Source organism: Humulus lupulus, chromosome X (assembly GCF_963169125.1).
Source record: "Humulus lupulus chromosome X, drHumLupu1.1, whole genome shotgun sequence".
In the NCBI taxonomy this organism is placed as follows: domain Eukaryota; kingdom Viridiplantae; phylum Streptophyta; class Magnoliopsida; order Rosales; family Cannabaceae; genus Humulus; species Humulus lupulus.
In genome coordinates, this window is record NC_084802.1 from 39912017 (window position 1) to 39984105 (window position 72089).

Here is a 72089-nt window from a genome sequence, read left to right on the forward strand (position 1 = left end):
TTGAAGGAGGAAATTGAGGAACTCATCCGCCGGGGGCATTTGGGCAAGTATGTGCACAAGGATAACCAGAGGCCAGAAGGAGGGGTGTCCCCGCCGCGGGGGCGTGAGGAGGCCCCGGAAGTGCAAGGAGAGGTCAGGACCATCTTTGGAGGACCAGGATTTGGAGGCGATTCTAGGAAAGGGCGAGACAGGTATGCTAAGGAGGCACGACGAAGTCCACCACATTGCGTTTTAAGTTTGGAGCAACGCCCCCCGAAGAGCTTCAAGGGTGAGAATGACTCAATAACTTTCACTGAAGAAGATGCACAGGGGGTGCACTTCTTTCATAATGACCCCCTGGTGCTAACTGCCCAGCTAGCCAACATGAGAGTACATCGGGTCATGGTGGATAACGGGAGCTCCGTGGACATCTTGTATCTACAGGCGCTGGAAAAGATGGGGTTGAGCCTCCGTCACCTAAAGCCTTGCACTACGACTTTGTATGGGTTTACGGGAGATTCGATGCAACCCCTGGGGGCAATCGAATTGGCCCTCACCATGGGGGAGCAACCCAGGCAAACCACTATAATGGCTAACTTCGTCGTGGTAGATTGCACCTCAGCCTTCAATGCGGTATTAGAGAGACCCTCCCTGAGAGAATTGAAGGCGATAACTTCTGTGTATCACCTAGCCATGAAATTCCCTACCCCCGGGGGGGTAGCATGTGTGAAAGGGGAGCAGAAGGAAGCGAGGGAATGCTATAACATGTCCCTCCGCGCAGCCACCAAACCATCCATGTCAATGACGATGGTGTGCATGAAGGAGTGACTCACATAAATTAAATCCGCACGAGATGGGACAGGCTACGGAGCCTTTCGAGAAGTGCTACCAGCAAGGCTTCAGCTCTTAATGCCAAAAGAACCTATGTTTAGCTTGTTCTTCGTTATTGTAGTAAGAATCAAAGAGGCTGCCCTAGGTAGCCTCCTAATTAGATGTCACCCCCCTTTTTAATTTCCAAGGATAGATGTAAACCGCGTTCTATGAATGAAACGTTTGCTACTTCCTGTGTTTATTTTCTTCGCTGCATGAGCATCAGCCAAAGTGCCTGCCGAAATAAATTTCACCAAGCACTTGGGGGGCAGGACAGGGGGCAAGAACATGCAGCCAGCAAAAGGGCTCCTAAAAAGGGACCCTCTAATGGAGGATCCTAAAAAGGACCCCTTGCCCTCCTAATTCCAGAAAAGGGACCCTCTAACGGAGGATCCTAAAAAGGACCCCTTGCCTTCCTAATTCCTAAGGGAGACCCCCTACCAAGAGGATCCTCAAAAAGGACCCTCCATCAGGAGGACCCCAAAAAGGACCCTTCAACAGGAATCCCAGGAGGACCCCCTATATCAAGGCCTTAAGCGAAGTCTTTACAAGGCATCTCCTGAGATCACAAGGATTAGCTACCCGTGTGAACATCAAGGAGGCCTTAGGGACTCACGAAAAAATATATGGTATCGATGATAATAAGTCTAGAGCGGCCACCAAGCCGCCTAGCCAATAATAAGTCTAGCCATTATATGGTGACGACAATAATAAGTCTAGAGCGGCCGCCAAGCCGCCTAGCCAAAAAGGATCCCGAAGGAGACCCTTGTAAAAATAGTACTATGCATAATGACGAGAAGGACGCTTCTCGCAACAAATAATAAGCGCGTGCAAGAAAAACATGAAAGGATAACTAAGACCCAAGGGGTCAAAATATCCTTATGAAAGCAACCAAGAGGCACCAAAAGAGGTCCCAGTGAACCCTTGCACATGGGCTCCAAAGGACCTCCAGCCTGATAAATAAAAGAGGGAACCAACCAAACCCCATCATACAGGCATAAAAGGGCCTCGAATGCAATAGAACAAGAAATAAACAGCAACATCATATATATTTATACATTAAAAAAAAAAAGAGTTCTCGAGAGAATACAAGAGTTACTAAAATAAAAGTAGCACTGGTGATGATGTTACAAAATAAAAACAAAAAAGGAGCGAGACTATTTCAAGGCCTCCCGTAGTGGGCACTCCACCAGGCCGCTCGGGCAACCGCCTACTCACCAAAAGAGGAGAAGTCGAAGTTGGGATCCTGCTTCCACACATTGTAAAGAGCCCGGTCTATAGACTTGCGCTCAGTTATGACCCTCTCCGCCTCCAAGGAAGCGACCTTCTCCTGAGCCGACTGTAGTTCAGCCCTAAGGGGCTCAACTTCAGTCCCCATTTGGATAACCATCTCATGTGACCCGGACGCAGCGGCCTTGGCCCCCTGGAGCTCGCGCTCCAGTCGTTTAGCCTTGCCCTTCAGCTCCTTGATCTTAGCTTTCAGCTTCTCATTCCTCGAGTCCAACTTGGCTTATTTAGTCCGGGCCTTTGACAGTTGGGCCTTGGTTGCGCTAAGCTCATTTTCGAGCTCCTGAACCTGGACTATGAGGCCGTCCCTCTCAGTGGTAGATGCGGAGAGGACGCCGGACGAGTCAGCATGCCGAAGAGACACGATATAAACCTGCAAAAGAAAATCAATGGCATCAGCGATAAGTAACAAAAAGAAAAACACATGTGCATCTATGCATAATACTAATCAACGCAAGGTGCAAAGCCTCACCCAAGCCGCGGCACGCCTTAGCATCTCCCCGAGGTCTGGTTGAGTCACATTCCCCAGGCCCCTCCAGTCGGAGACAAGGAGGCTCGCAGCTATTGGAATGAAACGCTGCCCATAAAGTGAGGCCATCCTGGTCACCCAAGGCTCTGCCTCCACGCTAGGAACATCTGGTTGGACAGGAACGGATGACCCACTCGCCGAAGCAGGAGGCGGCGCAGAGAAGGGAAAAAACTGGAACCCCGGAGCATTAGCAGGGGGCTCCGAGAGGACGACGTAGTCAGCGTCTGGTATGCCAATGTCATGGGGGACCTGAGGGAAAACGTCTGTGCCATCAAGGCCAGGAGGGGCGTAACATCCCGCCGCGGCCTGCGGGTCTAGAGATGGAAAAACCATGTCCTGGTCATGTGGGCCATAGAGAGGGCATCCCCCGGGGGACGGGGGGGCATCCTCCATCTCCACCTCAGCCTCACCCTCGTGTAGTGATGGCCCAGCCGGCGTGGCCACAACCTTCTTAGACCCAGTGATAGACCACAGGAACTTGGAGTTAGAGACCGGGGACAATTGGTGGCGGGTGAGATTTTCCACCGTAAAAAGGACCGTTGCCTTCTTCAGAGCGGAATCTGCAGCAATGAGTTTGCCTATGGCCTCCGCCTCAGACCCAATGACCGAAGGATCAGCAAAGTGCCCTACAAGAACCACGTCGATGTCAGTACAAGCGAGAGTGAAAAACAGTAAGTTCTAGTAAGAAAAAAAGAAAGACCAGGATACTTACTAGGGTTGGCGCGGAAGCTTTCACGAACCGAGAGAGGCCCCTTTACCCAAAAAAAGTCTTGTTTCCAAGGCCCGGTATTGGACACCGAGCCCTCTATTAAGGGGAGCTCACTGTTGGCCTTCTGCAGATAGTAGAAGCCCTTGGACCTGGGCAATGCTATAAGGTTATACAAGGAATGCACCTCCTGCACCGTCGGGGCGCGTTTCTCATTGTCCTTAAACCAAATGAAGAGGCAACTTAAAGTCAACCAACTGTTGGGCGACAGTTGGAGAGGGGCCAAATCAAAATAGTTGAGAACCGCCACGAAGAATGGGTGCAGAGGAATGGTGCCACCCGCCTTCAGAATCTGCTCGCTCAAAGCCACAAAGCCCAGTTTAGGGCGGTCGGCCCGGCAAGCCTCCTGAGGAACGTGCAGGGCATATTCTGGAGGAGCTCGGTAATGTTTCACGATTGCCTTCAATTTATTCGGAGACACGTGGGACACTAGGCTGGACGCCAGTAGGGGGGCGTCGTCCTCTTCCTGGACGGACACCTGTCTGCGTGCCTTTGACATATCTGCAAAATCAAAAGAAATATGTGAGGAAGAGGCAGAACACTTAATCCTCCATTTTTTCTTTCTAGCATGAGTTTTCCATCGAGGGAGCGATGGCGGAAGCGCTAAATTAGGATCAACTGAGACTAGAGGCTGAGGAGAGGAGCAAATAGCCCCATGACCGTCATCAGGCGAAGGGGGAGTGGGAGGTTCTGGCGGAATGTGCCCCTCCATAAATTCTAGCTCCCACCGCAATTCAAAAAGGGTCGTCCTAAGATGCGCTATATGGCCACTAAGGCCCAGGGGTGAAAGTCCTCCATCTCCCTTCGACACCGAGTCAACTTCGCTCTCTACCACCCAAATTTTATGCCTAAGATCAGCCATGCACTCGAGGTGGCGAATGCGGGCTTGCCTCAAAGAATCATAGTCCTGGTAAGGGTTGCCCTCAGGGGACTCTGAGTCTGAAGACAGGTCGATAAACTCAGCCCTTGGGGGTATGTCGGACGGGCCCTCACTGGCCATGAAACCACGTCCCAACAACAAAAAGGGGCTCACGTATAAACGAGGGGAAGGCTACAAAACACAAAGGAATAGGCTTAATACCTCTAGATGCAAACGCCCTAAATGGACTACTACAGGGTATATATATAAAAAAAAAAGAGGAGGGGCGTGCATATGGTCAAACTCACTACAAGCTCGGACTAATGTACCCCATCCCAAGTGTTGCTGGTCTGGATCCGATAAAATAAGTAAATAAACGGGAGAAGGAAAGAAAATATACCTCAAGCGATTAAAAGAACGAGGTCGGAGTCCAAGGAAGGTTGGGAGGCGAAAAGCACCAAAGCGTTGAAAATGCGCGTCTGCAAGGATTAACCAGAAACGTGTGTTAGTCATAAAATATACGCACCAAGAAATTAGCTCATATGTAAAAAAAAAAAAAATGAAAAAATGAAGAAGTGATGAAACAATGGATAAAATGTGGTTGTGGGGGGTTGAACCCTTCACCTCTTGAAAGGAGCAAGGGTTCGACTACCACTAAGCGAAGGAAGTAAGGTGAAAATGTTAAGTCATGCATGAAGGCCTATTTATAGGAATCAAGATGAATAGTCTACAAGAGCACCTAAAGGCCCTCTCCTAGACTAGGGGGTAAGTGTTGATGCTCAGAATCTCATCAAGAGAAAATGCAAGGCCATCGCATGGGCGAAGCCCCACCATCTCGCGAGGTCATCTCGTGAGGCCCTCGCATGGGCGAAGCCCCCCTATCTCGCGAGGCCATCGCGTGGGCGAAGCCCCACCATCTCGCGAGGCCCTCGCATGGGCGAAGCCCCCCTATCTCGCGAGGCCATCGCGTGGGCGAAGCCTCACCATCTCGCGAAGTCATCATTCCGCGAGGCTGTCCGTGGGCGAAGCCCCTCCATCTCACGAGGCCGTCGCGTGGGCGAAGCCCCTCCATCTCGCGAGGCCATCTCGCGAGGCCCTCGCATGGGCGAAGCCCCCTATCTCGCGAGGCCATCGCGTGGGCGAACCCCCACCATATCGCGAGGCCTTTGGGCCACTCCCACCATGCGAGGCCGAGGGAGGCTGTGAGGCTGTCAACAGCACCCCATGCGCGAGGCCGCGCAAGGTCCCGCGCGCGCGCCCCTAGAGTTCTATCAGCCCACCGTCTTCTCGAAAGGCCGACTACCCGTAACTTGACACATATGGCCCAAAGGCATCTTGCCTCACACGCTAAGACGTAGAGCGAGGCCAAGCAATTATCACTCACGCCCGTGGGTGACTTTAGGGTTCTCCGGGCATCCCATACCAAGGGTCCCGTTCCCTACACCTCGAGATCCCTATGTTTAGGAGATCCTGCATGAGTCGAATGCAACATATTTGTACGACCAAGTACTAAGTACGGATACCAGGGCCAGTGAAGTTGCTGGGGTAAGGATCATGGTCCGTACGTCTACGGCTATAGGTCAGAGCCGACACCACTACCTCCTACGCCAATACGCCTGCCACCACGCCTCAGGCAGGGGTACAGACAAGTAGTGGAGACATCCCCCTGACACCTGCTCCTGTACGGGATGTACAACCACTACCTCTGAAACCATTCCTCTAATACAGTACGTATGTACCACTTGGTCCCCTGGATCATCATGTACCTAAGGCCATTAGAGCCTATTATAAAAGGAACTCTAAGACCACCTGAAAGGGGGTTGGAAATTTGACTGTAGCAGAGGCATTAGTGTGAATGAGATACTGAATTCTCCATTGTTCTTAGATTATTGTTCTTGAGTTATTGTTCAAGTTTTCATAGCTTTCCAATTAGCGATTCTAATTTGATAATTTTTCCAACTTAACTTCGTTGACGGGTTCTTACCGTCAACAATTATTATGTGATTATATGCATGATTATGTGAATTATATTATTATATGATGATAATTGCATGCATGTGGGCCCACTTCTTATTAGAAGGGCATATTCGTAATTTTTGCCATTGAGGGCATAATTGTATATTTATGTGCATGTATGTGATATATGTGTGAGACCACATTATTTTGTGGATATGTTTGGGCTATTCAGCATGAGGCGATCCTAGGATGCAAGTTAGCGGTTTGGTCATAACGAGGTTAATTACCGAGCTCGAGGTGCGCCTAGGGGTAAATTTGTATTTAGTACATTACCTGGAATGAACAGGAATGGGATATGATTTAATAATTATTTGAGAATATTGGAAATGACGGGAATTGGAGGACATTAATTATGATTAACGGTATAGGTGGGAAATGGCAATTTTTCCCTTGTGTGGCTTTGAAGGCTTTAGATGGCCCTAGGGGCAATTCGATCTTTTAGACCATTGGATATTTTCAGCCAAGGAAGGCTATAGAATACATAGGCAGCAAAAACAGAGTTCTCTTTCTTCTCTCTCGATCATCTCTCTCTCTCGGTTAGTTTTTTAGGCAAGCTAGAAGATTTGAAGCCTGAGGTTTTGAGGCTTGAGAGTTTAGGTTTGTGTTCTGCAATTGAAAAGGGTTCAATTTTGGGATTGAGGTATGGAATTATAATTTTAAACCTTTAGTTTTACTCTGTTTTTATGGTGGTTTGTAAACTGAGAGTTTGATTGTGTAATTGAGAATTTGATGGTATTTTAAGTGTTATAGAGCTTGGGTTTTGCTATTAAACTAGTGATAATGTTGTGGTGATGATTGATTGTGATATTGGGATTGGTTTTAAGAGTTTTGGCTGAGTTTAGATTGAGAAAAATGCAGGGGAGCTGGGTTCGCGGGGGTAAAGTCACGATTGAGTTCATGCAAGTCGCGACTTGAGTAAACCCCAGGGCCTTCTTTGGGCTCTGCCTGGTAGGGGTATCGCGACCCTCAGGGGAAATTCCCGGCCCACCCCTGGAACCCAGACAGGGGGCTCTCTACCTTAGGGGCGCGTTGCAACCCTTGGGGGCAGGTTGCGGCCTGCTTGTCCTCTTTGAGCCAGGCTGGGTTTTTGTTTAGTTTTAGGCGTTGAATTTCAAGGCTCATGATCAAATTTACTAACCATTTTAGTAGGATTTGTGGTCCCGAGATCTGAGTTTTAGTCCATGAACCTTTTATTATTCATTTTATTGATGGGATTTCATATTTGGTTATGATTAGGTGACCGCTAAGGGCCTAAGGACAGGATCGTTCTCAAGGGCCGTACTTTAATTATTTTACGCTTAAGTCTGAGGTATGAAAACTGCACCCATTATGTGACATACATGATTATTGATGAGGCATGTTGAGTGCTCTATATATGGACATTGGTTTCATTGTAAATGTCTGACATCATTGTTTACTTGTGAATGGCACTGACTTATTAGCCAGAAACGACAATGGTGTTCAGTACTAGTCGCGAAGCTTTGACTTATCAGTCATGATCGACCATGGTACTGAGAAATGGTCGTATGGAATTGACTTATGACTCAAGAGCAGCATTAGCATATTAAATGCAGGCCAAAATGATTTGATCTAATCAACATGAGCCTTAAATTCTTGACTGACCTATTGGTCGAAGAAAACTAAAGCACTTGGCTAGTCTATGACTAGTTACTCAGAGCCAAGGATAAAAGGCTCAGATGACTTGATAGTCACATGTCTTAGGGTGCAGGACCTCAGAGAGACTTATTAGTCATTTATTCAGAACACAGGGCCCCAGAGAGACTTATTAGTCATCTATTCAGGGCGCAGGACCCCAGAGAGACTTACTAGTCATTTATTTAGGGTGCTGGTCCCCATAACGACTTAATAGTCAAAAATCTAGGGTGCTGGACCCCATAATGATTACATGATCATTTATTATTATTTTTATACATGCAGTGATAAGTTTTCTTGAGTGGTGCAGGTAAAGGAAAAGAAAATCTTACCTATCCTTGAGTGGAGAGCTTAGGTGTCGATGTGTACATATGCGACCCCTTGACCACCATGGCCAATGTGTTTCTCAGGGGAACTAGGGTTTAACCCTATTTTTGCCGCTTAGGTCGACGAATTGTAACTTTTGAACTGTAATGACCATTTTGGATTGTAAATAACTTGTAAATAATTTTATGGGATCCCATGTACTGTTTAATGTTTTTAGTAAAATATATCCATTCATTTTGACCGAGTTTTTCACCCTGGCCCATTTATAATATTTAGATGCACGTTTATGACCAAATGACTCATTTAGCGAGTTAAGCACTATTTAAATTACACAGTGTGACAGTCTTGGCTAATCAGGGTGTAATGCCCCAAATTTCCTAATAAGGTTTAACACCTTGATTAGGAGGCCGGGAGGGCCATAATTGATTTATTATGCCATGAAATGATTATATGCATGTTTATGTGAATTATATAATTATATGATGATAAATGCAAGTAAATGGGTCCACATTTTATTATTAGGGCATTTTGGTAATTTGGCCCGTTGAGGGTGTAATTGTGTACTTTCATGGATATGGATGAATTACAAATAATACCACATTATATGTGGATTTGTTCGAGCCATTCGACATGAGACGATCATGGAATGCAAGTTTTCGGTCTGGTCATAACGAGATTAGTTTCGGGGCTCGTGGTGAGTCTCGGGGTACTTTTGAGGATTAGAACATTACTGGGGATTAAAGGGTAATGGGATATGATTTATTAGCATTTGGGAATATTGAGAATAGCGGAAATCGGAGGGAGTTAATTATAATTAGCGAGATAGACGGGAAAGGACGGTTTTGCCCTTGGTGGCTGTTAAAGCTTTTATTTAGGCATGAGGGCATTTAGGTCTTTTCACCCTAAAAGATTTGTTCCAACCATTTAAGCTTGGAAGGTTGTAGAAAAAATAGAGCACCTTCTCTTTCTTCTCCTGTACATCATTTCTCTCCCATTTCTCTTTGGATTTTGAAGCTTCTTTTGAGGAACCAAGCTTTGATAAGCCAGGGTTGTGTTCTACCATTGAGGTGAGGTTTTAGCCATTGAATCTCTTGTTCTTGCTCTGTTTTATTGGAGTTTCAGTTTGGTTTTTGAGTTTGAAAGTTGAGTTTCAATGAGAGATTTTGGCAACGCTTTCTTAGGTTGTGTTGCCTAGGACATGTGTAGATGATATTTGGGTTCATTTGGGGGTTTAAATGGTGTTTGGAAGCTTTTAAATCAGGTTGGAAATGGGGGATTCGAATGAGGAAGAACTAGGACCATTTCTGCATGGTCCTAGCGCTATAGCGCCCAAAGGTAGCACTACAGCGCTAGCCAGGGCAAAATGCCCCTGGTTGTAGCGCTGGGGCGCTAGGGGGTAGCGCTGTGTCACGGGCTGACATTTTGACAGCGGAAATGCCCGTGCGGCACCTTGACTCCTCTGAGCCAAGGTCAGCCTTCCAGCCATTCGAATAATAATGGGCACATTTTTCGCGCGACCGTGTGCCTCTGCACACTTCCGTCTCTTGAACAACTCTCGCTGAGTCATGCTCTCAAGCATCTATGAGTGCAATCATGCATCAAGGCTATCTAGCCAAGACACTCACACTGTCCATAGGTTCTCACTATGGCAAGGCAAATCCCAACACCGATGCTCACCCAGACATTCGCAAGTCAAGGTAGCATGTGTGGCCAAGAGCCAACACCAAGCTGACGTGCCAACACCTCTCATCATGCCCCATTCGATACTATCCGATTAGCTCACATCACAGACCAAGGACTCCCATACGTCCATGGTCCAATCCTCAAGGCACCATACCATCATCCATGTTGGCAGGCCCTCGAGACTGGCTGCCAGACTAGTAGCATACACTGGACCTCTGTCTTACTCAAGCATAGTGCACCCTCCAATGCTTGCATGCTAACAAGTCCCACGAATGACTTCCCATGCCATCTCGTGTCGAGATTCGTGGCCATGGCACACCACGACATCTCTCGAAGGTTTGGGCCACGTTCCATGCAAGCGGCATCTCGGCAAGCCAAGGGAACCGTACCCTTAAACCTCTGGCAGCACACTTCGACGCACTACCAGGGCGGCCCGGTAATGTCCATGAGTACTCCTACTCATGGAGACGTATGAGTCCCCTCGTGGTCCTCATATGCCCGCCCTACTAGTCCTCCCAACTAGTAGTAGCTCACTTGACGCACCTGCGCCAGGGGGTGGTGGAGAGCTGACACCTGGTGCTCCCCCTACAAAGAGCCTTCTGAGCTTTTAGCCTTCTACCAGGAACATATATGATTTTCGCTTGGGAGACATATTTAGCTTCCAGCTCGCCAATTCTCCGAATCTCCCAAATCTAATCATACCATTGCGTTCATTGACCCTTCAATATGGAACCTACCAAATCTCGTCCATTTCCGGGCAATATTGAAGATATTTACGAAAATGCCACTGCCGTACAAACTAGGCATCAGCATGCTCACCAGCCTGCACCCTCGCGTGCGCATCTGACCGAGCGCCATCCTAGCTTGTAACATGCCATCAAGGCTGGCATGTTACACTCTCCCACACTTCAATTGTTGATGCCCTCATCGACAGACCGCTGGCCAATCTTCCTGCCTCGACTCCTAAGCTCACTCCATGCTTCTTCCGAATCTTGAGTCTGCACTAGTCCCTCTACTACTGTAGAACCACTAACTTGGTGATGATCTCCCACATCCACCCTTGGACTCGACCAGGGACCCCATGCCACCGTCGCTATTCAGAATTCTCCCATGAAGTAGTGCCACTGCACTCGAATACTCCTTGCACACATGAACTCCTCTGAGTCCATCACAATGTCCCTCCAGTCAACCAAGCAGCCCTTGCAACACTGACCCCAAAGCCAACACATCTTTTGATTGTTGCTTTCCCGCCAATCTTCCAATGCCTACTCTCTTATTGACAAGGAGGAAATTAAGGTGCACCCCTCAGGGTGAGGTTCGCAAACCAGCCGTTCCCAACGACACCTACGAAACATCCTTCCATTGAAGGCATGTCTCTCTTCAACGTGGCACTCATGCCGACTGTAGCCTTTATGCAGTATCTAGTGGATCCTTGCACACAGACTTCGCGAAGTAGTCTCTCAGACTTTTGGCCATCCGGCCTTACTGCATACCCATGGCTTGATGCGAAATGGCCACTTCTGACCATAAGCATCATTGTTCCTCTTGAGCTTCTACAACGTGGTCAATGATCTGACATCATTCAAAACCACTACAGTGCCTTCTGGCTCGTGCTCATGCTGACTCTCAGCATCATGCCTCAAGTTTTGCCCCCAAATCAACCTTGCCTAACTCTAGATGACCTGTTGAATCTTGACCAACTTGACTGCACTTTACCTCACCCTTGAGGTCTGAAGTTGTCCCATTCCGCTATCTCCCTTCGGCATATGTTCTCTGAATCATTCGGCTTGTGTTCCCATAAACACGTGTCCCCATAAAACACTAAGCATGTCCCATAACATGCTGCAAAACCTGCCCAATCTTGGTCTCAGCCTACGCCCATGCATATTGTCTATCTGCAGTTTCAATTGGTCACCTGACCTACTCGCATCAGTCATGCATGTCTTCGCACTGTACAACCCATCTGTTGTTGTGTTTCTCTCTAGATTCACACACCAAAGCTGAACAAGTACCCTGACCCTTCGAACATATGAATTAGTGGGCTCCCCCACTTCAACTTGGGAATAACTTCTTTTCTCGAGGTGTACCTCTCAAGGTATAGCTCGCAAGCTAACCGCTTTTCTCATGCGGTCCCTCGTTCCATTTATCACTTTTGAAGATTATGTTGAACTAATGTCTCGGCCATTCTGACTCTTCGCCCCTCGACATCTCTACGTTGCCTTAGTACCTAAGTCTTGTTGACTTTCACCTTAGACGAACGTTGCACTGATGTTACCTTAGTACCTGACTCCTGACGACTTTCACCCTAGGTAACTGGCTCTGTCTTTGTCTCTGAGTCTCCTTGACTTTACATTCTGAACAACTAACGATCTCCATGATAACTCATCTCGATGCTTTCGTAATGGAACATTGGTCTACTATTTGGATGTTTGAACCGTGAAGGTCTCTCCCCCACTTCAACAGTTGGCGTCCTCGACAACTTGCCCACACGCAAGAGCGTTTGACCACCTCAAGTTTTCATGCACCCAAAAAATCTAGAAGTGCCCCCTCGTAGGATATGACTCTCGAGTCAAATACTTCGTGTAGCACCACTGTCGATTCCCCTATGCATGCACTGTCCATATAGCTATCCATCTGCTCTATACTAGCATCTTGCCCCTCCAGGCAGCTTCTCTCGACTTCTATGGTCACCAAGTCCCAATAGCAAGGCCCTCCAGCCCACATTTAAACTCAAGCACCATATCTGCCTCCTTAAGCCTTCTTGCAGTACTAAGTTTCCCTGACGCAGCCCTCCAGCGCTCTCGAAACTCTAGTACTATTATGACCACTACGCGCGGTCTACTCGGCCCTGCTGGCCTTTGATGCATATATTCCACAACATAGCATATCTTACAATGCCTTAGTGTTGCTCACCCAAGATAATATCTCTGTGAGCCAACACGTCCCACTCAATTGTCTCGGCGCCTCCCTTCCGGACTAGAACAAGTAAACATGCCAACACTTCCAAGTACGACTATCCTCTGACGATCGCGGCCACTGCCACCTTGGTCTCCATGTGATGCCGTTTGGCACACAAGTAGCAACTGAAGCATTCCATGTTCATCTTTATCTAGTTTTCCAAAGCTATCCACTCTCGACGTCTGACGGCCACTATTATGCTCACCCACTCTTGCGTACAAGTTCCCTTTTCAACAACAGCGCTCCACGCGACTTACACTGTCACTCAGGAAAACTTGAACTAGTGAACCAAGCATAAAACCTTGACCTCTCGATCAAACTTTGTCTCATGTCAATGAGTTCCAACTCTTTTGTAGCACCTCTCCACAATTGCACGTGGTTGTTGTCTTTCTAGCATCACTGAACTTTGATTCGAAGCAACCATAACTTGTCCCCTCTCTAGGATGTCCAGTATTCCCACGAAGAAGAGCAACCAAGTCTCATCCCGTCTCAGCCTACTGATCCTTTCTAGGTGACTAAAGGGCTCAACGACATCTGTCCAAGCATCCAGACCTTTATGGTCCTTCAGCATGCCTACATCCTTTCTAGGATGGGCCAACCAGGTTCACCCCAACTTGAGATGAACCTGGCTCTGATACCAACTGTCACGGGCTGACATTTTGACAGCGGAAATGCCCGTGCGGCACCTTGACTCCTCTGAGCCAAGGTCAGCCTTCCAGCCATTCGAATAATAATGGGCACATTTTTCGCGCGACCGTGTGCCTCTGCACACTTCCGTCTCTTGAACAACTCTCGCTGAGTCATGCTCTCAAGCATCTATGAGTGCAATCATGCATCAAGGCTATCTAGCCAAGACACTCACACTGTCCATAGGTTCTCACTATGGCAAGGCAAATCCCAACACCGATGCTCACCCAGACATTCGCAAGTCAAGGTAGCATGTGTGGCCAAGAGCCAACACCAAGCTGACGTGCCAACACCTCTCATCATGCCCCATTCGATACTATCCGATTAGCTCACATCACAGACCAAGGACTCCCATACGTCCATGGTCCAATCCTCAAGGCACCATACCATCATCCATGTTGGCAGGCCCTCGAGACTGGCTGCCAGACTAGTAGCATACACTGGACCTCTGTCTTACTCAAGCATAGTGCACCCTCCAATGCTTGCATGCTAACAAGTCCCACGAATGACTTCCCATGCCATCTCGTGTCGAGATTCGTGGCCATGGCACACCACGACATCTCTCGAAGGTTTGGGCCACGTTCCATGCAAGCGGCATCTCGGCAAGCCAAGGGAACCGTACCCTTAAACCTCTGGCAGCACACTTCGACGCACTACCAGGGCGGCCCGGTAATGTCCATGAGTACTCCTACTCATGGAGACGTATGAGTCCCCTCGTGGTCCTCATATGCCCGCCCTACTAGTCCTCCCAACTAGTAGTAGCTCACTTGACGCACCTGCGCCAGGGGGTGGTGGAGAGCTGACACCTGGTGCTCCCCCTACAAAGAGCCTTCTGAGCTTTTAGCCTTCTACCAGGAACATATATGATTTTCGCTTGGGAGACATATTTAGCTTCCAGCTCGCCAATTCTCCGAATCTCCCAAATCTAATCATACCATTGCGTTCATTGACCCTTCAATATGGAACCTACCAAATCTCGTCCATTTCCGGGCAATATTGAAGATATTTACGAAAATGCCACTGCCGTACAAACTAGGCATCAGCATGCTCACCAGCCTGCACCCTCGCGTGCGCATCTGACCGAGCGCCATCCTAGCTTGTAACATGCCATCAAGGCCGGCATGTTACACGCTGTAGCGCTACCCTATTTTCTCAGAGGCATGTTTTGGGCATTTTTAAGGGTTTTTGGCTCGGGGTTTCAATTCCTAAGGCTCGGGATCGAATCAACTCACCGTTTAGGTACATTTGGGGGTCCCGGGAGTGAGGTATAGGTCAAGACCCTATTATGTTGATTTCATTAATTGGAGGTTTATATGGTTATGACTAGGTGACTGCTAAGGGATTAAATGATCGATCGTTCTCAAGGGTCGTTCAATTGTTATTTCTCGCTCGAACCAGAGGTAAGAAAACTGCACCCAGTATGTGATGCATGTGAAGCACGAGAAACATGTGATTAGGGCATGCCATGAATGTTAAATATGAGATTGATCAGAGCTTGAGTCTCTGTGTTTGTGCATGATCCTAATTATGCTAGCAATTATTAAGTAAGCATGTTGAATGCCCTACATTTGGATATTTGACATATGATATATGCCTGGTAGCATTGCTTACTTGTGTGTGGCACTGACTAACTAGTCAGAATTGGCAATGGTGTCAGTATTGACTGTGAAGTTATGACTCACTTATCAAGTTCGGCAGTAGCACTGAGCACTGGTCACCTGGAATTGACTAATAAGTCAAGAACGGTCTTAGCGTGTTTAACGCAAGCTGACAAAGATAAGATCTAATCAACATCTGCATTGAATGAATCAAATGAGCATTAATGCTAGACCGAGCTCAAGTTTGATGAAAACTAAAAGTGTTTGTCTACCAAAGGCTAGTCACTTAGAGCCAGAGCTAGAGAGCCCCAGTGACTGTTTAGTCACATGGCTATGGGTGTTGATCCCAAAGTGACTTACCCAGAAGTCACTCATTTGATTGGAGCTAGGGTCAGAGAGCCCCAGTGACTGTTTAGTCACATGGCTATGGGTACTGAGCCTAGGTGACGGTTTCGTCACATGGCTGTGGGTGCCGAGCCCCTTATTGACTTGTTCGTCAGTCACTCATTCGATTCGAGTTATTTCCAGAAAGCCCAGGTGACTGTTTCGTCGCATGGCTATGGGTGCTGAACCCCATTGAGACTTGCTTGTCAGTCACTCATTATGGTTAAACAGAACCTCAAAGTGATATTCACTCATCTGGTCAGGGCTATAAGCTATGTATGATTATAATGATCATCATTCGCATGGCTGTGGGTTCTTAGCCCGTGGTGACTTGCTTGTCAATCACTCATTATGGTTAATGGAACCACCAATGTTAAATTACTCATTTGATTAGGATTGACTTGATAGTCATCTACTTAGGAGGGCAGGATTTCATATCTTGGATTCCCCATCATTACTTGAACTTATTTGCATGCGTGATTAAGGTTATTATTGAGGCATGCATTTTATGATTTGATGACATTATATTACTGATCATGAGCATATTGAGTTTTCTGGCTGGGCTTCGGCTCACGGGTGCTATGTGGTGTAGGTAAAGGCTATGTGGCGCTGGACCATCCTTGAGTTGGAGAGCTTAGGTGATGATGTGTACATATGCGGCTGCTCGTCCGCCACAGCCGAGGGTTGAAAGAGGAACTAGGGTTAAACCCTATTTTGCCGCTTAGATTGGCTGGTTGTAAATATTTTCTTGCAATGAATATTAAATTATAGTTTTGGCATCCCAATATATACAGTAAACGTTCTAGTCAAACGTTATATCTTAACCAAAATTTTTAATCCCTAGACTGCTAATTGTACTTAGTTACACGATTATGGATAAATGACTCGATTAGCGAGTTTAGCACTCTTTAAAATGCACACCGTAACTGTCCCTGGAGTTTAGGGCATTACACAGGGCGTTACAATAGTCATCACAAGTCTTAACATATAATCACTTGTCCACGTTATTGTGTCTAAATCCATCTAAAAGAATGCTTTATCAAACTTCTCATGCTAGTGTTTTGGAGTTTGTTTCAAACCGTACAATGATTTGATAGCTCTACACACTTTATCTTCAATTCCTTGAAGAACAAAACCCTTCGATTGTTCCATATTTACCTCCTATTCGAGATCTCAATTTAGGATTGTCGTTTTGACTTCCATTTGGTGCACAATCTAATAGAAGTTGTCATTGCTACTAGTGCATATGTGTCAAAGTAATATATTTCCTCCTTTTGTTTGAAGCCTTTGGCAACTAATATAGCCTTAAAGTTTTGTATGGTGCCATCGGTATGGTATTTTCTTCTAAATACCCATTTGCACCCAATTGGTTTTCACCCTTATGGAAGGTCAATCAATTCCCAAGTGTGGTTAGACATAATTAAACCTATTTCATCATTTCTTGTGTCCTTCAGAAAGGTGGAGTCTCTTAATGACATAACTTATTTGAAAGTTTAGGGATCATCTTCTATTTGAAGTACTATTGGATATTTCCATGTAACTTCTTCATTATTTTCTTCTACTAGATATAGTGTTTCTACTTGACACCACTTTTCACTTGATCACAAATCTTTAAGTCTTTGGCTTCTTCTAGGAAATAAAGGTTGCTTACCAACCATTTTAGGAGTCTGCTCTTGAGGATCTCTAATTTAAACAGGTTCTTTTGATTTATTGTTATCAGATAACATGTTCCCAAAGAATGCAATCTCTCGTGATTCAATTATCACATTGGACTCAAAGTCTAACAATCTATAAGCTTTTTTATTTAAGGCATAGCCTACAAATGCACATCTTATAGTCGTTGGACCCAACTTGGTTCTTTTAGGGTTTGTGTTCACTACACCAAATACCCCATTCCATAACACATAAATATAACTTTATTAAAAAAGCGTTATACTATCTAATGTAAAAAGAAAAGCGGTAAATAATAAATAGTTAAAAAAAAGGCGGGTTACGAAATTGTTATACTTTCCTTTTCCCTCTCTTCCCGTTCTATTCTCTAGACCTGAACCCAAAGCTCTCATTTTTTTCCTCTAATCTAAAAACCGTGTCTCTAACCCGGTCTCCTGACTCACTCTTCCCCGATCCCTCTCCTTCTCTCTCTCTCTCCTGCTCCCTCAACTATGACGGCGAGGGGATAGAAGAGGCTTCAACCACTGTGGAGGTTGACGGGGCTGACAGAGGCTCAGCGGGACTTCCGGAGGCTCGACGACGTGGACTCGCTCTCTCACCTGTCTTTATGGAGCTCGACCTTCCCTAGCATCGGCAAACGACGCAAATGACAGGGGCTCGTGGGTCTTGTGAAAACGACGGGCTTAGGGTCGTGGGTGGCTCGGTCTCACGGAGGGGGTGGGTGGCTCGGTCTTGAAAGTTACAGCTGGTTATGGAGAGAATGGTAAGTGTATTTACTGGAGAGCTTTATCTCTGATGTGTTGAACTTGTAGAAATCTAGTTATGAGACACGCTAAAGAAATTGGTAATATAGTTTCATTCTTGTTTTTGTACCAGTATAACTTAGAATAATATAAGGCCTTGTGCTAATTTTGTAATACAAACATGTGTTGAATTGAATGTTATATGCTTCAGTTCAATAATTTCATTACCACAAACTTTTTGTGTCTTTGTGTGTAAAAAATTACAATACTACTTATACAACTCTTGGTGTGTATATTTATTTTATTGTCTTGATATGGAAGTAAAATCTCAGATTTTGAATCTGTTAAGCAAAAGCTTGAGTATTCATTATGTGATCAATTAATTATGTAGTCAAAATAAATATGTATTATTGACTTGCAATCTTTTATACTATATTCGCCCCGTAAATTCCATATCTGTGCCCGACCCTGTGCAGCATCGCTCTCTGTATCATCAGGCAATAAAGTCTTTTTTAAAAAAGAATTTCATATTGAGAAAAGAGAACTGAGAATCGCATCGAAGGTCAGTGATTCTCTGCTTCATATGTTGCTAATTTTCTTTTTCCCGCCTTTTCTTATCTAAAAATATTGTGACTAGGTACCCGAGATTCTTACTGCTGGTTCCAAACTAGAAAATATCATTTTTGAAATTGTCAACTGTGAGGGTATTGTGGATGGTACTATCCACGATGAAGAGAAAACTGGTCTGTCACATATGCTAACAATAAAGGCTGATTGGCTTAATTTGGGAGAGTCTGTCCGGTATACTTTCAAGCATGGGCGCTGCATTGTTCCTGCTATTCCTTTATCTCAAATTGCAGGAAACTATAGCTTCTTAGCTATCCATTCTCGCCATTCAAACCTTAGTCTGAATGTTGAGGTGGGAACAACTATGTAAAAGCTATATGTGATGTTTTTGTTTTGTTGGTTGAAGTAGTTTACAAACCAGTACTTATTGGACCATTGATATACTCCATATGCAGGTTCATGTCAAACCTGCTATACCAAATCCAAAAGTGGAGCATGATGGAAAAAACTTCTCCACGGTCATTGAAAATAATAAAATGGTACAAGCATACAACTACTAATTGTCACTTTTACATTACTTTTCAAAGAATATGCAGTTTTTATCTTGGCATGGACTAACCATTGTAATAATTATTTTTATTCATCTATAGAGTTTCACAGGCTTTAGGAAGATAGATATTCCCTTCTTGTACACATTTCATGCTGGATTTAGGATTTCTTGAGTTTCTTTATTTCACTGCAGGTCTTTGAAGAGGACCTGTTAAAATTGGCTCTGTAGTCTGAATATTGGAAGAAAAAAGTGTCAAGCTAAATGAAGAGAAGGAAAAAATTGAGCAAACTATGAAAAAATTGCAAGGTTTTGACTGGCTAGCACATCTATAGCTATTCTTTTTTATCTGCTGGAATCATTGTAAAAATGTTTTGACATATCTAAAGAATCTACTTGACCAAATCCACCATTTAATTTTGTGACACTGACATGCCCTTCCATGCTAGATAGTATACCTGGGCGCACTCACTCGGCTTTTAAAAATTATTGTAGAGATGAGACGACACCCTTTTTTCTATTGTGTGTCCTGGGCCTTGTTTTTCTAGTTTTAGGACATATTTGCTATATTAGAACTTTGTTGATCGAAGTACTTAACGGGATCTTATATTTTTTGTAAAATTTCTAGATTCTACAGAACTATATCCATTTGGTCTCGAAAATCAGTTGTCCTTGAAAGAGGAAGTGATGGAGAATATAGAAAAGATGGGTAACTCTGCTGCTGCGGTTCTTTGCATTATTTCTAGGGGAATTCCATTCCAAGAGCCAGAAAATCATTTAATGAAAGACACAATAGGAGTGGTTGCTCTACTTGGAAGAGTTCGACCTCATTGCAGCCAACTGAGCAGGTCAAACATCTCATGTGTTTGCATTTTCCCAACCAAAACACTATCTTGTCGCCCTTTTATTTTATTTTTTCTTTATTTGGTTCTAACTTGTAGGTTTGTCTACATTTAGGATACTGTCAGAATACTTGGGTGCAGATCAAATGCTTGATGTTGTCGTAAGATCTTTCGAAATTGTTGTTCTTCTAGAAAGGTATAAACAAAATGGAGAAGTTGATCGCAGCCATGCTATTCATGAAGAAGCAGCCATTCTTGGCAAATCTATAAATGGTCGATTTCTTGTTATATGCTTTGACAATATAAGGTGACATCCAAAGCTTCTTAACTACAATTAATTTATTGGCACAAGATAATCTCTCCTTTCTTATCAAGTACAAAGTTGGATCATCTTAGAATATGAAGATTTACTCAGAGGACTAATATTCCTTATTGTTTGGCAGTCCATTCAGAGGTATCTTGTCGTTTATGGCCATCTTAGTCAGTAATTACTATATGAATGGACAATTTATATCTCACTATATTCTTTTTTGGCTATTTGGTATTTGGACAAATGTTTTAAGTGTTGTTGACAGTTGTGTATACTGAACCATATCTTATCATTGTTAGATTAAGCAATCACTCTTTTAGACACAATGATTCTATATTTCAAATGGTATAGGCTTACCTGGTACGATTAAAATAGGACCTTGAGAGTGTTAAGCTTGGTATAGATCACATCAGTGACCCATCTATGTCGTATCTTGATGAGTAGGTCACATCATTGTGCCCCATCTTTGTTTTTTTCTTGAATTGAACTTCAGTTTCTCATGCAGTGCGTCAACTATCTAATGCATTTGAACTATCTAACATTTTCTTTGCTTGAATTTTTTTAGTGTAAAAGTTGAATTTGTCAGATTAGTCTTAGTGTCCAATCTTTTAAGTTTAATTGGAGAGTTGATTATTGAAATATAAACTGAACTGCAATTTGTTGGATTCAAAACTTGGACAGTGTATTATACTAAACTATTCGGTTCTTATCATTACAAAATGATTTGCTGTTATCTATCCTTGTGCAGATCTCTACAAATTTTTATTCTCCAAATATGAATGTTTTCAGTGAGAACTTCCTCCCTCTGCTCAAACGCCTTGATGACTGCATAGCCTAAGGGGATTCCTTACTATGTTTTTGGTTTAAGTTTTTTTTTTATTAGAGATTAGATGACATAAATTCTTTGCATTTTAGCGTTTGGAATCACTTTGATAGGTGGTAATTTTGATTTTGCCCAAACTGTAATGGATGTTGTCTATTGCAGATATTAAGACAGCTGTAAAAAATAAAGTTCCTCTTGTACGGTGATCAACTCTTAACTGGGTAACATTCTGTATTGAAACAAGTAACAAGGCTGTTATTTTAAAGGTGCACAAGGACTATGTGCCTATACTTATGGAGGTAAGTGCATTTATGTTTGTAGTTGTAATATATTTCATATTTTTGAACAATCAGTTGAGTAAAATGTGCTAAACATTGCTTATTCCCATTTATTTTAGAAGACAGCTTCAGTACTGTTTTTGATGAGTTTAGAGCACTAATTCATGGTTTGGTGCTCTTACTTTCTAATTTGTAATCTGAATGGAGCTTTTTAATTTCAGTACTTTTATATGTCAAATGCATTTGCTTATTGATGTCTTTGGTTTACTTTAGTTTGCTGTTCACTTTACTTGGTTGTTTATGTGATACTCATGCTAGTTGCTTCTATCTTTTTTATTACTGGATTTTACTGGGTGGTGGATAACTTATGGCTATCTAAAAGTTGGAAGATTGAACTTCTGAAGTTGCAAAATAATGATACAGTATTTTTGTTTCTTGATCATTCTCACCAAGTACTAAGAGGTTGTTTTTGCTTCTTTTTTTTCTTGACGCATTTACCAGTTGGGTAAGCGGGGTCTTGGATCCAGAAGGTAGTGCATCTAGAGATGTTGTTACATCAGTTAAAAGGTAGGCTCTTATTTGTTATTTTTGTTTACCTATTTATTTAGTTTCTGCTTTAATAGTTGGTGTAATTTGTTTTTGTCTTTTCTGTATATATACTCTTTTGTATCATTACTTCTTTAATGAGAATTGATTTTATTAATTCAGTCACTAAGTTTGATTCTATCTGCTTTTCTGAATTCCATTGAGCAAGGAAGTTGTCTCGTTTTGCTTACCTTTATGTACATGTTTCTCTTGAAACTTTACACAAAAGTATTGTTTTCAAATTGTTTTTTTCAGCTGGTCTGTGTTTTTTGCATAATAAAAGAAAGGGAAGACATAAAGCATAGGAAGAAGAATAGCATTAGAAAAGGTGATAATTCCTCTTTGATTTTTTATTTGTAAGCTATAAAGTTGATTTTACTGTATTTTCCTTTTTAATGTTAGTGGGTTTTACAAATGGTAGTATCCTTTGCCCTGTGATGGAAAAACTCAATGTTGGAAACAATGCCTTGTTTCTAGATTACTTTGTGCCTGGTGATGAAAACTTTTATTTTTGTATTGATATGTGCATTGATTTCATTATGAGCCTCCATCTTTTCTGCTCTCACCATCTTTGGTACTCACCATGATCCATTATTTTATTTTATTTATTTATTTATTACTATTTTCTCATGTTGGCTGTGGTGATGATGATCTGTGTTTGCTGTTGGTGGTGGTGAATGCCAAAGGTGATGGTTGAAGTGGTGGTGTTTAAACCTTGAAGATGTGATTGGTTCTCAATGAATTTTCAATGTTCATGAAATTTCTAGCATTAATCTCTGAAGGCATTTATATATTAAAATGGTCTCTTTTTACAGCTACAAAATATATATTTTATTGCCTTATGTAATAATATGAAGATATTGTCATTTTTTTTTGTTAGTTTTCACTTTCTTTGCATGCTTATTTGCCCTGTGATGGAAAATCTAATTTTCCAAAGCAGTTTCATGGTTTTGCATTATAAGCCGTCTCTCTCTCTCTCTCTCTCTCTCTCTCTCTCTCTCTCTACATACATACATACATATATATTTCTCTCTCTCTCTCTCTCTACTTTTTCACCAGAAAAAAGTCTATTTTACAGAATCTATTGTGAGTGCTCTTAAGGCTTATAATGAAAATTCTCATGTACACTGTTAATGACCATATTAGCTTATGAGATCTGAGGGCTTTTGAATATCTACGTTTGTTATTCTCTGTTTTATAATGCTTTATTTGCTTTATCACCTGTTAATAGATTAGAGGAAGAATTATTTAAAGATTACCTTTATTATTTATCTGTTTTATAATGCATGTTTTTGAACACTACTTGACAATGCCTTTATAGAATTGAGTACCTAAAGGTAACACTCCTATGTTCCAGGCTTCTCTAACTATGGTTCGAGGTCCAGTAATGGATGAAGTACACCAACGGCTCAATCCATGGATATCTCAGGTGATTTGCTGCTCCAAATATAACAAGATCATACAGTTGTTTTAGACTTGATATATCAAACTGTAATTGGGTAGGATTGATTAGATAACATGTTTGGAATTGTGTTCTCAACCTAGGGTCATTATTCCTTATAATTTCAGTAACAAACCCAAATGTATGCACAGATTACTAGGGTATTCAAGGAAAAGGAGCACGCTGAAGTTGAGTTTACTGTAAGTTAACTTCTGAAATTGATCTACCAAGAGCACAGAGAATTCTGTTAACTTTGTTTTTCATATATATATATATATATATATAGTTGTCAATTTACTGTTTGCTGATTATGTTATTCTATTTTTATATTGGACCTATACCTGTGGATGATAGCATAGGAAAAGAAATCACTACTCAAATTACAACAGCCTTAAAGACTAATGGAACATTCTACACAGATTCTAACGGACGTGACTTCATTAAGAGGGTATTCTAAATCTCTAATACTTAAATTTGATAAGAGATATTTGAATCACACACTGTGCTACTTTATATATCATTGTACAGTTAAATATATGGAAGTTGAAGATCTTTGCGGTTTATTTTCAAGTCTTTATTCCATCTCATGGAAGCATACATGAAGTTATTATCCTGTGTGCTTCTATTTCTTGACGCATTGAAACATACGACTCATATAGATATGTTATGGTATTGATTCAATTTATTCTCAAGCTGCATTGATCTTACCTCCATTCCATTTTACAGTTTTTATAGTAAGCATCAATTATTGAGCATGTACTTAGTTCAACTTTCTCAATTCAGTTTTTGAGAGGAAATCCAAAAACATATGCTTTGTTTTTGTTTTTCTCATGTTCAGCATTCTATATGTATTATATTTCTGACTACTTTCTTGCCTTTTGTTATTATTTTTCAGATTAATCTTGGAATATACATGCAAGACAGTATCTCAAAACTGTCAGTGTTGGTTGACCGTTCAGTTGGGGGATCCAGTTTAGTGGATGGTCAGATAGAGCTTATGCTCCACATGTTTCTATTCTCTTTGATTTTTTTCCAAGATTAATTATTATTCCCTGGTTTAATGCATTTGATTTAATCAGCTAGGATTGCTTCCTCATGACTTCGAACAAGTTGCTTTGATTTTGTAGGAGATTACTTCATGATGATTCAAGAGGAGTTGGTGAGGTGTTGAATGAAACAGTTTGTCTTCATGATAAATGCGAGGGTTTAACTGTAAGTATACCATTTTTCCAACCTCTATTTATAGTTGAGTTGATAATTGTGTCTATGAAAAAATTTTCAAATGACACAGGGAGAACTAATAGACTCAGGTTCCATACGGATATTTACAATCAAGACGACCAAAGAAAATATGATATTTTTTAAGCTATTATTTTCTGTTTGATTTAGTTGTTATTTCTTATATTAGACCCATTTTGCAAGGTCTGATTCTAATCTGGCTTGAGCCCTGGGTGAGCACGTTACATTTTGGTACTAATTATTCTTAGCGATTCTTTTTTATTAAGACTCCTGTTTGGTCAGTAATGATATGTAATTAAATCTCCTCTGTTGTAGGTTCATGCGGCCAGAAACTGCACAGGGCATATTTGTTAACTTCAAAGACTTGTACTATTACAATGGGAACAAGCTTCCTTTTGCTGCTGCTCAAATTGGCCAGGCTTTCAGAAATGAGGTTCTTAATTTTCTTATCTTTGGACTTTAGCACTTATGTTTGCATAGGATGCTCATATTATTTCTAATTGGTAACGGGTCTTTGTAACTAGTATTTGGTTCTTAAGCGTCTTATGTGCTTTGAATCTTTGATAACAAATATTGTATCAAGTTTTGGTTGTAGTATTCAAATGTTGTGATGTTATTCTTTTCTAGGATTTACCTTTTGATCTTTTTGAACCATACATATGTTTATACATATATTTGGTTGTCAATTATGATTATAACTGTATTAATATGTATATATTTTTATTTGAAGAATCAATCATGGTTGGGTTCCCTTATCAACACTATAGTTGGAAATTTGAAACTCTCAATTTCAAATATTCATATCAGATACGAGGACAGTGAAAGGTGTGTAATAGCAAGTTAAATTTTATATTTTGGAATCTTAACATTCTTATTTTCTATCTGAATTTTAATTTCCTATTCTTTAGCAATCATGGTCACCCATTTGCAGCAGGTGTGACCTTGGAGAAACTCTTAGCTTCCTTCTGAGTGGGTCCAGGTAGAACCAATATTTAGTTTATTCTTGCAGTTACATATGTTGAGGGCATGTTCAAACTATGAAACTTTGATCATTTATTTGCTTCAGGTTTTTAGATATGGCACTGAAGAAGGCAAACCTGCTGATAGAATTGTCAAACAGCACACTTATATTCTGGAACCAATTACAGGAAATGCAAAGTATATTCTGGATGATGTCATTCTCTGTTTATCAAAGGTTTAATTTCATAATTCAACTATGATTGGATACTTGGAGGCATGTTTTGATTGGCCTTGAAAATTTTTAGTATCTTGTTGTTGCAGGATGGATACAAAGATATGTTAAAACTAGCTGATAAGTTTTCTGCCTTTAATCAACGCTTAAAATATGCGCATTTTCGTCCACATGTTTCCGTGAAATCTGATCCTCATTCTTGGTGGAAGTATGCTTATAGAGCTGTATCTGACAAAGTGAAGAAGGGAAGGTAACTTCTTTAGGACATGGCTTTGTGTATAATGCAAGATATATTTATATAGAATTAGTCAAAATTGTTAACTCAACGTAGCAGTTAATAGGAACTTTAATTACATTGTTTGGTATTTTTAAGTAGTACATACTACCTTATTGTATATCAACTTAACCTTTTAGATTATTTAATGCTGTTTTTGTATCTATTCAATCAAGATATTTCTATTGGCATGTATTGCTTATATTGTATATATTATATTAGCTATAATAGTACTTAGCATGGCTTGAAATTTGCTGCTGAAATTACCTTGACTTAGCATGGCTTGAAATTTGTATTTTTGTTTAAAGGTGCATGAAACTTTCTTGCTTATAAATTATGTTCTCATATGTGTGGTGCCACTAACACTCTATTTTGGTTATTGATTATAAGCCCTGTTTATTTTATAAAGAAATCTGCACATTCTTGTTGATTAAGATTCTAGGTGCTATAATTGGAGGTTTTACTTAGCTCTCTTTCATAGATAAAAGAGTCAAAGTTCCAGAGTATTATTAACATATTGGATTGCATTTTAATCATGATTTTTTGTAGTTTTTGTGCTGTAAAGACAGTTATTTCTCTGTTCTTCATCTATTAAATTGATTAGTATATTTTCACTGTTAGTTGGAAGATATGCAGCTGTTGTTGACATGAACCAGGTTTTAACTAGAATTAGAGGTTTTAACTAGAATTAGCCTAACATGATCTACATTTCTGCATAGCATGCACACATATCATGTATTTACAATTAGACAGAGACACTTAGAGAGATCTGAATGAGTCATGTGTCAGAGCTTGGCTCTATTCTAGGTTAGTTTCTTCAAAGTCTTTGTTGCTGATTTTTGTCTATTTCCAGCCTTCATTGCTGAGTTTTTTTGGGGGGCTATGTTTTCTAAAGACAAAACAGAGTATTACATTATTGGAATTTTTTTTGGCCATTATTTCCATTCCTTTATAGCCATCAAGTCTGATTTTACCTTTTACAATGTCTGAAACAATCGTGACAAGTGATTGCTTATATTGAATTGTGTCACCCTCTTTAACGGTAAATTGGCCATAATAATATATCATTATATTTTGAGCACACCATGTCACTATGTTAGGTACCTTTTGGCATATTTTAGGCAAGTATCCAAGACTGGGTCTTGTAAGTCAACATACCTCTATAATTTTTTAGGCTAATGAGTTCTTATGAATATTGTTGACTGTTTTTAATAATAGATAATATTTTAATTGTTTCATCTTTCTTTTGTCCAAGTAATCTATAGTGATTACTTTCTTTTTTAATAGTTCAGGGTATTTCTTTTTTTAATACTTTCTTTTGTCAAACATTTTACTTGCCTAGATGTCACGTTAAGTATTATTTAGTTCTTTAATTATTTTTATTGTTACACTAAGTAAAGAGAAGTTAAGTTTTCAGTTTTACAGAAACATTTACTTTTGCCCTTTGGCTACTGAAGTAATATGATAATTTGCAAACCTCTTTTTTTTTTCTCTATGGGATACTAAATTGTAGAAAATGACAGCTTAACTATCAATTTTGCAGATTGATGTAGGCATTGGATCTTCATCATTTGCAAAATCACAGGGCCCGGAATGACTCATTGATAGTGGATGTTTGCCAGGTGAATGGGAATTAAAGTCTTCTTTCTTGAAAGCTATATTTCTTCTTTCCTTGAACCATAAGCATTTATTTTTTCCTGTACTTGTACAAAATTATTTTCTTCTCTTACAATGTTTATATGTTAATGGTTAGGGTCAATATAAGTCGACACTGGTTTGCCCAGCATGTGGAAAGATTTCAATCACTTTTGATCCCTTCATGTATTTGTCGTTGCCGCTACCTTCAACTACAACTCGGCAAATAACCGTGACTGTGTTTTACGGCGATGGAAGTGGTCTTCCTATGCTATACACTGTTAGTTTGCTAAAGCAAGGTTGCTGTAAAGATCTTAGAGAACAACTAAGTAATGCTTGTTGCTTGTTGCTTGAATGCTGATGAGATTCTTCTGCTTGCAGAGGTAAATTTGGTTTCCATTGATATCTGCTACAATTTATTTTATTTATTCCCTTAATTTTAGTTCTAGTGGTTGAGTAGCTGTAATTTCGATTGCCAGGTTTATGAACATAAGATTTTTCGATATTTGGAAAACCCCTCAGATCTATTGGCTCCAATTAAGGAGGATGACCACTTATAGACTTTCTAAAAACGTTGTGGGAAGATCCACAATTGAAATAATTCATCGACCACATGAAAAGTAAGCTTGCATCCCTATCCTTATGTAATTGGTAAATAGCAATGGTAAACATGTGATGTACAAACTGGTGTTGCCAATCCATCTATTGAAAAATAACTTTAACTAAGTAATTTCAGAAGGGGATTATAGTATCAATTAAAATAATTATTGGCTACTTGTTCATTAAGAAGCTGAAGTCCGTATGAATAAAGTTCAAGCGCTCCAAGTCAAGTGTTGACTGGATAATACTGGCTATATTATCTGCTTTTGAGAAATATGTGTTTTAATTTTTTGTATCCTAGTCATTTTATGTCTTGGATCATCTACGCAGACTGCTTGTTAGACTTCTGCTGGATTTCCTAACTTAGATAGTCGGATTTTTTAGGTGCCTGTCAGACAGTGTTACGGGTTGTCAGGGAAAGCTTATTGGTACCCCTTTTGTTACTTATTTAAAAGAGCCAATATGTGGAGCCAATGTTGAAGCCGCTGTTACTAGATTGTTGTCACCTTTGAAGAGAACGCGTCCTTCAGTTAAGCTCCAGAATGGTAAGGAAAATGGATTTGAAAAAGAGGTTATTGAAGAACCATCAAACAGCTACAATTCTAAGAACCTGTCAATGGATGATGCAGAAGTAGAGGAAAAATCCAGCGAAGCGTTATTTCTGTGTTAAAAGTAGTAAATTTTAGATTCCTAGAATACTTAAAGAATATTTTGTTGTTGATGACAGTGTTGCATGTTTTAAACTAAATTGTGGATTGTTAATTCAATGTAGAATGTTTTTACTTTTTGTTATTTGAAAATCAAGTTCATTTGATGATGCTAGTATATATTAGAAAGTTAATTTTAATTATATAAAAAAAATTAAAATATAATAGAATAAATTAGTGTAATTTAAATAAATTATATAATGAGAATTTAAATATATCTAAATATAACAATAATACGAAAATTGAGTTATAATATATATTACAATAACACTTTTTATGCAAAGAATTATGTTATGGAAACTTCATTATATAACACAAATAATGTGCTATACTAAAGTGTAGTATAACACAAAAAATGTGTTATAGTAAAGTGTAGTATAACACAAAAAAAGTGTAATACTACAGTGTAGTATAACAAAAAAAAAGTGTTATAGTATCGACTATAAATAACATAATTCAACACTTATCTATATATTAAAATAACACAGAAATTGTGTTATCGTTGACAGTACAATAACACATCTGTATAACACTGGTAAAGTGTTATGTGAAGTACCCTGACCTACGATAACATAGTCTGTCTTAACACATCATAAAGTGTTATCGTAGGTTTCGATAACACATTTTTGGTGTTATTAAAAGCATTTTTTCTTGTAGTGGTTATTACAATAAGCAAGACACCCCCACACTTTAAGATAACCGATGTTTGGTTTCTTTCCTTTCCATAACTCATATGGAGATATATTGTTTTTCTTCATGAGAATATGATTCAAAATATGTTTTAAACACATTAAATGCTTCATCTGTGTTCTTATGCAAACAAACATATATGAACCTAGAGCAATCATTTATCAAAGTAATCAAATATCTACTTGCTCCTCTAGTCAACATACCATTTAGTTTGCATAAATCAATATGTATCAAATCTAACAAGTTAGAATTTCCATTAACTCAAGGAAATGATTTCTTTACCATTTTAGATTTTACACATAGCTTACACTTATCATGCTAAACATTATTACAATCAATCAATCCACATTTAATTATTCTTTTAATTGTGATAAAACCAATATGTGCAAGTATAACATGACATAAAGTAATAGAAATTGAGTCAAGCAAATAACAAGAACTAGAAGATTTATTGTTCATATCATCAATAAAGATACAAAGTTTGAACATTCCATCACAAGAATATCCATTCCCAAAAAAACACTCCCCTTAGACAAAGTAAACTTGTCGGATTCAATCACCACCTTGATTCCCGGTTTGCCAACAAAATTGCCACTTACAAGATTTCTACATATATCTAGTACATACAAAACATTAGTGAGTAGAACCTTCTTGCTGGATGTGAATAATAGATCAATTGTTCCATTGCCTTCAACTTTGGACATTTTCTCAATGTCCATTTCTATTTCAGGCGCATCCTTTCAAGTCTCAAAGGTTTTGAATAAAGATCTATCATATGTAACATGGATGGTGGCATAAGTATCATACCACCATCCTTTTACCTTTCCATGTATGACATTAATCTCATTTAGTGTTGCCACTAATTCTTCTTTGGTTGAATTCACCTTAGGCTCGTTACTGTGGCTCCTCTTGAGCCTGGATTCCCTTACAAAATGGCCCTTTTTGTAACACACAAAGCAAGATTATTTGAAACTCTTGAATTGATGTTCATTCTACTTAGGTCCAAAGGGTTTTTAATCTTTGCCTTTAGGCTTACTTGTTGGTAACATGTTTACCATATGCAAAGCGGAATGCACGGGGTGCTGGGCCTGAGAGATTTCAAAAAATTTATTCAAAATTTTTTAAATAACGGATTCATTAATGTACATACATTAATCAAAACACATACAAAGATTAAGAATATACCAGTTGACGTCTATCAAGAGTCCTTGCAATCTTTTAGTATTTAAATAATGAACATCCAATCCAAGTAATCTTCATGTACTCAGACCACGATTTTTCAAGATGATCTCTACACTTCAAGATGCGTGTGGGCACGTAGAGTAATGGTGAGATTTTTAGTGATTTACAAGATGTACTCAACACATGAGATCTTGGAATTAGGTCTGAGAGATTGGTTTTCAAGCTTAGAGAAAAGATACGATAAATTTCTCTTTATGAAAAATGTGAGTCTCAACTTGAAAGTCTCTAGAAACACTTTTTTATTATATTGTTTTATAATTGAATTAAATTAAAAATTCAAAAATCAAAATTTTTTTACTATTAAATTTATTAAATAAATAAAATAACCCTAGAATGAGTCTGTGACTCTGTTACGCCAGTGTAATTGGCATGTGACACATGTCTTTTTCTGGGCATGTGTCTTAACCATTTTATTTATTAATTATCTAATAATCTATTGATTAAAAAATGATAAAATATATTTAAACTGATAATCAATCTTATCAGATAAATATTTGAATCATCTGAATAAATTTATGAACCAATTCAAATCCAATTTGAATTATCATATTTATTTTTCACATTTTAAATAAAGAAAAAATTAATTAATTAATTCAATATTAATTGTTTTATTATTTAATACTAATTTTGAAAATTATAACAAATATATATTTAATTATTTAATTTTGAAAATTAATTAATTAATTAATCTCAATTACATATTTTCCCCAAAGAATAAATTTCTTGCAAATATGTCCTTCCACTCATTAATCTCGGTTTCAACTCTTACTTTGAATAGTGTAGATAGAGCCACATTGAGAACCTATGGACCTATAATTTCAAACTCCAATAAATTTAGATTATCAATTAAATATTTTTAATATAATAACCTTAATTTATTAAGCTCAGTATTATTATACAAAATATATGAGACTGCACTCTTGCAATTATAAACATTTATTTATAGATGACATTTTTTAATAAAAAATAATTCATCGATTTAATCATTACATACAATTCATTCATCTATTAATGGTTCATAATTCAAGTAGGGATAAGATCACATTTTTAATTAATTCTTGTTTCCGTAAGTACCAATTACTTTACTAGTGAATGTTAATTCATAAACTCATTTATGAATTTGAGCTCAATAACCTTTCAGTTCCAAAATTTAACACTTACGAGAACCATTATTCAATTCCTCTCAAAAAGGTATAGATTCCATATCTGTATACTATGTCCCCAACCACTTACATCAATGGGTCCCCAAAACAAAAGTTTTCAGCCTGATCATTTTGACAAACCATAACGAGTGAATCAAATGACTCAAATGACATAAACATGAGTTCATAACAATTATAGGAAAGAAATCAAGTTGTGTATGGTCAACTTATTGATATCTTTAATTAATACTTATAAAACAAAAATGATATTTAACTAAGTATTAATAATATATCTGGTCCAGTTCTTTATAATCACATTATACAAAGTACCACCATTAAAATGTTCTACTACATTAGTAATCCAGATCTAGATTACATGTATTCATAATACTAGTGAACTGTACTAACAATATTTAATCAAAAGATTCCATGTAACTATGTTTACTGTGAACTATTTAAATTTGTATTCCCTACAATCTTATTCCTCTCGTACCAGTACAAGATTGTAGCCCCAATAACAAATTTGAGAATTTTATGATATTCATATCGTATTATTCAAATAATAATAATAAACAATCATTATATGCAAATATTCATTTCATAAAAAACATTTCCCAATACATATGTTTTGAATGGAACCATTCCTAACATTACCCATTCTTTTTCCTTTGTTGTTGTTGGGAGATTTAGCCACCACATTGGCCTTAGAAATCTCTCCATTAGACTCTTCTGTTAGTATGGATTGTGTAAAACATAGTGTTTACGCGGTTTTTCGCCAACAGTGTATTAAGAAATAATAATGTATATTAGTGCTTAATAAATTGTAATGAAAAATAGATGATTTCACCTACGAACACAGAACTTTTACACGGTTCAATGGTTAAATTCCACCTAGTCCATGAGTCTATATTATTACTGTTTCTCTCTCTATTTTGGCAGAGTATCAGTATTACAGAATAATGGTCCCTTTCCCTGTCCAATATTCCCAGTATTTATAAGGGAATTCCCTGGATAGGTTTGGGTAACCGCGTGAGTCAATCACGTATTTACATAATTATTACATTTAATACAAATAATTCCCATTTATAGTGGGATACGATCTGATCACAAAGTAAATGCAATCCTAATATCTAGGATATTAAATATGACAGCTTGGTCATAAATATACGTATAAAGGGATCCTGAATCACTTGGGATCTGCGGATATGCAATATACTAGAACTACCACGAGCTGGATATCCCCTCCAAGCTCGTGCTTCAACTGCTGTTTTAATATTCTGAGCTCGCGCTTCACATCATTCATATCCGTAGCACGGGTTAAACCCAAGATGCCTAACTCCATGCATGACCACATGAAATTAGTATTGTCCACGCGGATATTAAGCAGATATCATTCGCTTGGTTATTTCTCTATATATTTATTTGCCAGCTTTACCTGAGCTGAGTGGATGAACTCGGGCTAAAATTAGGGTACAACATTTTCCCCCCAAGCTCCTTCTCATGTATGAAGTCATCACTTTTTGACCTACACAATAGGGGCTTTTAGACTTCCGTTACACAAAACCACGCATGCCCATTACTTGAGTACTGGACACGTGGTGTACCGCAATTGGCGTCTGTTCGAATTTCGAGGACTGCAATAATTGTCTTGTCACCCTTTTGCCGCCATTTGGTCTATTTAACCTTGGCCCTTGGATCTTGAACTAACCCAATTGGATGGCCCAGATTAATCTACACAATTTACGTATAAAATGGATGGCCACAGTTCAAACTTCACCACCTTTCATTTAAAAAATTTCCTTTACTGCACTTCCAAGCCTTTCTTCTTTCCCAGAAATCACCAAAAACTGTTCATCGTACCCAATCACTCATAAGCTTTCCAGGAACTTCGCGTCGCTGAGTCTACAACTTACCGTCGAAGAACACACTGTAAATGTCTCTTTTTTTTTTTTTTTAATTTTTTTCCCTTTTTCTTTTTTATCAAATGGAATTTATGTTCTTCACCACGTTCATTCGCAATACTCATTGTAGTTACTGTTAGGCTACTTCTAAATGTTCTTAAGGAATATGTTTTGACTTAGGTTTGACGGGTGAATCAAAAAATGTTTTAGAAATAAGACATTCGTAAAACTGGGGAATTTATGGGTAAATCTGGGTAACCCTAATGGTGCATTAATTTAAAGAATACCTATTTGGGGATGAGGGAAATGAAGGGTTTTTAGGATTAGAACCAGATAGCTTAGAGGTTACGTTTCTTGGGTGGTTTTGCACTATACCGCCTCCCAAGGAAAGTAGGGGTCTGGCATTCTGACATACGGATCCCTAAATATTAGAGGTATGTTAGGAAACTGAGGCGCGTAGCCTAGAATATTGCGTGGCATCACGTGACGGGGCTGAGGCTAACCTTAGCTCATATAACAAAAGTAAACCATTTCCCTCTTTGAGCTCTCGCGTCTAATTTCTAAATCCTCTAAGGTCGCCTACTAATTAGGTTGTTCTGTCATTAGGCGATTTGATTGCTCCTCAAAAGAAGAATGCCTTGAGTTCATCCTCCCAACAGAAGAGCAAGGGAAAATAGATCACCCCAGAATCTCCCATCCCGCACTTCGGGCCGGTGGTGGAGAAGGAGATCGTGGTCGACCCGAATGCGTACTTCAAGGCTAAACGTATAATTTCCAATATCACGACTCAAGGGAAGGTGAACAAAATTATGCTGAGCCACAATATAGAGGCCAGAATGGGAACTCTCTTAGCCTGACCTACGTTCGAAGGGGAACGGAGCTGGTCCCCTCTCTAAGATGACTTCGTAACTCCGCTCACCCCCTGGATCAGTACTTCGCAGATTTTTTAAATTACGTGAAGTTGACTCCATTTCAGCTCCCCCCAAATTTGTATAGGCTTTTAGCAGGGTTGAAGTATTTGTTCCTGAAACATGAGTGGGAGGTCCCCACTCTGGCAGGCATTGTTTATTTCTTCTGCCTCAAAGCAAGTCCCAACCAGAAAGGATGTGGTGACGGATTCTACTACATCACACAATTCTTTAACTCGGCCTCCGTCATTGAGCTTCTCAGTCATCCAAACGACTACAAAGACTTGTTCTTTATGCTTAAAGGATTCTGGAACTACGAACACCGCTACTTCAACCAACCTCGTAAGTCTTCTGTCCTTGTGAATTTAGCTCGTGACTTTCTATTCCTCTTTAAGATATATATTTTTTTGTCTTGATTGAATTTGTTTCTCGTGTAGCCATATTTCCGAGAATGATAAAATCTGTGACCCTCGGTGGTCAATATGACAAGCTATCTAGGCTTCCCCCCCTTGAGAAGGACTACCGCCAGGTCATGAATGACTTCACGATGCTGGCCTACCAGCTGATTGGCGAAGGCCAAACACTGGCCTTGAGGACCCGGGCTACCCTTCCGGTGATCCCCGAGCTTCAATCCTCTCAAGAGGCCTTGCCAGCCATTGAGGACGAGGGGGATGAAGAGGACGATGTGACTCTAGTGCAAAAATGGCAGGCTCTCGAGGCTGCTCGAGAACCCAATCCAGAATGCGTTGCGTCAGGGGCAGCAGCTGGCCCCTCCGGCCAAGGTAACCCATACCCCTTTAGGGAAATAGATACGGCTGTTGCCGATTATAGGTTAGTTCGTTTTAATCCAAACCAGCTCGTCCATCGTCATCCCTATAATCTGGATCGAAATATAACCCTGCTGCAGTGCGTAGACCACCTAGTGGTACGCCATGACAACAGTTATCCTGAGGACGCAATTGTAGTAGACAACACTTTAAACTTCAGATCCGCCGTTTTTTAAGAGTATGGGACTAACCGTAGGACTTGGCCTTCTCTGCTCCAGGGTGCATTGGCCCTTGGATTTAGACAGTATGTAGAGGAATCCAGCCCCGAGGAAGGACCTGAACCTGAACCCCTTAGGATCCCAACAATATTAGTCGTAGAATCCCCCTCTCCTCCATTAGTTCCAAGGCCGGAGGTCATGATAATAGACTCCTCCCCCAGCCCGAAGGGTAGGATCTTTGTTTATTTTCTTTCTTTATATATTTCTGACAGTCTTATTTGTGAACTAATTCCTTTTTGTTCTTTTCAGGTGAAGAGATGGAACAACCTGGATCTCCTGACCTCCGAACTTCTTTCCAGACTAAGAAAGCCGGCTTGGGCCCCGTCATAAAGAGGCTCAGGGTCACGAAGAAAACCCCCCTACAGTAGAAACACCTTAAGATTCCCTGCCAAGGGGACAGACATGAGCTCAAATCGGGAATCAGTTCTAGTGAGTTCTGTTACTGCTAAGGTTCCCTCTCCACCACCTCCACCTCGATTTTTACCTCCCAAGGCTCAAGTGATACAAGCTGAGCCCCCATCTCCTACTATCCCAGCTCCCACCGTCCGAATACTAGTGGATCCTCAGGACCAAGAGAAGATCCCTGAAGCCTTTTGGGGTATCATTTATGAGACTGCGAGCCATATGGTGGGGCACGCCTATAAGGCCAGCTCGAGGGATCTGAGGACCATTGAGGAGCGCAAGCTGGAGAATGTCATGGAATCAGCTATGGGGATGAACCTCACTGTAAGTTGTCTTTCCTTGGTGAAAAATTTCTTCTAATTGTGATCAAGGGTATATCTCTGACTTGTTTTGTTATTTTGCAGTCTGTCATGGCCCTGTATCGCAACATAGCCTGAGCTAAGGCTAGAAACGATGAGCTCCTGGCCAATCTGAACGCTGCCAACACTGCCCTGACTACTGCTTAAGAAGGCGAGCAGACTGCCAAAGCTGCCTTGGCGGCTGCTCAAAAGAGTGAGCATGATGCCAAGGCAGTTCTCGCCTCGTCCTAGGAAAGCGACCAGGCTGCAAAGACTGGATTGTCTGCCCTCCATGCTTAAACTGCACAACTTCAAGCCGAGGTTGATGAATCCAAAGCAAAACTACTCGAGGGCGAGGCTGCGGTCAAAGAAGAAAAGGCGGCCTCATCGTCGGCCATGGGATCCGTTCCTTGCAAGATTCCAAGCTCGGCTTGCTAGAACCGTTAAAGACTAGTGAGGCTTCTGGAGCAGCTGAGGGAGATGGCGAGGAGGTCACCTTGGCGGGGCGAGCTGATGGAGCTCAATGATAGGTCTTTTATATTTCTTTGTTATTGTTAACAATTTTTTTTATTAAACAATTGCCTTCGGGCTTAGTTCGAGGTTTTTTCTCCTCAGGATAATATTCTTGCGTTACTTCAATATTCATCTAGCTTGTTGATCCATTTATCTCTCCTTTTCTATCTTTCATGTTTATGAATCCTTAGACTTGTACTTTCAAGATTTTAGGAAACGATTTTTAGATCGGGATAGAGTTTATCAAGCTTAGTTATATCCATGTTTTGTGTGTTGATTTGTATCATACCTGTTAAAAATCAGGCCTTGAATGCGGTTATATCCAGGGTTTTTAATAATTTAAACTTAGTTCGTGTTAGGTTTATTGATAACTCGAGCTTTAACAAGCCCTTGATATTAAACAATTTTCCCAAATTTCCAAGTTTTTGACCTAGTTACGTCTAGGGTTTTAAATGACTTAAACTTAGTTCATGCTAGGTTTATTGATAACTCGAGCTTTAACAAGCCATTGAATAATCAATTTTTTCAAGCTCTAAGTTTTTGACCTAGTTACATCCAGGGTTTTGAATGAATTAAACTTAGTTCGTGCTAGGTTTATTGATAACTCGAGCTTTAACAAGCCCTTGAATAATCAATATTTTCAAGCTCTAAGTTTTGGACCTGGTTATGTCCAGGGTTTTGAATGACTTAAACTTAGTTCGTGCTAGGTTTATTGATAACTCGAGCTTTAACAAGCCCTTGAAAAATCAATTTTTTCAAGCTCTAAGTTTTGGACCTGGTTACATCCAGGGTTTTGAATGACTTAAACTTAGTTCGTGCTAGGTTTATTGATAACTTGAGCTTTAACAATCCCTTGAATAATCAATTCTTTGAAGCTCGAAGTCTTGGACCTGGTTACGTCTAGGATTTTAAATGATTTAAACTTATCAAGCAAGCTTAATTTTGCCAATCTCGGGTTATATACCCCCCCAAGTAACCAGAACGTAGAAACTTTCTTGGTTGCTTTTACAAACACTAGAACATGGACTCATACAATCTTAAAAATTATTTGATAATCCAAATATTATTTAATAAAATGGATTTTATAAATAAGCCTTACATTGATGGTGGGGCTATTAATAATATTTTTCAAATGTAGGACGTTCCAGGTCCGTGGGACTATTTCCCCATTCAGCTGAGCTATCTTGAAAGTTCCTTCACGCAAAACCTCAACAACCTGATATGGTCCCTCCCAATTCGTGCCTAAAATACCATCCTTGGGATCTTTATTTGCTAGAAATACCCTTCGGAGAACCGGATCGCCTAATTCAAATCTACGCGTCTTAACTTTAGAATTAAAATAGCGAGTGATTTTTTGTTGATAATGGGCGAGATGTAACTACGTTAAGTAGGTCCCTCATTCTTTTCTTGGTTGAACTTCCTTTGCCTATAGTGGCTACCATGGCTTTGACTGGAAGGACGACCTCGCTTCCAAGAGTTAAGGAAAAAGGAGTATGTCCAGTTGAGGTTCTGTGAGAAGTTCAGTAGGCACAAAGTACTTGTGAGAGTTGTTCGGGCCATAATCCTTTGGCTTCATCTAACCTCATCTTCGGGCTCACCATTAGGGTTTTGTCCACAGCCTCGACCTGTCCATTGCCCTGCAGATATGCTACTGAGGAGAAACTCTTAATAATGTCGTATTTTTCATAGAAGTCAGTGAAGAGATCACTATCGAATTGTGTCCCATTGTCTGACACGATATTTTTAGGAAGCCCAAATCACGAAGTCTAGGAATCTCTTTGAAGTGATGGTTACCAAAGGTTTGGCTTCTACCCACTTCGTGACATAGTCAATCGCCACCACCGCGTAACGAATTCCTCCCTTTCCCATAGGTAGGGACCATATTATGTCGATTCCCCATACCACGAATGGCCACGAGGATGAGATCATCGTTAGCTCAACTGGAGCAACTCGGGCAACTATGGCGAAACGTTGGCATTTGTCGCACTTCTAGACATACGAGATTGAATCTTTTGTTAGAGTGGGCCAAAAATAGCCCTGCCTTAGTATTTTCAGTGTTAGGTGTTTCCCTCAGTATGATCTCCACAAAAACCTTTGTGCATTTCTTACAAAATGGTTTTAGCTTCCTCGGGCAGAACACATCGTAGGAGAGGCAATGAATGACCATTTCCATACAACGTCCCATCCACTATCACATACCACGGAGCTTGATATAGTATTTTTCTTGCATCCTTTCTATCGTCAGGTGGCCTTCCTATTGTGAGGTATTCCATAGTGGGAGTCGTCTAGGTCGGTCTTGTGTCAGTCATTTAGACTTTTACCATTTATGTTTCACTCAGATTCTCCAAGAGCTCTACTGGCACTACATTCAATGTCAGCTTCTTTTGTGGTGGCAAGTCGTGCCAAGGCGCCAGTATATGAATTTTGCTCGCGAGGTATCTGTTCAACAGAACTGTACTCAAATTCAAACAATTCTCCCTTCACTTTAGCTAGGTAGGCTACCATCTTTGTACCTCGAGCTTGGTATTCTCCCAATACATGATTGATCACGAGCTGAGAATCGCTATAGCATTGGACGACTTTTGTCTTGAGCTCTCTTGCCACTCTTAGCCCAGCTAGTAAAGCCTCATATTCGTCTTCGTTGTTGGATGCTTCGAATCCGAATCTTAGAGCTGTATGGAATCGATGTCCTTCTAGGGAGATTAAGATGATCCTTGCTTCCGATCCGTTCTCATTTGATGATCCATCCACGAAGATTTTTCATAACTCCTGCACCGGTTTCTTCAAATCCGGTGTATTCAGCCTCAAAATCAGCAAGGGCCTGACTTTTGATTTAGGTCCGTGGCACGTACAATATCTCAAACTGGATAAGATCGATAACCCATTTTAAAAGACGTTCTGAAGTTTCAGGTTTTCCAATACCTGCCTCAAAGGTTGGTCGATCATGATGTTGATTGAATGGGACTGGAAATATGGGCAGAGCTTCCAACTTGTATTATCTTGACAGGGTTCTTCCCCGTTTCAACCAAAGCCAACACTTTGGACTCCGTAGTCCAGTGATACTCATCCGCTTATCATTACATACTAACGCAACACCAATTTCAGTCGCTGCCTTGTCCACTCCATTACAATCTGTGGTGTTGTTCTTTGACTGACACACGTCTCTCAGTTAGGAGTTTCGCGTCCAATTAAATTCCCCCTCAGTCGAGGATTCCAAACACCAATCACCCACCTGTTGCTTTTCACTAAATCTGGGTCTCAGCGTTATCTTTCTTACGAATATCCAAATATTCGTTACCTTTTACTACGCGTACTCTACCTACCCATTAAATCAAGTAAATTTATCATGTTCTCGCTTTACCTTCCATGAGGCTTAACCCATCCTCCCATCAATCTAAGCCTGGGCGTGCCTCAACCTGTGATGCACCCCTCACAATTTCCTACCTTCACCAAAAGTTAGCTTCTTTGCACTGTAACAGTTTATCCAACCCAAAACACGCATATCCCCGCTTTACCAAGCGCTAATCCATTCTCACTCCGTCCTTTAAACTCTTGATCTAACACTATCCATTCAGTCTATCTTCAACTTCTACTGCTTCACCCCAATCTTCGGATTAGGCTTCTGCGAAGACACTTGTGTAGTGGATGACACGTTTACCATTCTTTTTTCTCTCTATCCCTCAGACGTTCTTTAGTAGCTTCTCTGTGGCCTCAGACCAAACCTCTACATACCTGTCCTCTCTTCTTCTTGTAACATTACTCTGAATTCCCCTGACAAGACCAAACTGACACTTCATGGAGCTTTACCTGTAACCCTGCTTCTTTAGTGCTAACATCTTTAGCACAGTCGTTCTCTTTCTACCTCTGACTTGGAGTAGTCCCTCATACCGTCCATAAACCTTGAAAGAGATTGTCCATACAGTTCCTATACCTTCTACCTGTAGAGCTCACCTAAGTCTCTAACACTTGAATCAGTTAAGAACCTTTGTTTCCAATTCATCACACACCACCCATATAAGTCGTGATTCCCGAAATGTCCCTCTCCTTGACCCCCAGCTGGTGATAACCAGACCATAGATCAACTCCTGGAGACATTGTCTTGTCTAGTATCCGGGCATCTAATCTCTTTATCCATATCAAATGCTGCTAACAATTTCCACAGTGCGATGCTCTGACAAATTCACCCCAAGGTCAAACATCTTCAACTTCTTCAGTAGTTTTTTTTTCCTTGTCAAACCATTATCATCCTTCATAATGTCCCTGATACCGAGCTTATCTGTAGCCGAGTTATAGAGCGTGCCCAGTCCTCCCTTGTACACCTATCTGAATCGCTACTAGTCAGCTTAGCTTCTATTCCATCCAACTAAAGTATTCCAATCGATTTTCTCCACTATCCATAGTTGTTTCTTAATAAATTTATTCCCATTCTAACTCATACCAAGACTTCCATATAACGAGCTCTATCGCTCTCCCCACGAGCTCCTTTATTACCTGTGCCCCAATTCCTCTTCCAGAAATTCCTAATTCTTCTCAATATTCCTCAGCCCCTCGCAAAGTATCTTGAAACATATTCTCTATGTCCAACTCTGTCTTGACACACTCTCAGTACCGAACTCTTCCAGCCTGTTATATATCCAGAAACGTGAACTTCCAGTTAACCAGTCAATTATGAAAAACTAGCCTCAACTTCAAATGTAACTAGGCATTCCAGTCTTCCATCCCCTAGCCATGGAAAATCCATCTTAACATACCGAATCATTCTATGTAGAAGCCATACTCTCACCTGACATCCCCCCAGGTGGTACCTCCTGCCTCCGGTGCATAGTAGACAACTTCACTGGTTTCCATCACCATCCTGACAACTACCTTGTCGATCAGATTTTCCCCCTTTCTGACAAAACTAGAAGCCATAAAGCTATCCGGGGTTTTTCTGCTTTGATTACCGAGAATCTATCCTTACTAACTTCATAAAAGGAAGCACTGCCTTTTGCAGCCCTGGCACTCATGCTCTATACATCATTCCTTAGTTCCTCGAACAACATGGCCCTCTCCGCCACCCACATACAGACGATGAGCTCTTACATCGGAGCGACCCAAATGCTTTGGACTATTCCAGAGTTTAATCTTTAAATGGGTCATCATCATTTCCAACTACATCCATTTACATCAATTTCCCAAAATGAATTACCCAATTCACAAAACCCATTGATTTACACTGTTGTTACCCTATCACTCCAAACCAAGCTTATAAACCCTCCAGTCTCCACAGTTCAAACCATGTCCTTATAACCTCTTCTATCAATTCACCATCTAAGTTCTTTCCAACCCATCATGCCAATACCTTAGCCCGAGTACCATTTCCAGGCATCCCTCTGCCACAATATTTAACACAACCCTTTAATCATGATCCCTCATCCTCTTAACCAAGGGTGGAATTAACTTTGCCCATCCACTGTCCAATTCTTTGTCAACCTATATTTCCCTCAAAATCAGAGAATAACTCCCTTTAGGCCTTCCACATAATACCCTTGTCTGTCCATATCCTCACAATAAACCAACAGTGGTAACCTTACTATCAAAACACACAAAGCAGCTCTTTCCCAGAGAAGTCAGCTGTTCCTCTGTCCCATCTCAACTATTAAACTCCACAGCTCGCTCACACACTAGCGATCTACTGCTGCGACTTTCAGGGATAGATGGAGGTCCCTAACTCCAACTATTATCTAGAATCCCCCGACTAAACAATACCAAGTACACATAACCATCCTAGGCACAAACAACTTGAGTTCATCTGCCACTACCGACCAAATCTCCCCAACCCTGAGGCTCACACTCTGAACCAATCCACAACTAGATCCAAGTAACCACAGTTATCATGCATACATAAAACATATTAGGCCAAATCCACAATGCCATACATTTAGCTACCGAATTTTGTCACAACTAAGTATATCCACACTCATCATGCTTCATACAAGCCAATAAACAGATATAACATATCGATTCAATCTAGGCAGTTAACCACACACACTCAGCATGCAAACCATTATCCCAATATTCATCCACATGCAATAACAATGCTATTCAGCACGCTTTAATCTCATCATGTAATAGTCAAGGGCCAGGCCCTATCAGTATCTCATGCATATGTCAACTCATTCATCATGCTCCATATCAACAAGCAGGCAAACAGGGCATTTAAACATATATTCAAGCATATCAATCATTAATACCAACCAACCCTGAGTCGAGCTTGTCACTGACAGCGAGCGTACATGTTTGGTCAATCTCCAGAACCAATAAACCTTGGCTCGCTCTGATACCAAGTTGTAATGCCCTACTACCTTAGAGTCGTTACTAAATTAATTCCATTTACTATAAATCGTTGAGAGTTTGACACTTGGGATCCCAAGATACTATTTAGAAATATTTACAACATATAATTTATAAATTTGAGTCGACTAGACGATAAAAATCTAGGTTTTAATATAATCATCTCCCAAAACCACTGGTCGTGGCAGCCAGGCAGGCCAAACATGTACACGCCGCTTCACGCTCTCCGTACTCATGGTTGGTTGACTATCCCCTTGCCCTTACCTGCACCACAGAGCACCCGTGAGCCGAAGCCCAGCAAGAAAACCCTCACAAACCGTTAACATGTGCATAACAAACACTTAGCATATAATCAGGCCACCAATAGGCTAAACACATACAGCCATGCCGTCCCAGGCGCTTTACCAAGCCCTGGGTTTGCGGTCCACACCATGAGGATATCCCAGGTATCCTTTAGGGTCTCACCCTGGCAACTTGCACTCCACGTGCTTAATGCTGCTCCCGGCCCCTTTCCGTACTCGCCCTTGCACTCAACGTGCCAAACGCCATTCCCGGCCCTTTGCCGTTCCCGGCCCCTGCCGACCTCGGCCTGCGCCGTTCCCGGCTCTCGCCGAACATGCATCTAATCGCATTCATAGCATAACAAACATATACTGAATACTAACAAATTCAATCAAAGGACTACGCTCTGCAATTCAGACATATTGGGCTCAGCCCTACATACAAGTTCTATGGGAGCAGTGGTTTTCTTACCTGTATCCCGAGCTTTCCGATGCACCAAGGCTGCGAGCACGGTCCTCTAACCCGAGCCTCTCTGGAGACCTAGTCATAACACATATAAAACATCCTTTAATACTAACCAATCCAAAACCACTTTCCGGGACCAATCCCACACTCTCGGAATCCCCAAATTCCTAAAACAATTCATCGAAAACATCCCCCGAACCCCCGGAGAAAAAGTTCAAAATTGCAAAATTCCATGTTTTGAAAATAGCCTAGCGCCGCTGCGCTGCCCTAGAGGGCCGCGGCGCCCAGAAAGTCAGAGAGCACTCCCCCTTCCCAGAATCAGCCTCGCGCCGTGGCGCCCAAGAATAGGGTCGTGGCGCTCCTTCGCGAGCCCAGAATTCTGGGTTTTCTCTTCCATTTTCCCTGAGCCAAAACACTCCCAAATCCACCCCAAAGCATACCTAAGTCCCAAATTCAATTCAAAACCCCACATAGACCATCTAACAAATCATAAACATCAACAATAAACCCAAACACACAATCAAATCCCCAATTCACCAATTGGCTTGAAACTTAAGCTAACAAACCAGAAACTTGATTCACAGCAGCTAATACATAATAGAGATGCATAAAACCCTTACCTCGGGTAGAAATTCGCCCCTGAGTCTTCTCCAAGTCCAGCTCCAAGCAAATCCCCCTTATTCCCAAATTGAATCTAAGCAAGCTTCATCCCCAAGAATCCACCAAACAGCCACACATCAACTTTCAATTTTCATACTAACACTCTAAGAAAATCAAGCTTAGAAACTTAACAAAAGAGAGATAAATCCTTCCCTCAGAAAAATCTTGGTTTATGATCAAGTTTAATTGCCTCCAACCACTTGATTCTCCTCCTAGGTCTCTCAAGTTTCAGCTCCCTTCTTCCTTTCCTTTCTTTCTAGTTTTCTCCTCAAACTTTCAGTCAAAACAGAATATAGCCAAGTGTTAAAACGTGAATGACTTCTCTTCTCAGCTGAAGTTATCTAAATCCATGCCAAAAGACCATCTTACCCTTCCATCTAATTCCTCTTCTAACTAAACCTCAAGGGCATTCTTGTCCTCTCACTTATATTACAATTCTACCATTTTCCATCTAAACTTGTTACTCTCAGCAGTTACTAATTTTTACTCAGGTTACCTAATCACCAATAACCATTAACCACAAATTCTCAACTCAACTCACGAAATTCCCCAAAGTACCCCTAGGCTCCTCCCGAGCCGGGTGTGAAATCCCGTTGTGACTTTTGAGTTATCTAGCTTTCTAGGACCGTCTCGGCACGTGCATCACATTATTGTCACCACACTCACGTGGTACAAATCACATAATACAATTATCACTTTTATGCCCTCAACGGGCTAAAATTACCAATTTACCCCTATCATGCAAACGGGGCCCACATGCATATTTATACCACCTAAACATGCATTCTAATCACATATTCATTTAAATTCATATATTAGCATATTAATTCACTTATTGCCCTCAACGCACGCTAATCAAGGTCCTAAACCTTATTAGCAAATTGGGGTGTTACACCAGTGATCAAGCAGACACCTACAACACAAGTACAAAAAGGAGAAATCCCGCCCTGGAAGTTATACGTTGATGGTTCCTCTAACAAACACAATTATGGAGCTGGGTTAATTCTTATCACACCAGAGAGACATCAATTCCATTACGCACCCCGGTTTCGCTTCACCGCTTCCAACAATGAAACTAAATATAAAGCACTGCTCGCATGATTAAGGCTGGCAAAAGATGTCAATCCTCGATCACTAGATATCTATAGTGATTCACAGCTGATCATGAATCAAAGAGTACGAGAATATAAGGCCATAGGGTTGAGGATGGTTGCTTATTTGAACAAAGAAAAGGACTTGTTAGCATAATTTGAAGGCCATAGATATCTATAGCATACCTCGCGACCAGAAATCCAACGTCGATTGTAACGCCTTGGTTAGCCAAGACCATTACACTATGTATTTTAAATAGTGCTAAACTCGCTAAACGAGTCATTTGGACATAAACATGCAACTAAATGTGATTAACGATCCAGGGCTAAAGATTTTGGTCATAATAAAAACGTTAAGATTTCGGTCATAATAAAAACGATCCAGGAATGGATATTTCAATAAAAACGTTAAGTTGTACATGGGATACCATAATAAACGTTTACAAAGTTGTTTACTGTTCCAAAAGGGTAATTACAACTTCAGAGTTACAACCCACCGACCTAAGTGGCAAAAATACAGTTTAACCCTAGCTCCGCTGAGAAACCTTGGCTGTGGTCAAACGGCCACGTATGTACACGTAGCCACTGAAGTTCTCCAACTCATTACTAGTCCAACTTCCCTTTCCCCTTACTTGCACCACGTCGCACGCGTGAGCCAAGGCCAACCAAGAAAACTTAAACCTGCTCATAAGCAATTAATAATACGTTACCAAACCATAATAAGCATGCCTAACAGTAATAACCCTACTCATGCATGCATACCATTCATATACATGACTACAACATCATATGGGCCAGCTTCCCTAAATAAATGATTAACTAAATCATATCGAGACTCGTTGCCCAAAATACATCATTAATAAATCATATCAGGGCTCAGCGCCCTAGGATATGGGAATAATAAGTCACCCCGGGGCCCATTGCCCTATCTTCTGTATCACTAGCCTTGGAGCTGGCCCAGCGTACCTAGCACTTAGTTTTCCACGACCATTGGGTCGGAAAAACGTATGATTCACTCCTGATTTGGCCTAACCATATCGACCAGCACTTAGCGCGCTATTGCCGTCCTTGACTAATAACTCAATGCTTTACGACCAGCACTCAACGATATTACAGTCCTTGACTCATAAGCCAATGCTTTTCTCAATCAAATATTGCAGACAGACATATATCATATACGAAATATCTAGAAACTGAGCATTCAACATGCTTAATCAACAATCACAAACATAATCGTAATTAAGCGCATTTAAAAGAGTCAAAGCCCTAATCATATCTATATTCAACATTCGGGCTAAGCCTTAATCATGTACATCTCGTATTGGTGCAGTTTTCTTACCTCAGGTCTGAATGAAATGTAAAATAAGAACGACCCTCGAGCACGATCCTGATTCTGAGCCCCTAGCAATAACCTAGTCACAACCAAGTATAGAATCCTATATAAAAAAAAAAGAGTAAATAAAGGCTTTCGAATCGAGTCCTAGCCTCCGGGACGTCAAATCCTACTAAACCGGGTAGTAGGATCGATCCCGAGCCCTTAGGTTTGAGTTCCTGCACTCAAAACCCTTCCAATGCTCAAAAACCCCTTAAGCGTCGTGACCCCAAGCATTTAAGCCGCGGCCCGCTCAAGTTAGAGGCCCAAGGCTCATCCCCGACTACACTTGTGCCTAGCGCACCATAATAGGCACAGCGACTCAAAAGGCCCAAAGGCACCAGCTTCTCCCAGCGTCCAAGAGAGTCACGCCGCCCCAAGAACAGGGTCGTGGCTCAACCTGCAAACTCTATTTTTTCTTTGTTTTTCTTAAGCCAAATCCCTCCAAAAACCTTTCAAAACATAGCCATATCCCAAAAACAAAGTTCCTACTCAACTCAGCAGCCTAAAACCATCAAAACCCAAGTTACAAACGAATAAAAAACTCATCAAAACCATCAAATCCAATCAAAGTTTAAGAACTCAAATAATAAATGGGCCCACATGCATATTTAATACATCTAAACATGGATACTAAGTCATATTATAATACAACTCACATAATCATATCACGATACACATATATATCACATAAACACATCAAAGTCAAGGCCCTAATCGAAGGCCTAAGCCTTATTAGTAAATTTTGGACATTACACCGATGCATTATCAAAGGCAGCTAGTGCAAAAGACACTAATACACTAAATATTGTACCGATCGAACATCTAGTGACTCCTAGTATACACGTACAAGACTCCACCATGGTTATTAACACAACTGATACCTAGATGAATCCCATCATAAAATTTCTAGAGTAAGGATTATTGCCTGGTGATCGGAATGAGTTAAAAATTCTACATGGATAATCTACTTGGTTTATATTGGTCGATGGAATCATCTATCGACAAGGATACTCACTACCATTGTTATGGTGTATTACTAAGGAAAAAAACCAATGAATTGTTGCAGGAAGTACACAAAGGATTTTGTGGGCACCATGCTGGGGTGCAGAGTCTTTTAAAAAAGATACTACGACAAGGGTACTTTTGGCCAACTATGAATGAGTATGCTATGGACTATGTACAAAAATGTAGCAAGTGCCAATGATTTTCTAAATTACCTCGAGCAGCTTCAAATGAGTTAAAACAGATGCAATACCCCTAAAAGTTTGCAGTTTGGGGAATAGACTTGATAAGCTCTTTACCGACAGGAAAGGGCGGTGTTAAATATGCAATTGTAGCTTTCGACTATTTCACTAAATAGACTGAAGCTGAACTGATCGCAAAAATCATGACGAAGAAGGTTCTTAATTTTGTCATCAAGAATATAATTTGTCGTTATGGACTACCAAAGAAAATAGTGTCAGATAATGGCACACAGTTTGATAGTGACACTTTTATAAAATTCTGTGAACGAAATTTAATAACAAAAACTTCTCATCTATGCCTCATCCGCAAGGAAATGGACAGGTCGAAGCAGGCAAAAGAAGCTTGGCCAGAAGAACTACTTGAAGTCCTTTGGTCGTATAGAACAACACATCGAACATCAACTGGCCATACACCATTTTCTCTAGCATATGGGTATGAGACAATGCTATCAGTTGAGTTAGACCCATCTTCACACAGAAGGCTAACATATGACTAGGATAACAATCACCAATTGCTGACGGAATCATTAGACTTGATAAAAGAATGTCTAGAATGGGCACAATTATCAATAACAGCTCATCAGCAAAAAGTCGCTGGATATTTCAACTCTAAAGTACGCGAAAGGATGTTTGCAGTGGGTTACTTAGTACATAGAATAGTTTTCTTAACACTCGCAACCAGACTGCCGAAGTCCTGGTCCATGTTTGGAAGGCCCATATCATGTCGAAGAAATCCTCCAACAAGGAACATATAAACTATCCCGGTTAAATGGAGATCTCACTCCTCGTTATGTGAATGGAGAACACCTACGCAAGTATTATCAATAAAATTTCTCTTTTTCAAGGGGTGTCTTGTATTGACACGTTTTTTTACAAGTTTTGAACAAGGGCTAGTCATATTTTGATTGGTCGTTTATAATGTAAGATCATATGATCGCTCATATAGACACAAATTTTGTCCATTTTATTACGAGAAATAAAAGGAAATGTGCACAGCCAGTTAATCTTGCAAATTATTATATATTTTTTTACAAGTATTTCCTTTTTATGTGTGTTGTTTTACTTTATTCATGACTATTTACTAGATATACGAGCAGCTATGTTTAAACAAGTATTGGTCTATGGCAAGTGACTGAGCGCCTGAAGCCCCTCGATCACTTGGGGGGCATATGAGATACTAAGGCTAAACAAAACATATGAAAAGATGTAAACACGTGAGAAAAATAAGGGAAAGCATGCAAAAACACTTAGAATATTTTTTCAAAATAGTTTTGGAAGAACATATAAAGTGTTATGCTAGGTTTGGTCATACGAAAATATGTTATAATTATAAAACATTATAATACTAAAGTGACTATCTTTTACACCACGAGCAGTACTGTTCAGATGTATTAAAAAAACTAGTACAAATAAAAGTGAACTGCCTTGTGCAGTGTATTGTCTTGACACTACGAACATGCTACTCGAGTGTTTCAAAATAATAAATAAAATTATTCAAAATCTATTGGGCAAGAGGAGTCTGTTGGGGCAGCTGATCGACGGTTGGTCAAGTCTCATCTTTTCCCACGTCAATCCCTATGGCCAAGGAGATTTCCAGAGAAGCAGGGGGGTTGTTCTCTTCGGCTAAGCGAGCAGCACATTTTGCAAGTTCATCTTGCTTTTTTTGCTCCAAAAGATAATCAAAATTGGCATTTTGATTGTTCTTCCAGAACATACAGAAGCAGTTAAAATCTACGCCTTGGAATCCCTCAAAATTGCTCGCGTTTGTTTGCTCGAGCTCCTTCACTTTCTCTTCAAACTTGTCAGACTCCTTCCTACTTGCGACCAGGTCCACCTGCAGCTTGACCGCCTCATCGTGGTTGGTCTTGGACGCAGCTCAGGGTTTTTCCTTTGACTGAATTGCCTTGTCCAAGTCATCCTTGGTCTTCTTAATCTCATTAGTCAAATTCTTGATAGTTTCAGTTGTAGTCTGGTGCTCGGTGACCCACCATTTATGCTCCCCAGCAAGCTTGTTGTTATCCTCTTCAATGCACCTACATCCATTGTTCAAAGTCAGGAGGGCTTGCGATCAGCACAAAATTCAAGAAAAACATTAGAAAAAACTAGATGTACAAAAATCTCAAGCAGCAAAACAGTAATGAAAGCAACAACTTACGTTGTGGAACTTGTTAGAACTCTGACTGAGGACCTGATCGGGTTTAAGAGTTGGGAAATAAGCAAACGCCTATTTTCTTAGCTTGTGTTTCGCCACCTTGTGGAGCTTATCGATTGTCGAGCTGGTGGCATTGCTCAACATCTTATTGATGGAGAATCCACCTGCCTGCTCGATGGAAAACTCTGGCTTAGGGGAAGGCAAAGGATTAGTTGTAAGGTCGTACTCATTAAGGACCATTATATTGTGTGTTTAAAATAGTACTTAACTCGATAGTTGAATCATTTGGACTTAAACATGTAATTAACGTTAATTAAAGGGATAGAAATTAAAAAATTTGGCCAAAAGAATATTACTTTTCATTAATAGAGTTTACAAACAGGTACAAGGTAAACATAACACAAAATAGTTATCCTAAGTGGAAAAATGAACTATGGTCCTAGATCCTCAAAAGAAGTCTCGACAGTGATGATCGAGCAGGCCGATATGTACACATCGCCCCTGGAGCTCTCCAACTCATGGCAAGTCCAACTTCTCCTTGCCCTTACCTTCACCACGTAGTACCCATGAGCCAAGGCTCAGCAAGAAAACTCAAAATCAACATAACGGATATTCAAGAGGTTATAAATCATTAATAGCATGCTTAGCAGTTAGAACCAACAATCAAGCACGCATTCATTCCATCTAAGCGACTATAGAGCCACATGAGCGCATACCGCTAAGTGTTGATACTTACAAATGCGCTGGAAGGAGTAGTATTTGGAGGTCTAGAGGCAATTAGTCCAGAAGAATTGGGTTTTAAAATTAGGAAGGTTGTTGGGAATATCTTCGAGCAGGCTCCCGTCCTTTGGGGAGCTTGACATATAGTAGAACCCATCACCTCCTTTCTTCCGAGGAGGGTTACTCTTTACGCAGTACAAGTAAAGGATCTCTAGCGAAGAAGGTTCTTCCCATTTCAACTGGTGGTAGAGCAAGTTTAGGGTCACAAGGATGCGGTAGGAGTTGGTCTGGAGCTAGAAAAGGGCTATCTTAATCCGTCTTTTAAGCTCTTGAAGTACTGGTTCACAAGAAATAGAGCTTCTGACTTCATGTGTTCACTGCTCCAAGCTCCTAGCCTAACAATAGCATCCGGAATGTTCTCTTCGAGCGCAAAACAGCTCTATTCACCTTCATGGGGAGCTTGGCAGATGAGTGAGCCAAAAATCTTATGTCCATGGATTGCTAGGATGTTAGACACTTGTTTGATAGATTTAATCAAGGACTCGTAGTGCTCAGCCTCGAAGTAAATTTCTTTGGGGATGATGGATTTTGTGCTGATTGATGGGTCGAACTCAGGGAAGGGTGACTCCTATTGGGGTTGCTTGGATTTTCCTACTAGGGTTAAAGACTCAGCAGCCATGATATCAATTTCGAGCTCACTTGGGAGAAAGACAATAGAAACAGTTAGAGTTGGGTCCAGAGGACGAGCTAAAAGGATTTCGCTAACACCGAAAGGCTTGGGTTAGGCAGCAAGGTGAAGTCTTTTTCTTTTGCCTTCTTGGATCTCCCTAATTTGACGCCTAAACGAGCTACATATATCTTCCCTCTTGACTTTCTCGTGGTATTCTCGGATTAACCTTTAGTTTCGAGAAACTGGAGATTCAGGTCGAGGACTAGGTTTTTGGTATAGGATTGCCCGAGCTGAGAACCCCCACCCTCCCTTCTCAAAATAGAGATGTGACATCTACCAAGAGAGAGAGAGTAAAGGTGCGGGTCTTCTCGGGTTGGAATACAACTCCAAAGCGAATATGTACAAGATGAATAGAAAGCTCGAGTTACGAGCTCAGATTAGCCTAAAACTCGGACTACGACTAGAATGTTGTGACAGTTAAAGCTTCGAATCCCTAAAAATCTAAGTACACTACGATTCCCTAAAAATTTAGGCACTATTATCAAAATTGTGGACTATTGAACTTCTCTAAAAAAAACCTAGTCTAAAGCTTCCTCAATATGCTACTAAAGCAATGCCTATTCCCATAATTTGTATACCCAAAAACAATTTTTTTTATGTGTTTTTATACTCCAAAACATATCAAACTCACACTTTTTCCTAAAAAAATCTCAAGAACAGAGGACCGATACAGAAGGACGCACACATGAAAATTTTATACATTAAGCAAAGTCGAAAAACTTACTTGAAAACTTGATTGAATGCGTGCGCAGAGAGCAATCGAAGAGCACGAACCCAAAAATATTGAAGAACAAGGGTGTTTTGGATAGATTGGGTGCGTCAGGTTCTCTGGATTTTTAGAGGAAAAATCTTTGAGTGTTTGAGAAGATGATGATGAAATGAGGAGTTTAAAGAGGAAAGGGTATATAAAAAGAAAAAAGCAAGAAAAATATCGACCGTGAGATTGAAATCCAACGGATGGGATTTTTAGGAAAATGGTGTCAAAAAGATGCATGGGAATACTAACCTTCAGTACATAAGGTACAACAAAGCAATCAATCTGAGCATGACACGTATACACACTTGACTGTGGTAGGTGAACACATTTTCCAATGAGAGGAATTCAAAAGTCTCTCCTGTGGGGATCCGAGAAGATAATTTTAAGGGGGCAAATGTTATACCTTGTTTCCGATAATAGAGTATACGTGCTCGGAGAGTGAATTTGGAGATATTTAAGCTCGGGATTAAATATTATTACCATTAATTATATGTCTGTAGTTATTAAATAATGTATTATTTCAGCTCGAACGCAAGGGAGTTAGCTAGAAAGAATAACTGAAGTATGTCAGCTTGAAGAATGTCGACATCGGCTCAATGTTGCATTTAAAGGAGTCATAAAGTAATATTTAAGTAAATTATCCTATTTTTTGGGGATTAGTTTAGATACTGTATTGTTGAATGAGTCTTTTGTAATTCAAATTTAAATGAGATATTTGTATAACTCCCTCGTAAAATCATGGAGGAGAATATCTGAAACCAGGTCTATAAATACCCTGGAATGAAGTCATTTATTTTCACGCACATATTTTGTACCAAAGCTCTGTGGAATTGCTCTCAAAGCTTTAACGCACACATTAATAAAAGTGACTTGTGGACTAGGTAGATTTAACTACTGAATCACGTAAAAAATCTTTGTTCTTCTTCTCTTCCTGATTTATTCATCCAACATAATTGCTCTTGTTTTTAGTTGATGAAAAACTTCGTCAACACCTACTTTTAACTTCAGTTATTACCAAATAATCGAAGTTAAAAGTCTTTAATATTATCCTAACCCTAGACGCTTCAGCTCACTTCTCCACGATCAAAACAAATTAAAAAATGCAGAACCCCCATTTTCACTGTACGAGAAATGAGTGTTTCTCCATTTTCCACCATTTTTTCTTATCTTTCATCATTTTCATCAATTTTTCTTGTTAAGAAACAGAAGTAGATCATAGAAACTAGTTTATTTCCTTTTTTGAGAGGAAAAAAAATAGAGTTTCGCCATGGGATTAAGAGAGGTTAGACCATGGGTATTTTGTTGGATTTTCTCCAGATTTTGAGCGTTTAAAGGTGTTCTTGAACTTCAAAATAGGTATGGATCGCAACATTTTTGTTTGTATGATTTTTTTCTTTACATTATTATTGATTTATTATTTTTTTTAATAGTTAAATTGTTGATTAACTATAAGTTTTGGGAGCTTCTAATATTGATTTAAATGTTATTTTGAAGATTAGCATTAATTTTTATATAATATTCTGAATTTATTAGTAATTTTTCTGAGTTTTTTATTGATTCTATTATTCTATAATGATTTTTGTCCTAAATCATATTTGTTTTTCACTATCTTATGTTCAATTTTGCTGCTTATTTAGGGTTTATTTTGGTTGTCTCATGATATTTGGGCAATGAACAAGGTAGGAATCTTTAAAAAGTTTGTTTGTGTTAATTTTTTCTATCTTTTTAATTAATTCGAATTTAATATTAATTTATTTGTAATATTCTAATTTTATTTATTTATATTTTAATGTTTGTTATTAATTATTATAAACTCATTAATTGTAATAAATTATTTTTGTTTATACTTTTTATAGGACGGTTGTTGTTTTGGTGGTATTTTGGTTTTAAATTGGCGGTGACAATCTTGAAGATTAATAAAGGAGGTGAGTAAGAATTTTAATTTATTTATTACTATATTGACATGTTTATTTATAGAGTTATAATTAAATTATATTGAATTTAGTGGAAATTTGGTTTGATAATTAGTGAAGCAGATTTTGGAAAATTTGTGTGCTGCGGTGGTATAAGAATGAAATTATGCATGTTGATTGTTTTGTTTCTTTGTGTTGAATTTATAGGTACTTATGAAATTGAGATATATTATAGACTTTTAACTTCGGTTTTAACCAAATAACCAAAGTTAAAACCTCCACTTTTAACTTCGATTTTTTAAGACTTATAACTTCACATGAATAGACTTCGGTTCCAATTTATGCGAGAACTTAGAACCGAAGTCTATCCCCCTTTATTATAGTAGTGATATCTCAAAAAAAAATCCAATCTCCTTTCAAAATTAATCAAATCCTTGTTAACCAAAAAAATATATTCTTGTATAAATCATTCTCCAAATCAATAAATATCAAACTTAGAGAATAAAAGACAAATTGTGAGAGTAAAAATCACATCCTTTCTACAAAGCACTTATTGATTAAACACTATTACGGTAGATAATCCCATTGATGAACAAATCTATCTTTAAGATCATTGACATCTCCATTGAAGCTACAAATGATTATCTACATATAAAATAATAGGAATCAATAATCTATTGGATTTGATCTCATCAAAAAGAATTACATGAGATTTGATCTCTATATGAGAATATAAAGATATTTTTGTAAGGATAATCCAATTGAAGAGCACACGATTATTAAATCTCACTACCGACAAAAAAAAAATATTATGAAATCTCACTAAAAGAGTCCCAATATATACTATTTTAATATATTTTAACATCTGCAAATTCTTAATTGTAAATTTATTATTTCAATTCACATAATTAAAATTATCTTTGTAGATATCAGTCCAATTTTTGTTGTACATTAATTTCTTAAAATTTTAAAAGAATAAAGAAATGTTGTCACCGAACATAATTTTTTTTCTTTTCAAAATAAATAAATAAAGTGAAGGTATTATCAAAAGGGTTAGATAATAACATTTATATTTGGGAAATATAGCATTTGATCTCCTTGAGTTTCAATGAAATATCATGATTGTCTTAAAGTTACCAACAAAACAAAATAAAAATATAATATCCTGAGTATATTTTTAGTCAAATTAGTATTTTTGAAGACATTAACACTCTTAACTTTAATATATTTTTATAATTAAGATAAAATAGTTAATAAAGATAAATTACATCGAGTAAAACTAATTTTTAATTAATTTAAAACCTATAATTAAAATTAAAATAAATACAATCAAAATCCAAAATTATAAAAATATTTTTATGCGGGATTAGTTTAAAAGAATACTTTAAATGTATTAGAGGGCTAAAGGTCAAGGAATTTAAGTATTTATAGAAAATTAGTTTGACCAAAAATAAGTTCAAAGTACCATCATAAATTAAAATATATATATATTTATAGCTACACCTCATATATTTCTAATTAGGTCTTAATTTATATACCATTTTACAAAAAAGAAAAAAAATATTTAACATTAGGCATCTCATTTATTACAATTGGGAATTAAAGTTTATTAAATGTTAAATTTGAAATTTTTGTAATAAAGTAAATAATTAAATAAAAACATAAATATTTTATATAATCTCAAATATAAATTTATAAAAATGTAATAAAAAAAATACTATAAACTTACTTTTACTTATATGATTTTTTCAATAATTATTTTATTATATTATTACAACAATGGATATAATTTTAAAAGATTAGAAACACTAAATCTAATAGAGAAAAAAATTAGAATTTTAATTTAATTAGAATTGAAGTGTCCTCACTGGAGGTACACATGGGTCAAGTTTTCTAAGTTTCGGATGCTCGGGTTCATATTGTACAAAACAAGTATTGAACTTGCCTATGTAGAAAACGTGTTTCTTCGAGTTTTGGTTCAAGTTGTGGGTTTGTGGATCAAGCCGGTCGAGTTTTGGGGTAGAATTCGAGTTTTGGGTCTATTGTGGGTCTTATGCACCATGGTTGATGAAGTGGCCATCCATGACGAGCAAGGAGGGTTGCCTAAAGGGAGCCAGTGAGGGTACATCTATGGGAGAACGAGAGGGACATAAAGAGATGAATGTGAGAGAGCATAGTGAAGAGAGAGAAAGGAGAAGAGATGTGGGTTTACGGGTTTGTCGGATTAGTTGTGCAGCCCTAGTACTCACTAAGCTTAAAATTTATTAAATAGAATTAAAGATTTAATGTGGAATATTTTAGTTGTTTTACTTAAGGATAAAATGTAATAAGAAAATATTTAAAACATTGAGTGTTTTTATAATATTATGGGGTGTAAATATAACTCCCCCATTATTTATTGAAGGAAAAATTCAATTTTGGACCTTTTCTTTTAGCTTAATACCCATTCAAACCATCTGTTTTGAAAATTAATATTTTGAGTTATGTGTTTTGTGAATTGGTTAATTAACCTTGAACTTGAATGCGAACAAAATATTTTTAAATATGATAAAAATAACTTTATATTTTATTAACTAAAGAATTTTAATTTAGGTGTAATTTTTTTCAAACAAGTAGAACAAAAATATAATTAAAAATGAAAATAAATTAAACAAATTGTATTTTAACAATTAATTAAAGCACATAATAAAGTCTTCCTATCTCCTCTTCTCTGGATCTCTATTCCACTATCTCAATGAGAATATGTTTTTTTTCCTCATATATTTATCATTTTTAACACCCCCTCATTTCTCCTTCTTTCTTTTCATTTTACTGGTAATGTAGGGAAAAGATTAAAGATTAAAACAAGGTAGGGGAGGTTCTAGTGTTGGATTAAAATCCTATTATGGGCACATATGTTTTAATGTATGATGCTATTATAAAGCTTGATACAAAATAAAGTGACCAATTATGTTATAAGTATCATAGGGTATTAAAATGTTATGGAAATAATATGTAGATACCATAAGTTGTATTTATAATTTGATGAGGGGCCAAATTATAAATACTCAAAATTGATTTAATAATCAATTTTTTAATAAATAAGTAATGGTCCCCAAGGAACACATTCATTCATATTCTCTCATTTCTCATCACAGAGAAATACATACAAAGAAAAGTATATTCTTGGAAGATCAATAACCTTCTGTGCAATCTCCATCAATGGCTTCAGGTTAGTACTTCCGCTCTTATGTTCATCTTCTTCTTTGATTTAGCAAATGTTCTATAGAAACATGTTTTAGGGTTTATCATTTATGCACTTTTAGTAACATGATTAAGATCTGAGATATTATGTTGAATACTAATATTTATGTGTGTTGCTTAAATGTATTTTATAATCCTAACAAATGGTACCAGAGCTACCTTTGTTGAATTAATTAAATATTTGATGATTTTGTTGAAAGAAATTTGAGGCTTTTATAAAATTAGGGTTTTTATTACATGACAATATTGCTGCTTGTGTTATTACTTGATCGTATATATGTGCATATTGTTATGTTTCGGTATATGTAAATGTACATATATAAATTGATTGAATTGATCGACAACAGTAAAACTATAATTTTGTGGCTGTTATAACCTATTGAAAATTCTGGTTGTCTATGGTACAGAGGCTTCAAGCTTCAGGAATCGAATCATTGTTTTGTGACCATATATATTGATAGAATAAGGTCCTCTTCGAGACAGGACTAATCTCCAAGAGCAATAAATTGCTATTTCATTCAAATGCTTAAAAAAAAACCATACAGCAGTTCTGATAGTATTTATATGAAGAAAAAGCAATAAAAAAATACAATCCAGCTCCTTAACAGATTCGGTTGGTCTCAATACTTCCCTCAGCTTCTAACGGCCATCACAAAGTCTTGGAACCATTTGGGTTTCACGCGCACCCTCCGTACACGCGCTGTAGAGTCCAGCTTCCCTCTTGTCTTGGCACTCTTCTTCATCTCCCCCTTGGCTGTGTTGGCTCGGGTAGAGATTGCAGCTTGTGTTGTATACCCTTCCTGGCCGAGCCACTCTTTCACACTCAAGTCCACCTCTTTTGGGTGTATTACTATTGGGCTTTTGATTTGGGCTTTGCTATCATATATAATAATTGAACTGTTGGCATAATTGTTTAATAAATGAGTGATTCAATTCTGACAAAGAATATAATGTATTCATTACGTTTGCTTTAGTTTATGGATTACAGTGACAAATTTTTTCCTTTTTCATATTATAATATTTTATATATACATATTGTTTTGGCTTCATATTATTAGTATGTTTTGTATAAGTGACAATTAAATACAAATTTTGGTGTTTTGAAATTTTATTAAGGATATCTAATATTTTGAATAGATTAATTGAAACAATATGTTGCTAAAGTGGCCTTTTTTGTGTGGATTAATTTATTTAAAATATCAAGACGCTTGTGTGTTTGTAATTTATGCATATATTAACTGACCCAAAGATAAATGAATATTTTGTTAAATTTCATGTACACCTGTGGTAATAAATGTGTAACAATTGTAAGGTATTCCATGTGAGTAGTATGTTTATCCAAATATTTACATATTTTGACATGATTTTTTGTCAATGTTTGATGGCTACAACAAGAGTACCGCTTACGGTTAATATTATTGTCCAAAAACTTGATATTGATGTGGTGTTTGGTATCTTGAGATGGGATTAACCATTATTTAAATTTATATTTTATATGGATTCATATGTGAGCATGTTTTATTATTTTGTTCTATATTCAATTAATTCATCTACTCCTGCCACAATAACTGCCAACATTAACTCTATTCCCATGCTTAATGGAACAAATTTCAAGGATTGGAAAGGGAAATTACTTGTAAACCTTGGTTGCATGGAATTAGACTTTGCATTAAGGCAAGAACAACCTTCACCTCTTACTGCAAAAAGCACTCCTGATGAAAAGATGGAGTTTGAGAGATGCGACCGTTCTAATCGCATGAGTTTAATGATCATGCAACAATGCATTCCAGACGCCTTTAGAGGCACAGAATTTGAAGAGATCACTAAGGCCAAGGATTTCCTCGATGCAATTGAGAAACATTTCGCTAGAAATGATAAGGTCGAAATGACTTCACTTCTGGCTTCCTTGATGTCCATTAGGTATAAGGGTCGAGGAAATGTTAGGAAGTACATTATGGAAATGTACCAAATTGCTTCAAAACTTAAGGCACTTAAGATCGATCTTTCTGAGGATTTGCTTGTTCTTATGGTTTTGGTATCGCTTCCTACACAGTTTAATCAATTCAAAGTTAGTTATAACTGTCAAAAGGAGAAATTGACTCTAAATGAGCTTATTTCTCACTGTGTGCAAAAGGGAGAAAGGATGAAGCAAGATAAGACTGAAAGTGCTCACTTGGCCAGTGCCTCTAAAGATAAGGGCAAGAAAAGGAAATCTAAGAATGAAACTGCTAATGGTCCAGCCCAAAAGAAACAACAGAAGGATTCAAATGGTTGTTTCTTTTGCAACAAGCCTAGACATGTGAAGAAAGATTGTACCAAGTATCATGCATGGCGTGTAAAGGAAGGTATGATTATTACTTTGCTCTGTTCTGCGGTTAATTTAGCTTTTGTACCTAGAAACACTTGGTGGATAGAGTCTGGTGCTACTACTCACATAAGTGTTTCTATACAGGGTAACCTGAGCTACCGAAAGCCAAGTGATGGTGAAAGACACATTTTCGTGGGCACTGGAAAATTGGCGGAAGTGGAAGCAATTGGGCATTTTAGGTTGTTGTTAGGAACTGGTTTTTATTTGGATTTGAAAGACACTTTTGTTGTGCCGTCTTTTAGATGGAATTTAGTTTCTGTTTCTTTGTTGGACAAATTTGGATATTGTTGTTCTTTTGGAAACAATTAGTTTAGTTTGTCTTTAAATTCAAATGTTGTTGGAACTAGTTATTTGAATGCTTATGACAACCTTTATTTGCTAGAAACAATTGTACCCTATAATGAAACCTTGCATGTGGAATCATATGGTACTAAACGCGAATTAAATAAAGAAAATTCAGCGCCACTATGGCATAAACGCTTAGGTCATATCTCAAAAGGTAGAATTGAGTGTCTTGTGTCTGATGACATTTTAGAGTCTCTTCACTTCACATACTTTGATGTTTGTGTAGATTGCATCAAGGGAAAACAGACCAAAACCAAGAGATTAGGTGCCAAAAGAGCTTCAGATGTCTTAGAATTGATTCATAAAGAAATTTGTGGGCCATTCCCTACAGTATCTTGGAATGGTCAACAATATTTTATATCATTCATAGATGATTACTCACGTTATGGGTACCTATATCTCATTCATGAAAATCTCAGTCTGTGGACGTGTTCAAAGATTATAAAGATGAAGTTGAGAATCAACTCAACAAAAGGATTAAAAACGTCAGATCTGATCGTGGTGGTGAGTACTACAATAGATATGATGGCTCAGGCGAACAATGTCCAGGACCATTTGCTAAATTCCTAGAGGGATGTGGTATTGTCCCATAGTACACCATGCCAGGCTCACCTAGCATGAATGGTGTTACTGAATGACGAAATTGAACTCTTAAGGATATGGTAAGGACCATGATTGCTCATTCTACCTTACCTGAGTCCATCTAGGGAGAAGCATTAAAGACAGCAGCTTACATTCTAAATAGAGTACTGTAGGATCTTGAATTTTAATCTACATGCATGCTTCCTATTATTTTTCCAAACACATAATAGAAACATAGAATAACATGACATACATATGAACATCAGATTCGTAAATTAACATAAACACAAAGATGTAGAAACTTACGAATACGCATCAGAATTCGAACAACTCCTTCCTTCAATCTCTCTAACCCTTGATTACTTTATGTAGCAGAATATTATCAAGAGATTGAACTACATCAGCAACATAGTCTTCCTCACCAGGCCTTTGATCAACCTAGAACTAGTGTGGGCTGGTTCTCAACACATGAGATAGAGATCTAGAAGAGAAGAAGAGATATTGGCTAAGAAATGATTAGAATGTCTAGGTTTTCACTTACCCAATGAATCAACTGAGACTGACTTATCAAAACCCTAGATATCATATTTCTTATATAGAAAACTTAATGAGCTTTATTTAAATTTAAATTTAAATTTGAATTAATTAAAATAATAAACAAAAAGATAAAAGCTTTGGGCTCCCACAAATGGACTTGGGTCCAATCTCTTTGTTTTGAATTTAAATCCCAATTAGGCCTAAATTCAAAACTTTTTATTTTTTTTAATTAATAAATTAAATATTTATTCAAATTAACTAATTATAATTTGAAACTTGATTTAATATTATTTATTTATATTGACACCAATTTATCAATATTAATAAATTTACCCAAAGATTCTCTTTTATTCTCTAAATCTCATATCTCTGTAAATTTTCCAAAATTGACCTAGTCAACTTTAAAAATCCTAATTGATAATTAAATCAATTAATTGAGACATTCTAGATGATTTACTCAAAGGTAATGCGGGGACCATGGATTCATGAAATCAAGCTCAAATAAGTTAACGTGAATTTATTTACGAATAATTTCACTAGCTTATTAATTCCTCATGACTCCACTATAGACTTAGAATTGAACTCTTGAATTCATAGAACGTATTTTACAGACCATAAATACGTTATCCATTGTTATAACTATTACAGTCAGTTAATCTTCTATCGATGACTTACTAACGAACTGGGTGCAAATTACCGTTTTACCCCTAATCAGTATTTTATCCTTAACTCCCACTAAGGTCCTTATAAATGAGATTTCTGTGAACTTAATCACAGAAATGAGATCTCAATCATTTAACATTTTGAACAAAGAAATTAAGGAAATCATCTTTTCACTTCCCATACAGAAGTTATAGATTTCATATCTATGAATAATACTCCCACTTAATTACACTACTAAATTCCAAGATGTAAGTATGGGCTAAACCGTAGGGTAAGCTGGTAACGAACAAGTCAAAATATTTAAATAATATAATAAGCATAATATTATCATTTAGAATTAAGATCGATGTAACCTATGGTCAACACTGTGAAAATGATTAGATTTGATAACTGTTGTACCCTAATTTTAGCCCGAGTTCATTCACTCAGCTCGGGCACAGCTGGCAAATAAATATATGGAGAAATAACCAAGGAAATTATATCTACTTATTATCCACATAGACTACTCCAGTTTCATGTGGTCACGTGTGGTGTTAGGCGTCCTGGGTTTAACCCAAGCTACGGACATGAAGGTTGTGAAGCGCGAGCTCAGAATATTATAACAGCTAATGAAGCACGAGCTTGGAGGGGATATCCAGCTCGTGGTAGTTCTAGTATATTGCATATCTGTGGATCCCCAAAGACTCGGGATCCCTTTATACGTATATTTATGACCAAGCTGTCATATTTAATTGTAATGACCCACTAATCTAGACTAATTGGACCATTATCGAAACTATACATAAAACTTACATTTTTACGAAAATACCATAATTTATTGAGTAACTTGAAAATAAGAGTTATTTACAAATAAACAGAATACTAAGGAGGATTTTGGGATCCCATTGTCTTTAAAACAAAACATGGTTTAAAATAAAAGACATTACATAATAATGCGGAAAATACACATAAAAACCATAAAAACATAAAAGGAGACTATATCCTCGAATCGAATAACGCTCGGCCCCTTGACTCCATTCATCATCGATACACATCCTCCAAGCGTCACGAATCTTACCGCCTCTAAACTTATTTTCCTGCACATAAACAGAAAGGAGTGAGCCTAATGCCCAGCAAGGAAAACCTAACACATAGTCATATACATAATTTCATAAGAAAACATAAAGACATATCATAACACATAATTCACTTATTATAATGGCCATTATTACTTGGGGTCCCATAGACTAAACAAGCTTATGCCCATGAGATTAGTGGGGTCCTACCAGCTAAATAGGCTTATGCCCACAATCCTTTTGGGGTCTTGTTAGTCAAATAGGCATATGCCCAAGCCTACAACATACACATCAATAACATATAACATATGAAAACATAACACATAAAATAGCATAATCATAAACATGTAGATTCTAGCCTATTTTCCTTACCAAAGTTACCGAGATTATGGACTGAGTTGGGATTGTTGGAACACTCCTAAAACCATAAAAAAAAAGAGTAAGTCTAAAGAAAGGAGATGAAATGAAAGAGATGGAAAGACTAAACCATAGAAAACATACTTACCAACTTATATGCTTAAAAGCTTGGATTCCCTAACCAAAATAAGAATAAGGTTAGGGGACTGAGTAGAAGGTTTTGAGAAAGGAAATAACATAAAATACAGAAAAGAACTAGAGTTTTGGGTTTACCTCAAAGATTGCAAGATCAATATAACATCCACCGAAATACTATAGCACTCACTTACTTCCCAAAGTGTTTGATAAGCTTATGATGTTTAAGCTTATAGTTTTTCCCCAAACCAAGTGTTTACACTCTCACACTCACTTAACACTAGCAGCCTCTGAACTTAGAGCAAATGGTGAATAATGGATGGGTACTAGGTCCTATTTATAGAGTTTGGGAATGAAAATATCTTGATTTTACTTGAATAAAAATAATGGCTTTTTAGGTGAAAATCATTTGAATAATCGTTCAGCAGAGGCTGAAGACTCGTTCAGAAGATGCTGGACTGTTGAAGGAGTTTGAATGGCTGAAGGGAAAAGAATTCAAATGTATTTGAATTCATGCTGGTGGAGGCGATATATCGCCCCCTATAGGCGATATATCGCCTGGACCTTTGTTCCCGAGGCGACCGTGCATCGATTCGTGTTTTCCGTATCTACGTGCTGCGACATATCGCTCCCTATAGCTGCGATATATCGGCATACGCTGAATATTTAAACACGAATTTACACATTTTTAGCTAAGTTTGAATGGATTAAACAACCTTGACTAAGCCCTCAACGTACTCAAGGCTGCTGACTGACCCTATACATTCAAACTTTTACCCTTATTTAATTTAATCCTCAAAAATACTTAATCCTTAATTACCATTCAAAACATGTGCTTAAAATCCTATTGGTTGATGTCTAAACGTTATAATATAATAATATAATCCTTAATATCAGACACATTAATCAAACCTTAGGTTATACTTAATATTCTTAAACTATAGGTTAAACTTAGAAAATCTATAAGTACTACTATGAGTGTCCAAATAACTCCCGGTCTGAACCAAAAATCCAAAGTAACAATGATAACACTAAACATACTATAATACTACTAAACAATTAGCTAAGTAAAGTTCTTGGACTCTACAATTCTCCCCTACTAAAAAGAATTTCGTCCTCGAAATTTACTTACCAAATAATTCCGGATACCGGCTCTGCATGTCCTCTTCCAACTCCCACGTTGCCTCGCGTTCAGAACTATTGCTCCATAGGACTTTAACTATAGGAAAGCTCTTGGACCGTAACTGCTTCATCCCCCTATCTAGGATGCTAACCGGTCGTTCCTCGTAACTTAAGTCCTTCTGGAGTGCTATGGTGTCGTACTTGAGGACGTGAGATGGGTCTGACACATACTTGCGTAACATCGAGATGTGGAAGACGTTGTGACTATCGGCTAGTGCTGGCGGTAGGGCTAGTCTATACGCAACTGGTCCCACTTTGTCCAATATCTCAAAAGGACCTAAGAATCGGGGACTGAGCTTGCCTTTCTTCCCGAACCGCTTGACACCCTTCATAGGAGATATCTTCAGGAAGACTTGATCTCCAACTTGGAACTCCACATCGCGTCTCTTGGTATCTGCATAGCTTTTCTGTCGGCTTTGAGCAGCAAGCATACGCTGTCTAATAAGCGTTACTGCTTCTTGAGCTTGCCTAACAGCTTCAGGCCCTAGAAGCTGCCTTTCTCCTACCTCGTCCCAGTGCAACGGTGATCGGCACCTTCTTCCATATAGCAACTCATAAGGTGCCATCTCGATCGTCGACTGGTAGCTGTTGTTGTACGAGAACTCGATCAGCGGTAAGTACTTGTTCCACGATCCTCCAAAGTCAAGTACACATGCGCGTAGCATATCCTCTAAAATCTGAATCGTACGCTCTGACTGCCCATCTGTCTGAGGATGGAAAGCTGTACTAAGACTTAACTTAGTACCCATGGCTTGCTGTAAGCTTCTCCAAAATCTTGACGTAAACACTGATCCTCTATCTGATACTATCGTCTTGGGGATTCCATGCAATCGTACAATCTCTTGGATGTAGATGTCTGCATATTGGTCTGTCGTATAAGAAGTCTTAACAGGCAGAAAATGAGCCGACTTGGTTAGTCTATCTATGACTATCCAAGCAGAATCATGCTGCTTATTTGTCTTTGGCAGACCCGTCACGAAGTCCATGGCTATATCGTCCCACTTCCACTCCGGTATGCTAAGCGATTGCAATAATCCTGCAGGCCGCTGATGCTCCGCCTTCACTTGCTGACATACCAGACACTTAGATACATACTCCGCTATGTTCTTCTTCATCCCTGGCCACCAATAGACTGCCTTGATGTCATGAGTCATCTTGGTAGACCCTGGATGAACCGAGTATGGGGTGTTGTGCGCTTCTTCTAGGATCGTCTTCTTAATACTTTGATCGTCTGGCACGCATACCCGATCCTTATATCTCAATAAACCTTGACTGGATATTGAGAAATCTGTAGTCTTGCCTTCTCTGACTGCATCCATGTGCGTTGCTAGTGAATCATCATGTCTCTGACCATTCCGTATGTCTTCTAGCAGATTCGATTGGATAGACAAGTTAGCCAACTTGCCTACAACCACTTCTATTCCGGCACTGATAAGCTCCTGTTGCAGTGGCTTTTTTATTCCGGATAAGGCTGCTAAGTTCCCATAACTTTTTCGGCTAAGTGCATCGGCAACTACGTTTGCCTTCCCCGGGTGGTATAGGATTTCGCAGTCGTAATCCTTTACTAATTCCAACCACCGGCGCTACCTCATGTTAAGGTCCTTCTGAGTAAAGAAGTATTTTAAACTTTTGTGGTCCGTATAAATCTCGCACCGTTCTCCGTAAAGATAATGGCGCCAGATTTTTAACGCAAAGACCACCGCTGCCAACTCCATATCGTGAGTTGGATAGCGTTGTTCATACTCCTTTAACTGACGTGACGCGTAGGCTATCACCTTGTCATTTTGCATCAGTACGCATCCCAATCCTAACTTTGATGCATCACAGTAGACAACGAACTTGTCGTTGGGTGTTGGGACACTAAGTACTGGTGTTGAGCAAAGCTTATCCTTAAGCAACTGGAAGCTTTCCTCACACTTATCATTCCAGTTAAACTTTTGTTGCTTCCGGGTCAGGTTGGTGAGTGGAGTGGCTATTTTAGAAAAGCCGTCTACAAACTTTCTATAGTAACCTGCTAGCCCTAAGAAGCTTCTTACTTCCGACGCGTTCTTTGGTCTAGGCCAATCCTTCACGGCCTCTACCTTCGATGGATCTACTGCAACTCCGTCTTTCGATATGATGTGCCCGAGGAACGCCACTTGTGAGAGCCAAAACTCGCATTTCTTGAACTTCGCGTAGAGTTGGTGCTCCTTCAATCGCGTCAAAATCATCCTCAAGTGTTCCTCGTGTTCCACTTCATCCTTGGAGTAAATTAAAATGTCGTCGATGAACACAACGACGAATTTATCCAAGTAGTCCTTGAAGACCCTATTCATTAAGTCCATAAACGCGGCTGGTGCGTTAGTAAGACCAAAAGACATAACCAAGAACTCGTAATGTCCATAACGAGTCCTAAAGGCTGTCTTGGGGATATCTTCTCCCTTTACCTTGAGCTGATGATACCCGGACCGTAGATCGATCTTAGAAAATACAGTCGCGCCTCGGAGTTGATCAAACAAATCATCAATCCGAGGTAGCGGGTATTTGTTCTTAATTGTTACTTTATTCAGCTCTCGGTAGTCTATGCACATGCGCATACTTCCGTCCTTCTTCTTCACGAATAGTACCGGAGCTCCCCACGGTGAATGGCTTGGCCTAATGAAACCCAAGTCTAGGAGTTCTTGTAGCTGCGTCTTTAACTCCTTGAGTTCCGTAGGTGCCATCCGGTATGGTGCCTTAGAGATAGGCTCGGTGCCTGGTACTAATTCTATCGTGAAGTCTATTTCTCTAGTTGGCGGCAATCCTGGCAAGTCATCGGGAAATACTTCTGGAAATTCTTGTATGACTCGAACATCTCCAACTTTGAGTGAGGTCTCCTTCTCCACATTCGTGATGTTGGCTAAGAATGCTTGACATCCTTTTTCCATCATTCTCTGAGCTTTGAGAGATGATACTAACGGGGTGCGTAGTCCTGAAGCTTGTCCCATGAAGCACAGTTTCTGGCCGTCAGGAGTCTCAAACATCACCTTCTTGCGTCTGCAGTCGATCGTTGCGCCATGCCGTGCTAGCCAATCCATGCCTAGTATGACGTCGAAGTCCTTGATCACCAGCTCTATCAGGTCTCCTTCTAGTTCCTTGTCCTCAATCTTGATTGGTACGCCTCGTATAATTCGTGATGATAGAACTACTTTGCCCGAAGGCAACTCGGTTGCAAACCTAGTTCTAAATCTTTCACTAGGTTTGTCTAGTTTATCTATCATTCCTAACGAAATATACGAATGGGTGGCTCCCGAATCAAATAATACATGACATAATTTATTGAGGATGGAAACCTGACCTGTGACCACCTTGTTGCTAGCATCCGCCTCTCCTTGGGTTAAAGCAAAAACCCGAGCAGGAACCATCTTTTCGTCTTTCTTTCCTTCCGGCTTTTGCTGAGGACAGTCTCTTTTACGATGCCCTTCTTGACCACAGTTGAAACACTCCTTGGTGTTGGCACGGCATTCTCCGGGGTGCTTCTTCTGACATTTGGCACATGGCGGGTATTCCACGTAGCCCGACCTATTTCCCCCATTACTTGGTCGTGCCCTTTTATTGTTGTCGGCTTGCTTGTTGTCAGGATGCCTTCTCTTCTGTCCGTTACCGTTGTTGTTGGACTGACTGTTGCTGGACTGATTGTTGTTCCGACTGGCCTGAGGTTGGCTCTGCTGCCTAGGTTCCGGCTTGCTGGCTTCTTCTTTGCTCACGTTGGCTTGCAACCTTTCTACTTCAATTGCCGTCTCAAGAACGTCGGCATATGAAGTGTTTCCCGGGTTTGCTAGTTTAACCCCCATCTCGATCTTCGGGCGAAGTCCTCTAACAAACTTGTTCACCCTTAGATAGTCGGTTGGAACCAACTCTGCTGCGAACTTCGCTAAGCGATCGAACTGACGAGCATATTCCGCCACTGTTAAGTTCCCTTGCTTCAGATTGGTGAACTCCTCAACTCTCGTACCAAGCACTGCTGAATTGTAGTACTTCTTGTGGAAGAGCTCCACAAATCGGGTCCACGTCATGGTGGCAGCATCGTGGGATTGCTGGACCAAGTCCCACCATATCCTGGCATCTTTCTTGAGCAAAGATGAGACGCAGGATATGCGGTCTGCATTACTAAGGTTCATGTGGGCTAGGATTGGCTCCACATTCCTTAGCCATTCTTCTGCTTCAAAGGGGTCCATAGTCCCTTCGAAGTTCGGAGCGTGCTGCTTGCGGAACCTCTCGTACACCGGCTCCATATGCTGTACAGGATAAGGAGCGTAGTTCGTCATAGGCCATCCCCCATACGGACCAACTTGTTGGGGTGCTGGGGCCATTGGCTGTGGCTGCGGCTGCGGCTGTGGCGGAGGCTGAGGCTGAGATTGAGCCTGTTGGCGTTGTTGCTGCAGAAGTTCCTCGACTTGTTGTCGCAGTCTGGCAATCTCTGCAGTGTTGTCAGCTGGCTGTGCCGGCGCGTTGCGGCGAGCAGTAACACGCACTCTCCTTCGGCGAACGGTAGGGACCGCATTGGTCGCTGGAACATCGTTAGAAGCGTTCCCATTGGTGCGAGCAGATCTTCGGAGAGACATCATAGCAGAGTTCTAACAGTTAAAAGAAACATGTTAGAACTTTTCCTAATAGGCTCTAAGGCAAAAACTTATTCTAAAACAAACATATCTCGGACCTATTTATTATGACTTTTTATGAAAAATTATATAGGTCTTTATTTATTATTAGAGTGGTTTCTATACTTAGAAAAACAAGTCATATTTATTTTCTAAGTGTGTTTCTAATCATCCTATATGACTTAATTCTCAGGCTCGAAACTTATCTTTGTTCCAAAGTTAACCATATTGAGGGAGGGCTGGGATCAGTAAAATCGTTCCCACTACTAAGGCCCCCTAACTCTCAATAAGGAAACCAGGTTCATTGATTTGTATCCACCCTCACCGAACTCAGTCATTATTCATTTTATTTAGTATTTATTATGATTGTGAAAAAAAATTCAAACTCACACATGATATTCAAATAGCATGTTTATTCATTTGGAAAACAATTTCACTTATTACAATCATAACATAAAAGTAAATAAAACAAATAAAAACTACTAATCTAAAAATCGGGATCTTCTACATCCGATCCGTCATCTAACATATCATCATCTATAGCCTCATAGTCATCATTATCATGAGCATCAAAATGCCCTCTAGGAAGGTTTGTGAGAATCCTATTCTTTTGCTCCTTGGTGAATTGAAATTCAAATTTTGCGGTGAACCTAACTAAGAGGAAATAGTATCTCATTGCTAATGGTGATTCATCATCATCATTCATTTCTTCCCATATTTCTTCTAAGGCTGCTATTACAGGATGGAAATCTTTAAACAACCTAATCACTAATACATATTGTTCCGTTGATCTTAGCATTATTTGTTTAGCCTCTTGAAGGCCACCTATTGCTTGGTGAAACAAAAGCAACCTTCTAGTAATCCTTTCTAGGGCTCCTACGGTGTTTCTTGGCTCCCTTATTCTTTTTAAGGCCTTAATGGCTCGGATATCTTGGTAGGTTAAAGCTCCATTCATTTTTAACTGAAACATAAACACTAAAGTTGTTAGCTATACATATAAGCAAAGTAACTAGTAACTTGTAACTTAAACACTTACTTGGCGGTCCGATTCGGAGCTTTGAGCATGTGTATCGAGGAGAACTTCATGCGAAGGAACCGTTTGGCTCTGATACCAACTGTAATGACCCACTAATCTAGACTAATTGGACCATTATCGAAACTATACATAAAACTTACATTTTTACGAAAATACCATAATTTATTGAGTAACTTGAAAATAAGAGTTATTTACAAATAAACAGAATACTAAGGAGGATTTTGGGATCCCATTGTCTTTAAAACAAAACATGGTTTAAAATAAAAGACATTACATAATAATGCGGAAAATACACATAAAAACCATAAAAACATAAAAGGAGACTATATCCTCGAATCGAATAACGCTCGGCCCCTTGACTCCATTCATCATCGATACACATCCTCCAAGCGTCACGAATCTTACCGCCTCTAAACTTATTTTCCTGCACATAAACAGAAAGGAGTGAGCCTAATGCCCAGCAAGGAAAACCTAACACATAGTCATATACATAATTTCATAAGAAAACATAAAGACATATCATAACACATAATTCACTTATTATAATGGCCATTATTACTTGGGGTCCCATAGACTAAACAAGCTTATGCCCATGAGATTAGTGGGGTCCTACCAGCTAAATAGGCTTATGCCCACAATCCTTTTGGGGTCTTGTTAGTCAAATAGGCATATGCCCAAGCCTACAACATACACATCAATAACATATAACATATGAAAACATAACACATAAAATAGCATAATCATAAACATGTAGATTCTAGCCTATTTTCCTTACCAAAGTTACCGAGATTATGGACTGAGTTGGGATTGTTGGAACACTCCTAAAACCATAAAAAAAAAGAGTAAGTCTAAAGAAAGGAGATGAAATGAAAGAGATGGAAAGACTAAACCATAGAAAACATACTTACCAACTTATATGCTTAAAAGCTTGGATTCCCTAACCAAAATAAGAATAAGGTTAGGGGACTGAGTAGAAGGTTTTGAGAAAGGAAATAACATAAAATACAGAAAAGA

At 39.3% G+C, this 72089-nt stretch overlaps 2 protein-coding genes across 3 annotated transcripts; both read left to right on the top strand.

Moving 5' to 3' along the window:
• The first annotated feature begins 18491 nt into the window (after positions 1 to 18491).
• On the top strand, positions 18492 to 19137 carry LOC133805733 (structural maintenance of chromosomes flexible hinge domain-containing protein GMI1-like). The gene is made up of 3 exons (XM_062243894.1): positions 18492 to 18572; positions 18648 to 18929; positions 19033 to 19137. Exons 2-3 carry the CDS (start codon positions 18765 to 18767, stop codon positions 19135 to 19137), a joined length of 270 nt encoding a protein of 89 aa, XP_062099878.1. The 5' UTR covers positions 18492 to 18572; positions 18648 to 18764.
• Positions 19138 to 24417: 5280 nt separating this feature from the next.
• Positions 24418 to 28328, top strand: LOC133803485 (uncharacterized). 2 transcript variants are annotated; one of them, XM_062241545.1, is made up of 10 exons: positions 24418 to 24615; positions 24812 to 24873; positions 24958 to 25075; positions 25373 to 25467; positions 25577 to 25621; positions 25709 to 25837; positions 25908 to 26084; positions 27652 to 27730; positions 27862 to 28126; positions 28223 to 28328. In XM_062241545.1, the coding sequence occupies exons 3-8, from the start codon at positions 24962 to 24964 to the stop codon at positions 27659 to 27661; spliced, it is 570 nt and encodes a 189-aa protein (XP_062097529.1). In that variant the 5' UTR covers positions 24418 to 24615; positions 24812 to 24873; positions 24958 to 24961; the 3' UTR covers positions 27662 to 27730; positions 27862 to 28126; positions 28223 to 28328. The 2 variants fall into 2 exon arrangements, 1 of the variants encoding a protein (XP_062097529.1); XR_009877982.1 differs by lacking the exons at positions 24418 to 24615; positions 24812 to 24873; positions 27652 to 27730; positions 27862 to 28126; positions 28223 to 28328 and having other exon boundaries at positions 25031 to 25075; positions 25551 to 25621; positions 25924 to 26059.
• The last annotated feature ends 43761 nt before the right edge of the window (positions 28329 to 72089 follow it).

What these genes read in the sequence shown, in the direction of transcription:
- LOC133805733 (XM_062243894.1), top strand. Translation starts at nt 18,765, where the DNA reads ATGCTAACAATAAAGGCTGATTGGCTTAATTTGGGAGAGTCTGTCCGG. An exon ending in ACCTTAGTCTGAATGTTGAG is followed by an intron (nt 18,930 to 19,032) that starts GTGGGAACAACT and finishes CTCCATATGCAG; the next exon opens with GTTCATGTCAAACCTGCTAT.
- LOC133803485 (XM_062241545.1), top strand. Translation starts at nt 24,962, where the DNA reads ATGCGGCCAGAAACTGCACAGGGCATATTTGTTAACTTCAAAGACTTG. An exon ending in TTCCTTCTGAGTGGGTCCAG is followed by an intron (nt 25,622 to 25,708) that starts GTAGAACCAATA and finishes TATTTGCTTCAG; the next exon opens with GTTTTTAGATATGGCACTGA. An exon ending in TCATTCTCTGTTTATCAAAG is followed by an intron (nt 25,838 to 25,907) that starts GTTTAATTTCAT and finishes GAAAATTTTTAG; the next exon opens with TATCTTGTTGTTGCAGGATG.